General features: G+C 42.5%; 2 protein-coding genes and 1 long non-coding RNA gene across 5 annotated transcripts; 1 reads left to right on the forward strand and 2 right to left on the reverse strand.

Annotated features, from left to right (window-relative positions):
* Positions 1–7,202: 7,202 nt before the first annotated feature.
* LOC137145372 (cytidine and dCMP deaminase domain-containing protein 1-like) lies at positions 7,203–34,081 on the reverse strand. Of its 3 annotated transcripts, none has more exons than XM_067536069.1 (11): positions 33,982–34,081; positions 32,209–32,395; positions 30,003–30,482; positions 28,279–28,328; positions 26,621–26,742; positions 25,463–25,583; positions 24,181–24,214; positions 22,980–23,069; positions 22,429–22,544; positions 18,374–18,503; positions 7,203–11,309 (listed from the first exon to the last, which is right to left on the reverse strand). In XM_067536069.1, exons 1-11 carry the CDS (start codon positions 34,057–34,059, stop codon positions 11,254–11,256), a joined length of 1,464 nt encoding a protein of 487 aa, XP_067392170.1. In that variant the 5' UTR covers positions 34,060–34,081; the 3' UTR covers positions 7,203–11,253. The 3 variants fall into 3 exon arrangements, with proteins under 3 accessions (XP_067392170.1, XP_067392171.1, XP_067392169.1); XM_067536070.1 differs by having other exon boundaries at positions 18,374–18,500; positions 22,980–23,072; XM_067536068.1 differs by having other exon boundaries at positions 22,980–23,072.
* Positions 34,082–39,577: 5,496 nt separating this feature from the next.
* On the reverse strand, positions 39,578–52,781 carry LOC137145433 (uncharacterized). Its single transcript, XR_010917654.1, has 3 exons — positions 52,674–52,781; positions 44,918–45,059; positions 39,578–39,619 (listed from the first exon to the last, which is right to left on the reverse strand). It is a non-coding gene; the product is annotated as an uncharacterized lncRNA (long non-coding RNA).
* A 13,173-nt stretch (positions 52,782–65,954) lies between these two features.
* On the forward strand, positions 65,955–71,265 carry YARS2 (tyrosyl-tRNA synthetase 2). The gene is made up of 5 exons (XM_067536158.1): positions 65,955–66,759; positions 68,728–68,895; positions 69,442–69,597; positions 69,923–70,093; positions 70,909–71,265. The coding sequence occupies exons 1-5, from the start codon at positions 65,978–65,980 to the stop codon at positions 71,066–71,068; spliced, it is 1,437 nt and encodes a 478-aa protein (XP_067392259.1). The 5' UTR covers positions 65,955–65,977; the 3' UTR covers positions 71,069–71,265.
* Positions 71,266–72,089: the final 824 nt, after the last annotated feature.

The raw sequence follows: 72,089 nt of genomic DNA on the forward strand, positions 1-72,089 counted from the left end.
TACCTTGATTTGATTCACAGATATTCTCTCACTAATGCAGGACAAATCAAACTCTGAGAAGAGAGAATAGCAACAGCACTGCAAGCTGCTGAGCCTTTGAACAAAATAGCAAAGTGCTAGTTTCTCATCAGTTTGTACTATTAATTTAATAGCACTGGTAGGTACAGTAGACATGAGACACATGCGGCTGTGTTAAACAACATGTCTAGACTAAGGTCCATTCCTTGCTCTATGTAATCAGGTTTTTGTGTATCTACTTTAAGGAAGAAGAAATAATATAGGCTGTAACTCTATAGATTTACATTTATCTTGAAGGAATAATGCTGAGAACTGAACAATGGCTTACATATTTTATTCCTCACAAGGTCAGAGAAATGAAACCTTGCTATAGAAGATGGTGTAGATGTTCTTAATGTTCTGGAACCTACAACTGATGTAAATTGTTTTTAGCAACAAGAAAGGAGGGCAATGATTACTATTTTAATGTGAGTTAATACACTGACCAAATAACTAATAAAAATGCAGGCTAACAGGAAATGGTAATAAGAGTCAGACAGGCTGAGGTGTGGATCAGCAACCTGGATGATAAAAAGTACTAAATAAATAAGGCTGTTTTCAAATAGAACCTAAGGGAATTAGGCATCCGTCTCCTCTGGAAATTCAATGAGTTGACTTTAGACACTCTTGAAAATCCCAGAACAAATTTTAAAAGCACAGTTAAACAGTAGACAGCTCAGGGTGTTCTAATTCATGCATGAATTAGAGCATCTTTATGCCACTTTGGCACTTCCTCGCTTGACATATGCTGTGTGCGCGTAGGCAACAGCTGAGTATCCAGCCCTCAACCTTTCATCAGCTGCTTAGCTTCATAAACGTAGGTACCAAGTTACCAGCTACATAATAGGAACTAGATTTAAATTGTACGATCGTATGGACTAACATTGGACCATTCTCAATTTGTGCACAGAAAATCAATGATGAATAATATGGGCTTTTAATTTTATTTTAATTTGGCAGGACAAAACAAGTAGTCAAACACAATAGCAACACTAGACACTGATAACATATTTGACTCAGTTAACTGAGAATAAACGTTAAACAACCTCAGAGAATGAATGTTTAGGAATAACGCCACTTAGTGGATAAAGCTGTTCTACTGCCATCCGGTGGTTAACGTACATATGAATCCATTTATTTTTTAGATCTGTGATAGGAATGCCCTTTGTCCACCATTTTATCTGAGTAACTATTATCTGTAGTGATCATAGACAGGGCACCTCAATATCATGATGGCAAGTGAATTAGATCAGAATATTTGTCTCAGGGAATAATTATTTATGGGATCTAAAATGCCATGTTACTGTGTGCCAATAATATCCTTCTGATGTGAAAAGCCTGAAGTTGTGCTACCAAAAGATATTGACACTCAAATATGGCTCTCTGGCCTAAAGGAAAAAAGAGCCAACTCCAAAATAGTCTCTCACAGCAATGCTTCAGCTTTTGACTTGGTTATTCCATCCTTTATTTGGTCATCCAAAACTATAAATGTTCTAGTTTTTGGAGTATTGTGTCCAGTTTTGGGCCCCTAACTACAGAAAGGATGTGGACAAAATGGAGAGGGCCCAGAGGAGGGAAACAAAAATGATTAAGGGGGCTGGAGCATATGACTTATGAGGAGAAGCTGAGGGAACTAGGCTTGTTTAGTCAGCAAAAAAGAAAAATGAGGGGGGATTTGATAGCGGCCTTTAACTACCTGAAAGGGGGTTCCAGGGAGGATGGAGCTAGGCTGTTTTCAGTGGTAGTAGATGACAGAACTAGGAGAAACGGTCTCAAGTTGCAGTGGGGGAGGTTTAGGTTGGATGTCAGGAAAAACTTTTTCTGCTAGAAGCATGGAATTGGTTACCTAGGGACGTGGAGGAATCTCCATCCTTAGATGTTTTTAAGGTGCGGCTTGACAAAGACCTGGCTGGGATGATTTAGTTGGGGTTGGTCCTGCTTTGAGCAGGGTGTTGGACTAGATGACCTCCTGAGGTCCCTTCCAACCCTAATCTTCTGATTCTATGATTTAAACTTATGAGGAGCCCAACACCCACCTATAATACAATCCTAGCATATATATTAAGCACATTTTTAATACATGATAAAACTTCCCAAAATAAGTGCATTTTTCTCAGGGTACTCCTCCCATGAGCCCCAATAAAATCTTTAAAGTTAGTAACTCAGTGCTAAATTGGGTCCTGGACCTGAAAAGACTTAAACATGTAATTTTACTCACGAGTGGTCCCCGTAACTAATATAAGGTATCAAGCTTCTCAAACTTTCCCAATAGGTGTCCAGTCCATAAATCAATTACTGGGTCAGTCACATTTACATACATGAAGCTGCTGCCAAAACCTGACTCATTGCATGGACATTTGGACCAGACTACCAACTCCACTTTCAACCTAGCTAAGTTGATCTATGGTGATCAGAATGTATATAAAGAATTCCTTGCAGTGATTAGCAGCTGACTGTCTGGCACAATGCAATGCAAAATTTCAAATTTCAACTTGTGTTTAATGTAAATACATCTCTGTGGAGTTACTATCTTCCTTCTTAAAAGGAAGACATATAAAACATGACAGAATGTTGCCAGTTATAGCCTTTGCAAGAAGAGTGTAAATCAGATAAAAATCCATTATTTAGGAATCTATCATGCAGAGACTTCACTTAGTTACCCTGGCATTTATTAGTGAGGCACAAGAATGCCATATCCCAGAAAGCTGAAATGTCACCATCACTAAGCAGTTGATTATAACATTATTTTAATATGATCCTTCTAGGAAATTCCTATAATAGTGCCAGAGGCCACCGAGTGACTTTGAATTTAGTTGGAATTGAGGCAATTCTGTTTTATCTGTAAATCTGTCTTCTTTTGGGAAGCAATCCTGTAACTGCTGGATTTCGCCACACTCACATGTACATTGGAGGCAATTCTTATGTTGATTCTTTTTTTATAGACCTAAAAAAGATATCAAAGGGCCCACAGGGCCGGAGAGTAAGGAGAGGAAAAACAAATAAGGGTGAAAGGATGCACTATATTGACAGCTGGAACACTCAGTCCTTTGTCAAGATTTTCACTCATAGACTCATAGACTTTAAGATCAAAAGGGACCATTATGATCATCTAGTCTGACCTTCTGCACAACACAGGCCACAGAACCTCACCCACTCATTTCTGTAATAGACCCTTAGCCTATGACTGAGTTATTGAAGTCCTCAAATAACGGTTTAAAGACTTCAAGGTACAGAGAATCCACCACCAAGTGAACCATACCCCATGGTGCAGAGGAAGGCGAAAAACCCCCAGGGCCTCTGCCAATCTGTCCTGGGGGGAAATTCCTTCCCGACCCCAAATATGGTTGTAGCATGGGGGCTCGTTGGGCCCCATCGTTGTGGCCCTTCCTCAGGCTCGGAGGAAGGCCACTGCACCTTCCAAAAAAGGGGAACGTTAGCGCCTGGATACTTTGCAGTCCAGGCCCTCAGGCAGGGCGGGCAAGCCAGCAGTCTATCACCCCGGCCCTTGGCAGGGTGGACTAGCGAGCAAGCAGTGCCCTGGAGTCAGGAGAGCAGGGGACGGTACTCCTTCACTGGGTTGTAAGGATAAGGGGAAGAAGAGGGGGATGCAGGCCCACTCAACTCCACTGCATCCCAGCCCAGGGCTCTAGCAGTGGCAAGGATGCTGCCACTGAGTCGGCGGGGCTCCCGCCACAACTCACCGATGGGGTCTCGCCCCTGTCTCAGCCACAGCTATGGCCATCCCTGGGCCACTTCCTTCCCATATCCCCAGGTACCTGTACCAGTGGGATCTTCGGTGTCACTCAGGGTACACAGCCTGTGGCAGGCTCGTCAGTCCCTCTGCATCCACTGGTGGCAGGGTGGGGAGCTCCTCTGCCAGGGGCAGCTCCTCCAGGTCGTAGGGCTCAGGGGATGGCTCAGCCTCAGGCAGCATCTCCAGGTCAGGTCTGGCCTCGGGGGGAATCCCCCAGCCCGCAGGCTCAGGGAACTCGGTCCAATTAGGGGCCAGTAGGCTTAGGCCAGTCTAGGGGGCCCGGAGGCCCTATCCAACCCTTGGGGCTTGGTTGCTGGGGCCGTCCCCGGGTCCGAGGCTTTGTGAGGCAGCAGCATGTCCCTGTCTGAGCTGTGGGGCCTGTGTTTTATACTCTCAGCCCCAGCAGAGGCTCCAACCCTCCGTTGCTGGATTGGCCAGTCGGCAGGACCTATCGCTGGCCAGCTCCCCGGTTGCCAGGCAGACTGGACGGCCGGCCCTTTTTCTGCCTGCTCTGGGCATTGTGGCCCTTCCTCAGGCCCAGGCTCTGAGGAAGGCCACTGCACCTTCCTACAATGGCGATCAGCTAAACCAGGGGTGGCCAACCCGCGGCTCATGAGCTGCATGCGGCTCTTTGCTCCTACAAATGTGGCTAGCGAGCCACATGCGGCTCTTTGAAATTGACAAGCTGCTGTCAAAGGGTAAGAGAGGAGGGGAAACTGAAAAGTGAAACTGACAAGCTGCCGCCGAAATTGACGGATCAGCGTGAATGTTCCACGAACGGTAAGGTAAATGTAGTTCTTTGTGGTATCTATAGCTATTTTTTGGCTCTTCGTCTCTGACTGGTTGGCCACCCCTGAGCTAAACCCTGAGCATGTGGGCAAGACTCACCAGCCAGACACCCGGAAAGAATTTTCTGTAGTAACTCAGAACCCACCCCATCTAATTTTCCATCATAGGCCATTGGGCATATTTACCACTAGTAGTCAAAGATCAGTTAATTGCCAAATCAGGCTGTCCCATCATACCATCCCCTTCATAAGCTTATCAAGCTCAGTCTTGAAGCCAGCTAGGTTTTTTGTCCCCTTGGGAGGCTGTTCCAGAACTTCACAGCTCTGATTGTGTGACGTTTCCCCCCCTGCAATCTGGACTGGTGTGTAGCTGTGTCATCCCAATTCCTAACTCCTGGGCCCCGACTTACCCCGCTTTGCTGTGTGAACCACCCACTCCTGGATCAGCCCACGTCCAGCCTCCTGCGTGTAATAGGTCCCTCACTTAGTCCCTTACTCATCGGATACACTCCCAGCAAACACCCCCAGTCCTAGACGCAACTCTGGGAACTGCCATCTTGCAGGGTTCAGTGCTGTACCCTGCAAGCTCATTTACATTTGTCTGTCTATTTATCAAGAAATTGATATGCACCAGCTCTGTCACTCTAAGTGAGATCTCTGCATGCACTAAATCCACAGACAGTTTTAGATAAGACAAATAATTTTTTTGATTACAGTAAGATTTTAAATTAATCTAAATCAGATTATTAATAAATCAAGGAGTTAATCACAATTAACTAAAAGATAACTCACCTCTTAAGATTAATATGTCAGTCTGTATTCAGTTTCCCACAGGTTGGTTGCGATGCCTCTTGCAACCAGGCCCCCATCCCTGTGGGTAATTCTCCATCTTTGGTATTGCTTTGAAGAGCCAAGAGACAAAGACGCCCTCAGCTTTTAACAAGTTTCCCAACATCTCCTGGGGTCAGGTGATCGGCCCTGTCTGGCAATGGGCATGATTTCTTTCACTTGAGCCAAAGTGCTCACAGGTGCTTACGCCAGTCCATTGTTCCTGTATGCATGCCTCTGCTGGGCGTGGAAACACAGCTTTATGTTCTTATTCAAGCCATGTGAGACACACATTTGGGGATATGACGCAGCAGAGTTTCATATCTGTACAACATTGCAGGAAACGTGCTACCATAACAATAATGTTCAGTATGCTATGAGCATTCCAAATACACATTACATGGCATACTTTGCATCAGACGATACACATTTACACTGTAAGGGTGAACATGAATGATACACAGATCACACCATAAGGGTGTACATGGGGTACAGTGTGTCACAGGTGGTTAGAAACCTTCATCTAATTTCAAGTCTAAGCTTCCTGATGGCCAGTTTATATCCATTAGTTCTTGTGGCACCACTGCTTAACTTAAATAACTCCTCTCCCTCCCTGGTATTTATTCCTCTGATGTATTTATAGACAGCAATCATATCTCCCCTCAGGTTTTTTTTGGTTAGGCTAAACAAGCCAAGTTCTTTGTGTCTCCTCTCATAAGACAGGTTTTCCATTCCTTGGATCATCCTAGTAGCCCTTCTCTGCACCTGTTCCAGTTTGAATTCATCTTTCTTAAACATTGGAGACCAGAATTACACCCAGTATTCCAGAGGAGGTCTCACCAGCGCCTTGTATAATGGTACTAATACTTCTTTATCTCTACTGGAAATACGTCTCCTGATGCATCCTAGGACCGCATTCACTTTTTTCACAGCCACAACGCATTGGCAGCTCATAGTCATCCTGTGATCAACTAATATGCCCAGCTCCTTCTCTTCCTCAGTCACTCCCAACTGATGCATTCCCAGTTTATAGCAAAAAATTGTGTTATTATTCCCTAAATGCAGGACCTTGCACTTTCCACTATTAAATTTCATCCTATTTCTATTACTCCAGTTTATTAGGTCATCCAGATCTTCTTGTATGATATTCCAGTCCTTCTCTGTATTAGCAATACCTCCCAACTTTGTGTCATCCGCAAACTTTATTAGCACACTCCCATTAGTCCAATATTTGCTTTGTTTCTGTTAGCAGTTCATCTTAATTCTTTACATCTACTTCAACCACAACATGTACATATCACCATGCATTTGGCGTGTAAATGAAAGAGTTGGAGGCTCATGTATGGGGTTCTGGCACAAGCTTTCATGGTTTGAAGCTAAGGGCATAAAACAGGATCAATTTCTTCTCTTCTTGAGTGAGTGACAGAATCATCTAGGGTCCCAAGTGGCCCAGGTCAGACATCTGGGACATGGTATTCATTGCTAAAACTATACAAATGCTTAGGAAGCTGCAGGCAAAATAATATTCTCTGTCATGGGCTATCATATGACTAAACAATACACATGAAGTTTTTAGTAAAAACAACACAACTTATTAGTCTCAGCGCTGTTAACTTATCAGTGGGTAATAATGTCATGGCTGGAATCTACCTTCCAAAACTCCATAATCACGCTCCCCTTAAAATGCATCTCTGGTTCTGCTCCAATTTCTGAAGGAATGGTACAGACAGACGTCACCCTCAGCTTTGTTTTGATTCATTTATTTAAATGGTTTCCAGTACAAGGTAATTTGACAATTATAGCATAAAAAAATTGGAAAAAACATGAAAAAGCTGTCACCAAAGCCTAACTCCACAAAAGGCTATTATGCTAGTAAATGAAGTCCGCATAGCCTGAGCAAGCTGTCGGGCATTAGATTAAACACAAGAAAAATAAGGTATATATATATATATATATATATATATATACATATCCATATATCCACATTGAAACTGGGTAATTACTTCAAAATATTCATATTGAAAATAATCAACTTTTTATATACAAATATAGCCAATTATATTAGCAAAATTCTAATAGCATATAATTGTTTTTATATATATAGATATATTCATTCTATCTGAAGAGGGAGTTTCTTTAACAATCAATGATACTTCGGTTTCTTTGCAGCTATTGCTTACACAACTTTCCAGTTATTTTCACCAGGAAGGATGGTCTTGTGGTTAAGATACTGTAGAAGGCTCAATTCCTGACAGCCATACAGGCTTCCTGTGTGACCTGGGGAAAGTCACTTAATCTTTATGTTCCTCAGTTAAAATGGACATCGTGAAACTTTTCCACAAACTATTGGTCTTTTTTTAAAAAATAAACATGTTTTTAAGTGTTTGCAGGTCCAGGGCCTTAGGCTGTGAACTTTTTGGGGCAGGGATTGCCTTTTATTATGGTTGTACAGCACTTGGTGTCATGGGTCCCTGAGGGTGCCATGTGGGACTGAAGTACCACTGGTCCACCTTTACTCTCCAAACTGGGTTGTCTCCCACACTATTTTGCCTCTGGGTGCTGTTATCACTCAGCCATACAGTAGGTGGATCCCTACACCCAGCTAGAGTGTGTGAATGCTCCCAAAGCCACTCATGAATCCCACAGAGAAAGGTATCAGCCCGGTCACCTGGTTCACCCCTCTCTGTGTGGAGAACACACATCAGCTTTTGTTAACTGAGTGGGGAGGTTTCAAACACTTCACAGAAAAGCACTGTTTTAGTTAAGAATATAAAACAGGTTGATTAACTACAGAAAGGTGAATTTTGAGTATAAGTGGCAGGCATAAGAAATTAGAGATCAATATCAAAGGAAATAAAGATAAAAACACAACTTGTAGCCTATAGAACTAGCCTGCTTGTTTGCATTATTATTATTAGAGATATTTTTCATATATATTTTGATATGATTGTGTGATTAAATAATAAAATTAGATATTTTATTCAGCTGTAATGCAAAAGTACCTTAAAGGCCACATCCTGGATGACAGCTATCACAGGCCTCATCCTGGATGATAGCTACCGTTAGTATATATATATATTTAACCTTTGGCTTAGATAAGTATCAATGTATAACAGGATAAGACATATATGGTCATAACCTTTACCCTAGACAAGTCAAGGGACATTAAAAGGGGAAGGGGCTGTCCCCGGTTACGCCCAAGAAACTTTACAAGAACACCACAGAACCCACAATAAGCTAGAAATAACAAAGGTGAGATAAAAGACCACCTGGAAAAGGATGTGGATACGTTAATAATACGTACAAACCTAGCAGCCAATAGATTATATGTACCCCAAAAGTTTGGAGGTGGAAAGGCCAAGTATGGGCCGGGAAGGAGGATCCATATTCTTGGGGGTATAAGAAAGATCAAATCTAGCTCATCATCGGGGCAGTCGACTGTCAGCTACCCCTGCTTGAAGTTTTATTTAGTGTTAAGTTTAGTGTCATTCTTTTATTTTATATTCTTAAAGTTGTCATGCTGTAATGTTAGTCTTAGCTTATAGCTCTTAGCTTTGAAGTAGTGCTTATTCCACTCAACTCCAACTTGAGAAATTAGACATCTCTTTCAACCAAGTCCAGGAAGGGTGTGAGTATATTAGTTTAAAGCATATTATAGATATATATCAAATAAGTCTTTAAATTTTGAGATTGTATTAATCCATTATCCATTTGATTATTCATTTTATTTTCTCTACATCAGTCATTTGTTTATTATTTTATGTTATCTTAATACATTTATAAATTATACAAATATTGGTTATCACTGGAATTTTTCCTGTGTTGCACCTGGGGTCCTTATAAAATTCACTTGAAGCCTGATTAAGGATACGAACCTCAGAATCCTTTAATCAGATTAATTTGCAAACCTATTACCCTATTCAATAAATTAATAACCATAAAATCAGGCTACAAACTAAACCTCTAACATCAGGTAGTATCTAGATTAAGCAGTTTTCTCATCCCACTTGGATGTTCCAGTTCTCAGTACACAGGCTTCTGGGTCCAATCTCTTAGTGTTCCAGCATTCCTGTTGCTTTCAGTGTGTAAGGAGGAGACCAAGCATGCAGCCTCTATTCCTTCTTTTATATCTTCTGACCATGTGGCCACTAGACACTAGTCCAGGCATATCTGGGTGGGCCCTGCTGAGCCACAAGGTTGCTCAATCCCTCCCATGCGAATGAGTCACAGAATTGAGCACTCTCTATTGTACTGCCTTGTGCAACTCTCATTGTATTGTAAATCCTTTGCTTACAACTCTTTTATTGGCTGATGGCTGCCGAGCCCCTTCTGGGCAGGGGTGCCTCCTCTGCTGTTACAAGCAAGCTTATAATACATTGTAATAACAGCAAAATTTTATAACTTGATACATACCAGCAATATGCATATTTTGACAGCACAATGGGTTTTAGCAGATTATAACCTTTCATTAGATATCTTATGTGGCATGCTTAACGCGAGTTATTATAACCGTACAGAAATGATGAATAAGAGGTTTACAGTGTGCTGCTTTGGGGTACAGTGCATCACACTTGGCACAGTCTAGCCCCACAATTTCAGCTGGGGTCTCTAGACACTATTATAATAAAAATAATTTTCCTGCTCTACGTCCAAATATTTCAGCATCACGTGTCATTGTGATTATTTGGGGACTCTGTACAGCTTATGATTTCTGTTTGATGTTATGAAATTATGAAATTGTTGAATCAGGAAATGCCTCTCTGTCAGTGGTTCTCAACCTGTGGTCTGCTTGTGGCCCACTTAGCACACAGCTGTGGCCCATTTGACATCCTCAGAGCCATACAGGTAGTATATATACTGTGTGGATGTGACTCACATAACACAGAGAGAGGTGCATCTGCGGTCCACAATGGTAAATAGGTTGAAAACCACTGCTCTATGAGGATGTGGAATCCACCAGATCAGGGACAATGTGTTGTGAACCTTAATGACTGTTCTGTGACCAAAGAACAGGTCTGCTAAAGAGATTGCCCAAGCAGGGAAAACAGTTCAAACAAGTTTCTCTGCAGGAAGGGGAATCAGAAAATCCCCAACAGGAAAACAAAGAAAGCAGATGTTGGTAGGGGCCATAAAAGTTTGAGGGAAGACTCACAGAGCAAGACACAGGAAGCTTTGCGCAGCAGAGAGGAAGAGAAGTATATGCTTTCTTAGTAGGGGATCCAGGACTAGCCAAGATCAGAGAAAGCTAGCTAACTTAGAAGAACTCAGTGATTTTAAAAAGGAACCATGAGCTGCAGAAGAAGGATCCGGACATCCTAGAGGAAGCCCAAGTCCAAAGAACTCTCCAGAGTGGTGAGGAAACTGAGGTAGGGAAAATGCATATAGATGTGCTTATTATGTTGTCTAGAACTTGTGTTGCTAAGTAAAGACAAATGATGTTTTAGGATCCTGTGCAAAGTTTGTCTATGTGTCATTGGCTTTCACTGTCACAGGGATAATGTCCGGATTTTATTCAGGAGGCTTAAAGAGCACACAGGGCCCACCCCACTGGGTCCCAGACACAGACAGGCTGGGAAATACCCAACCAAATGGGGAGCTCTACAAAGACTTTGTGTGTGACAGTGTCATATATTATGTTTTCAATTACTTTTGCTAAAGTGCCTAGAGACCTATTTATACAATTAAAATGCCTCATTATTTTAAGTTTATAACATCATATAGTGCCTGGCATCTCAAGATTATTAACCTGATACTTACATATCTGAGAGTTTGGGGGAAGGGGGTTGCCATGTCCCTAAAACTCTTTTGTTTGATTGTTTTAGACATTTATAATGATTCATCTTCTGCAGCATTCACAGAAGGCTCCTTTTCATTGTGAGACTCTGAAATTATTGCAAAAATATAAGCCAGATATTAAAAATGATTCATTGGTAAGATGATTCCTAACTGATATTTTGCTAGTAACGGAATTAAACAGTGTAGATATGGGTTGTCTGAGTCTCTCACTCACTAATCTGCACCCCAGTGTCATTTCAATGACTACAATTGTTCTAAAAGCATCACGGGTACTCTTTCAACTTCCATATTAACATGCTTTAGTTTGTTAATGTAGTTCTACATAGTGCACTTCTCAATTCCACAAGGCCCTGTTTTTACAGAATGCCCTGCACAACCTACACACTATGGCACTGGTTTCTTGTTTATTAAATGCGATGGCCCACTACTGTGGATCAATTAGTCACTTTCAGACTTCTTCATGGTTGGTCATGCTTAAAGAGAATGCCTTTCTGTTCTGTGTTTGTACATGCCTAGCACAATAGAGTTTTGGTCCATGACTGGGACTTCTAAGTACTACAATAAATAAATAATAATAATAAACGCTACTCTGGCTCTAGCCACTTCCAAAAAAGATGGTTACTTACCTTGTAACTTTTGTTCTTCAAGATGTGTTGCTCATGTCCATTCCATTCTAGGTATGCGCGCGCCTCCGTGCACGGTTAATGGAATTTTTTTCTCTTAGCTGTATCCGTAGGGCTGGCTCTGGCACCCTCTGGAGCCCCGCATACAAGTCGCGGTATATCAAGCACCACCAGCCCTTCGCCCCCCTCAGTTCCTTATTGTTGTCCACTCCGACAGCAGGGACGGGGGCTGGGTAATGGAATGGATATGAGCAACACATTTAGAAGAACAACAGTTACAAGGTAAATAACCGTCTTTTCTTCTTCAAGTGCTTGCTCATGCTGATTCCATTCTAGATGACTCACAAGCAGTATCTTGGAGGTGGGCCCGGAGTTGACAAATGAGCTGTTCGCAACACCGCTCTGCCGAAGCTGGTGTCGTCCCATGCCTGTGGAACTATGGCATAGTGGGACGTGAAGGTGTGCACCGATGACAAAGTAGCAGCCCTACAGATGTCCTGCATGGGTACCTGCACCAGAAAGGCTGCCAAGGAAGCTTGTGCTCTGGTGGAATGTGCTGTGACAATCCCCAGCAGAGGCACATTCACCTGCTTGTAACAAAACTTTGATGCAGGAAGTTATCCAAGAGAAAATTCGTTGGGAGGAGACAGGAAAGCCTTTCATCCTATCCACCACCACAACAAAACGTTGTGTGGTCTTTCGGAATGACTTGGTCCGTTCGATGTAAAATGCTAAGGTATGCCTAACATCAAGTATGTGCCACCTCCATTCCTCTTCTGAACCATGTGGTTTGGGAAAGAACATTGGAAGAAATATATCTTGGTTGTTATGAAATTGAGACGCTACCTTAGGTAAGAAAGCAAGATGAGGCCGCATCTGAACCTTGTCCTTATAGAAGATCATGTACGGTGGTCCTGAGGTAAGTGCCCTAATCTCAGATACTCATCGCACCGAGGTAATCGCTACTAGAAAGGACACCTTCCAGGACAGTAACAGCAATGGACAGGTAACTAAAGGTTCAAAGGGAGAGCCCGTGAGCCTGGACAGAACCAGGTTCAGATCCCAAGGGGGTAACGGGTCTCAAACGTGGGAGTAGAACCTCTCTAATTCTCTTAGGAACCTTATCAGAGTGGGAAAAAACTGATTTCCCTTGTATCGGAGGATGAAATGTGGAGATGGCCACCAGGTGAACCTTCAATGAAGCAATAGCTAGGCCTTGAAGCTTAAGGTTCAGCAAGTAATCTAAAATGACCTGAATCAATAACTGTTCGGGCAGAATTCTTTGGGACACTGCCCTGCAGGTGAATCTTCTCTACTTGGCAAGGTACGAAGCCCTAGTGGAAGGTTTTCTGCTGCCCATCAGGATCTGTTGAACCTGCGATGAACATGCCTGTTCTTCAGGGTTCAGCCATGCAGTCTCCACACCGTCAGATGCAGAGACTCCAGATCTGCGTGCAGAAGCTGACCGTGGTCCTGGGAGAGGAGATTGTGCCAACAAGGCAACTCTAGTGGGGGGGGCGATTGACAGTTCCAGCAGCGGGCTGAACCAATGTTGGCAGAACCACACCAGTGCAATCAGGATAATATCCACCCTGTCCCTCTTGATCTTCAGCAAGACTTTGTGTATTAACAGAATGAGCGGGAATGTGTACCTCAGAGCTCCCACCCACTGTAAGAGAAAGGCATCAGACAGCAACCCCTCATCGGGCCCACAAATCAAACGGAACTGGTGGCACTTCTTGTTCAACTTGGACACAAAAAGGTCCACTTGGGGATAACCCCACCTCTAGATGATCATACCAACCATCCTCAGGTGGAGCAACCACTCATGGCAGGGTAAGAAGGACCTGCTAAGGCAGTCTGCTGTGTCATTCTTGATGCCCGGGAGGTGGGAGGCTATGAGGTGAGAGTCGTGGCTCACTGCAAGGTTCCACAGACACACTGCCTTCTGGCAAAGGGCCGGAGAGCGAGCCCCACCTTGCCTGTTGATATAGAGCATTACGGCAGCATTGTATGTCAGAACCCATACTACCTTGCCCGAGATGAAGGTAAGGAACACCTTGCAAGCCAGGCATATCGCCCTTAGCTCTCTTATGTTTATATGTATCTTCTGCTCTTCCTGCAATCAAATCCTCTGAGTGCTGTGGTTGGAGCTGATATGGGACCCCCACCCCAAGTCTGAAGCTTCTGACACCAAAGTAATCGAGGGAGCTAGCTCTTTGAACAGCATATCCTGCAGTACCAAGTGAGGGTCTTGCCACCATTCCAGTGAGGATGGGATGTGCGGAGGTACCATTACTACTCAGTCCAGGGAGTGCCTGTTCGGGGCATACACTGAAGACAGCCACATCTGGAACAGTCTGAACCCTAGGCGTGTGAATTTCATCATGTATCTACAAGCCACCATGTGGCCCAGCAGCTGCTGACAAGTTCTGGCTGTTGTGAGGAGATGCGTGAAGGCACATAACGAGGCCAGAATGGCTTCGAAACAAGGCTGGGGTAGGAAAGCCTTGGCCTGAGTGCAGTCAAGAACCTCTCCGATAAACTCTATCCGCTGTACCAGTGTTAATGTTGACTTTTGCTTGTTTATTAACAGACCCAGACAGTGGCAGGTGATGCATACGAGATCTAGGCTGCTCCGGACCTGAGACTGGGACCTGCCTTTGATCAGCCAGTCATCCAGGTAAGGGTAGATCTTCACATTCTGGCGCCTTAGGTGCACAGTCACCATTGCCATGCCCTTTGTGAACACCCTTGGGGCAGAAGAGAGGCCAAAGGGTAAAGCCGTAATCTGGTAGTGGGAACGGGCCACCACGAAGCGGAGAAAACGTCTGTGGCCAGTAAAGATTGTGATATCGAAGTATGCATCCTTTAGGTTGAGGGCAGCATACCAGTCTCCTGGATCCAAGGAAGGAACGACATAGGCTAGGGAGACCATGCGGAACTTCAGTCTCTTGAGATATTTGTTGAGACTATGCATGTCTAGAATGGGCCTGAGACTCCCTTTTGCCTTGGGGATGAGGAAGTACCAGGAGTAAAACCCTTTCTCCCTCATGTCTAGTGGAACTTCCTGTATAGCCCCCAGTCCGAGAAGACTCTTCACCTCCTGCATGAGAAGCTGCTCATGAGAGAGGTCCCTGAAGAGGGACAGGGAGGAAGAGTTGTGAGGAGGGGCAGGGAGAAAACTGCAGGACATATCCAGCTGAGATGATGCCACAGACCCAACATCCAGTGTTATTCTGGCCCATTTGGATAGGAAAGGAGAAAGTTGGTGAGGAATGGGAGGGAGGGAGGATCCTGCTCTGAGACTGGAACACTGTCCTTGGGCACACCTTCAAAAGGATTGGCGCTGACTTTTCCAGCATCTGGAAGGCCCCGGTCAGGCAGCTGAAGCAGAAGCCCCAGTTGATCGGCACCTCCTAAACAATCTATCTTTGTCCTTTCTTCTGTAGGGGGTAAAACGTGGGGCCTGGTATCTCGACAACTGCTGCTGTTGGGGACAGAACTGCCGCCTTGAGGCCAGAGGTGTATAAAGGCCCAAGGAGCACAGCATGGCCCTCGAATCCTTCAGACCATAGAGCTTAGCGTCGGTCTGGTCCAAAAACCGAGCATTCCCATCAAAGGGGAGGTCCTGTATGGATTGTTGTACTTCTTGGGACAGACCGGAAGACTGCAGCCTTGAACACCGGTGCATGCAGATAGTAGAGGCCATGAATCTCCCAGCTGAATCCACCACATGGGATGCTGCTTGAAGAGCAGCTCTGGCCACTGTTCTACCTTCCTCCAAGATGGTGGCAAAGTCAGGCACCTGCTCCTGGGGCAGAGTCTCCCCAAAGAGCTTGAGGGAGTCCCAAAGATTGTAATTGTACCTGCCCAGTAGTGCTTGTTGGTTTGCAATACGAAATTGCAGGATTGCCATTGAATAAGCTTTTCTCCCAAATAAGTCCAGCTTCTTGTTGTCCTTATTTTTGGGAATTGAGCTAGGCTGGCCTTGCCTGTCCCACTCATTGGTGGCCACCACTACTAGGGAACCCGGGGTAGGGTGAGTGAACAAGTACTCGAAGCCCTTGGCAAGAACATAGTATTTTTTTCCACCCTCTGAAGCTGGTGGCAAGGAAGATGATGTCTGCTACAGGACTTTAACCACTTTAAGCACCCCTTCGTGTACAGACAGGGCAACCCAAGCTGGCGCCGCAGCTGCCAATACATCAAAGAGGTTGTCCGAGGCCTCCTTGAGCTCTTCCGCCTCCAAGCCTAAATTCCAGGCCACCCTCTTAAGAAGCTCCTGGTGGGCCCCAAAATCACCCAGAGGCACAGACAGCCCTGTTGTGACCACTTCATCTGGGGATGATGACAAGGATTGTGCTGGCACAGGAGGTGGATCTGTCAGGGAGCTGACATAGATGTCCCCTCTTGAGGGTCAAAATCCTTCTCTGACGCTGAATTGTGAGCCCCCTCTGGGGCTACCGGTGCAGACTGCCTGCCACAGGACCTGTAAGAGTATGGTCCTCGGGCCACCAAAAACCCCTAGGGTCCCCAATATGGCCACTGCCTTGGCCACTGGCCCTGAGGCCAACCAGGAGTTGAACGGCAGGGACCTTGCTCCTGTGTTTTTGGGAGATAGTGCTGTCCAGAGCAGGTGGTGGCCTGTCTGTCCTCCACAAAGAAAATGACTCGCTGCCCGACGACCATGGGGGAGCAGTAGCTGGCTCCCTTGCTGTGGTGCAGTGCCATGGAGAGGGGGACCAGTGTCCCAACACCCAAGTCCCTTGGCTCTCTGACGAATGCCGTCTCGGCATCAGGGAGTGAGATGACAACCAGCGGTGTCACTCCCCTGATCAGCACCAGGTCGATGAGGATCTGTGCTTGGAGGATGAGCAGGACCAGTGTCACGTCTAAGATGGGTGTCCCAGTGCTGGAGACTGATGGCGTCGCTGATCCTCTTTGGGCAAAAATTCTCACACCGGCGACCGGGTTCGGTGCCGTGAAGACACAGGTGAACTCCTCAGTGCCGACTCCCATCTGGTGAACACCTGCAAGATGAGGAGTGGGACTGGTGCCATCCCTCTGAATATGAATCCCTCGGTGCCAGAGACCGAGACTGGTACTGCGATGGCAATGGAGAACGTCTCTGTCAATGCTCGGCTGCCATGAAATGTCCCAGAGATGGGGCCCAGGAACGCACCCTCAGGGATGTGTGCCACAATGAGGACTCCCTCTGCAGCAACTTGGTCCGAGGTGATATACGCCACTGATCAGGGGAGCAGCGCAGCCATTGAGGAGGACCCATCACAGGCTTCCTCCTAGAGACAGGAGCCTTCTCCTTTGCCTGCATCGAGGGAGGCTTTGGAATAGAAGGCAAAGGCAGAACCATCAGGTCCCTCGCTGCCTGAAATGCCTCCAGTGCAGATGGCACCGCGAGCTGAAGAGACCCCCCTTCCACTCCCAGGAGTTGGGGGTGGCTCTCTCGGTGGGCTCACACTCCTGGGTGGCAAGCACCTCTCCTGCTGTCCCTCAGCTGGCTGGTCCAGCATGGGTCCCACACTCGACACCGCATCCCTGGTCTTCTTTGATTTGGGGGAGCAGTCCCTGTCAGATCGCTGTTTCTTCTGCTTTTCCCTCGACAGAGAAGAGGAGGAGGTCCGGTGCCACAGCAGGTCCGGTGCCGGCGGGACGCTCTGCACCGACACAGTGCTCATCACCGATGTGATGCTTGGCACTGAGATAGAGTGGGACAGCTCAGAGGCTGGTCTCAGCGCTGCCTCCATCAGTAAGGCTTTCAGGCGGATTTCCCTCTCTTTTTGAGTCCATGGCCTGAACGCCTTACAGATTTTGCACTTCTCCTTCCTCTGTAATTCCACACTTTAGACAACTGTCATGGGGGTCACTAAGAGGGAAGGGCTTGCTGTAAGAGACGCAGGGCTTGAAACCCGGAAACCGGGGCATGCCCCACTCCGAGGTGAAGGTCCCTATCGGGACTACACTTTACTAACTATTTACAGCACTTAGCTAACAATAACAGTACTACAAACTAACTAACAACTACTTAAGAGAACAATGGGAGCACTTGTGATAGTAAGCAGTACAGTTCCAGCAACCGTCACAGGCAGAAGGAAGGAACTGAGGGGACACAGGGCCGGTGGCGCCTGATATACCATGACAGCCCTATAGATACTGCAAAGGGAAAAAAATTCCGGTAACCATGCACGGAGGCGTGCACATACCTAGAATGGAATCGACATGAGTAAGCACTCAAAGAAGAATCATGAGTTAAAATGACATAAGGTTGTAACACTGACTCAACTGAATCTGTGTAATGAATTCCTTCAGTTGGGAAGACTACATATTTAAGGAGCCAAGAGTTAGCAGGGGTTCTTCTCAAGACATTTCTCATGTGATAAAAGGGGAGTGTGTGTTAAAAACAGCAATTTAGATTTTCCTGCTTAACAACTGAAAAAATACGGGATTCCCAATTTGAACCCCTCAGATAAAACAGAAATATCAGTTCATTGATCTATGCTATGTACCTTTAGGCTTTCCCAAGGATTCGGTTTCTAGCTCTGATTCAGTCTCAGACAATAAAGGATTTGTTTTTTCATTGTCTTCTTTCACGTTTCTGTGGGATGCAGATGCTTCTGAAGAATTTAAGACGGCCTGCTAAAATATAAGGATTTGTGACTGGTTATATACAATGCAGAGTATAATAAATACAGAGTACCTAAAGAGAAATACCTTGTTCAGAGACAATGATGGGAACAGTAATTACAAATTTTTCTGTTAAACAGGAATCAGAGAACATATGGTCTGCATATATTAGATGAAATGTAGCTGGAGAACTTTAAGCTCATTAAATATTAAACATTTCAAGCTGTTATATGGTATTTGAGTCTAATAAAAAAATCTTACAACTATCCCATGGCTGGAAGATTATTTATAGCCAGATTTTGTTTTAAACCACAGCTTTTACGCTAGAGGAAGGCTCCAGCCAACAGCCACTCCCGAGCAATTCTGAGAGACAAAATGCCCCATGTACTCTGGGGTAGCTCACAATGCATCAGCAGCTCCAGCACACTTTGGAACAGTGCAGTGTTTTCTCCCATCCATACTGTGCTAGCTCTGCTGGCCAATGTGAAGCCATTGCCCCATCCCATGACTTTCTGGGAAGCCAGCACTGTCAATTGCACTATCAAGAAGTGCCTCCATCTCCCCACAGTGCACCTATCCTGGTGTGGTTATAATTTGACCTAAATGTTTTAGAAGAGATGGAAAATAACCCTTGCGTTTGCTTTTTCACAGACAGTTGCCTGCTGTTTTATTAATTTAATTTTTAAAAGTTTCAGATGGAGAAAATCTCTCAAAACACTCCTTAGGACTAAATTCATTCAGTTAAAACTCACCAATTTTTTTTGAAAGAATGTTTTTTTCTTGTTTTTAATTTTAACATCTCATGAAAATCATATCTGTTCAGAGCATTTTGTTTAGGATGTAGGAAGGACTGACCTCTAAACATATAGAGCAAGATTCCTAGACAGGGGAGTGGAAGCAGTCAAAACTATTATTAAGCATGGCCATCAGCAGTTGTCACCTCTACAGTCAGACTCCGGCATGTCTACATGGTGCAGCAATGTGTGCTGCAGTGGTGTGATTTCTAAAGCGCACTAATGTATTGCACACTAATTGGTCCATGCAGAACATTCTGATGTGCGCTAGAATTTCCCTAGTGTGCTTTAATATAGTACTGTGCACCAGTAGGATCTATGCAGACCAACTACTACACGTTAGTGCACTTTAGGAATCACACGCTCATAGTACATGTTGCCACACCATGCAGAAAAGCCCTAGCAATCTTGTCCATTAGGAACTTTTATCAAAGGTTAAGTATTTTGCATGGATGTTGAACTCATTATCAGAGGCCTGTAGCTGTTAAAGAGGCTATGACTATGTACACAAATTGTTCCCACACTAGGAATAATGGAGCTGAGCAGCTATGATACCAGAAAAATGTTCAATGTACATAAGTCTAAAGAGATAGAAATACCCCAAGAAATGTCCATGAATCTTAAGTAAACAAGTGAGTTGTTTTGGCTGAGCTTGCACCCCTTGTATGTCTGCTTTCCATGACTATGCTAATAAATGAGCTCTCTAGTAGGAATATTCATTCATGAAAACAGTGCAGTTTAAGAGAATATTAGAGATTATTTGAGGAAAACAAATCTTAAACTCATAAGTGTATTTTCAATGGAAACCTGACTCTAGGAGTTATGTTCCTCAAGTCAGGGAATAGAAACTTGCCATGTCACTTACATACTCCCTCAGAACTAATCAACACCACTTGAATTTCAGTTATTAAATGTTCACAGTGAACAGTTAGTGAACAATCTATAGCCCAAGAATGATTCACTCAAACAATTAAGTAAAGAATTTCAAATAGAGAAGACATTCAGGAAAATCAGACTGCTCACAGAAAATGTGTGGACAGAAAAACAGAATTTATCAAGTAAATAATTAGCTTTGAATTATTGGTATTGCCACTTCAAAACTGTGAAAGAAATCTCTCAATTTTGGGGTTATATTCTGCCCTGGTTATTGGTGATCACAAAAGCAATACCATTAACCACTGGAACAGTGTTTATGTTACAAGAAATTTCACAGCAATCTTGCAATTGCTTTCTAATAAGAGTCACATGACACATGACTATAAGCAATCATGGCTGAATATGCATAAAGAAAATGAATGAGTAGAATCCTACATTATGGACTCCATTATACTTGTAGCTAGCTATAACAGGTTCTTTATGTCTCTAGCATTTCTTCTTCAGTTTGCCCATCAGTCTTCAGTTTCCTTTCTGATAAATCAGTTTGGGTTCCAGCCAAACTATAAAGTCCTCACTTCCAGGAAAAACAAAAGCAGGCCGTGCACAAAACAAAATAGTTCCTTTGCAGTTCCCCATGATTTTATCACAAGTCACAGGATATATGGATTTTTTCCCAAAGACCCAGCTCCTGGACTTGTGTGATTAAATGAGAATCTCAGCTTTCATTTAAAAAGAAATGTAAATTTCTAGTCCTTCCAGTTGTGGAAAAAAATTTGAAAACATGAAACAAAGGCTCAAAAATCAGAAGTCAAACAGAATGCACCTATTAAAAAAAAACAACATGATTTTTAAGCCAATTGCATGATTCCTTTTATTTTTTAAGGGACTGACTCCTGATGTTTGACCCTTTCAAGGTAGTAAGCACCATCCAAGGGTTGAAGTGGGGCTTCCTCCCAAGCCCACTGATAGGCAGAGCAAAGGGGGCAATAACCCAGGAGCCTGGCCATTTAACAGGTTCGGACAGATGGGAGGATATCCTCCTCTCCTCCACAACCCCTTTCCCCTGAGGTCCCGCCGCTCATACTCTCTACCCCTCCTCTGAACCAAGTTTATTTATTATATGTCATGCAGGTTCCCAGGCAGCTGAGGAGGTGATATCTGCTACTCAGCTTCCCAGGTTCATCAGTAATCTCCCTGGAGAGTCCAAGGAACCTGGGAAGCTGAGCAGCAGATACCGCCTCCTCAGTCACCCGGGAACCTGCATGGCACATAATAAATAAGTAAAAATTTCTGGTGGAAGCCCACTTGGCCCTCAGCCATCCCTTTCTAGGGGGGGCCATTGACTGTTCTGCCCTGGGGCCTGGAATCGGTGGGCCTCCTTCCTCCCATCCTCACTGGAAGCTCTGGCCTGGGGCACTTAGACAAGAACTGATGGCAATCCTGTGCCTCCAGCATACACCAGGGATGTATTTTGTCAGGCCTTTTCCTTCTTTTACTTTACCTCTTCCTGGGTCCTTTGACATGTTGTCTCTTCAGGCCCTGAGAAACTTACTCCTCCCCAGGGTTCCTGCATCTTCACCAACCTTTTCCACAGACACTCCTGGGGTCACTGCCTACCCAGTTCTCTGAGTGGTCAACCCCACTGTAGGCCTGTCTTTCCAAAGAACTTTCCCCAGAAAATACATTCTCTACTTTCGCTCCCATCTCCATCCTCCTTCCCACATCTCCAGTCACTGTAAGGAAAAGTTGCCTTTTATAGGGCCTGCTTTTTTCTCCCACCATGCACTGCAGTCCTGACTACAGGTCCCAAGCATCTGAGAGAGCTACATCTCCCAGAATCCTTGGTCTTAAAGGGCCACGTCCCATTAGTAGGCAGACCAGCAGTGCCTGCTCTTAAAGGGGCCAGCAATTTCAGTTACAAATTATGATAACTCAGAAAAGACAAGATGATCAGGCCAGCATACTTCTCAAAATGTCAACTAAAATTAAAGTCAAAGGGGTAATCTCCCAATCAATTAAAATATTTTGGCATTGATAATTTTACTCATCAATCACAGGCCAATTTAGTGAGTTTTTATCTTTACCATATTATTAATTATTATTATTTGTATTATAATAGCACCCAGGACACCCAGGCATGGACCAGAACATTACTGTGTTAGGCGCCAGACAAATAAAAAAATCAAAGGATTGTTCCTTGCACTTAAAAGCACTACGTAGTCATATTTTTCTGTTTTTATCCTATTTATTTTTTTAAATGTGTTTACCTGACCATAAGTATGTCTCTCATCTGCTGGTGACTGTATTTTCTTCATCTCTTCTTCCTTCTCTCCTGAGACTGAAGTTCCTTCAGTATCCTTTCTTTTATATTTCTCTTGTTCAGCTGTAAGGAAATCCGCAACTCATAAATACTGCTTGATGAAACAGAACTAAACAGAAACACAACTCAGTCGCTTCCTTAAAAGAAAAGTACATTCTTATGTAAGTAAATATCGTAAGTATGGAAAATATGAGTTACAACAATTTTTCAGAACTGTGCTAAGACCTTTTTGGTGGATGGTAGGTTCTTGACCCCAGTTTTGTCTTGACATAATTTAACACACCTGATAGTTCCTGGTGGACTAGTATGGATACACTAAACTGATTTTGAAAGCAATTGGACTAACATGACTTTCAAACTGCAGTTAAAATTGGATTAGACTAATGCCAGTGTGGGAAAGGCTATAAACACTAATCAAACTTCTTGCTGAATTAAACCTTAAAGTCATTACAGTCTTCAGCAGATCTCAGAGAAAGTATTAAAACCCAGAAAACTCACCATGGACTTCTAAAATCAGTTTATCCTGAATGGTTTTGCGTTTTTTGTCTTTGCCTCTTTGGAGAAAGGAATCAGAACTTGGATCCTTTTCTTCTTTTGAATGTGGGATTCCATGTGGGAGGAAATTTAAAGTGTTAGTTTCATGTTTAGGCAATGTGCATTCAGAAGGCAGTTCAATGTCAGTCTCCAAAACCATGGAGTCCATCCACCTTAAGAATACTTTTACTCCTAATAATTGCTTACAGTCTTTACAAATATATAGAAATACACTAAGACAGGAAAAATATGTATCCAGTTAGCACTCAAAAACATAATAGTGCTACAAAATGTTGCAGAAACTGTTGCACAATTTTTGCAAATCAGTCACTTCTCTTGATGTATATGAGTAGTTCTCATTAATGTTAAGCATAATCTAGCAATGTTAACAGGAGTCGCATATTTATGAAAGGAATAAACTACTTCATCTTTCTACATGACTTGGTGTCTCTACATTAACTTGGCTATTTTATGTATCATTATATTCATGATTAAGCAAGCATATGTCAATAAATCACAATAAGTAAAAATCAGAAAATAGCAAGTAGAAGTTAATTTCCATCTGAAAGGAGTGTCCTACATAATGGGGTACACTTAGGAGGTTTCCTAGAGCAGCAGTTCCAATTGTTTACTTTGTTAACCCATTTGTCTACAGAAAGATGAAACTGTTCTGATTCTCAGGGTCCCCTTTACTTTTTTTGAACATATAAGTTAGCACCCACTTTCTAGTTTCCATATACTGATTTCTAGAGGATTTTTGTTGATTTTTAAGAGAAAGGATGGTAGCAGCATCTTTGATGTATGGTATATATATGTTCCTGTCTTCTCAGGGGAGAGCTCACTGGCATTGGCTACTGGATGGAATACAATTTGGGAAAGAAATAGGATACAAAAATAGACAATCTCCTAAATAACTTTCATAAGGCTTATGTACTGATGCTGGATAAAGGGGCTGTCCCACTGTCACGAAGAGAATAAAAGGCTGAATTGAAAAGGCAACTCTGATCCTGTAAACATTTATGCACAGGAGTAACTTTACTTATCTGACAAGTCTCTTTAAACTCAATGGGTCTTTGCATATGTAAAGTTATGTATTTGCCAATCAGGGCCTAAAGCAGTATTTTCCCCCATTTAATATTCGCTCATATTTTATGTAGTTGTCTACCTGTTGGATTGTTAGTTGTACCTTCTGGTTGCGTCTAAAAGAAAAAAAAGACAATAAATGAGAGAAAAATATTGAACATTTCCCTTTTCTAATGAAAAGTGACACTACTTAGTAGCTTTTTGTACTGAAAGGAATATTTTAAATAATCTTCTGAATACATTTCATATTGGGGCATAATAACTATCAGCCTTGACTTGATTTGTGACGGTCAGATAATTTTATTCCAAACTCCAAGTAGGTTATAGAGCTGCATACATAAATTCTTGTGCTGAAATGACTAAAGAATTGTTTATACAAGCATTAAAAAAAAGAGAACTTGGTTTAAAGAGCTTTATTATCTTCAGAAAAAATAGGTCCTCTTTCTATTTTGATAATTATACTGTAGGAATATCCATATATAGGAAGTGACTGAAGAATCAGGCCTTCTGGCCCCAATCATGGAATGATTTGTGAACATAGTCCCTGTGAGTTAAGTCTTTGCAGGATTGAGACTTGTGACACCAAATACCGGTGCTAATTCACTCTATTCAGTCTATAGTTGAGATATATTTTACATGCACCAACGTCAGAAAATTCAGTTATGTTTCCCACTGCAGCTGCAATGAAGTCCCAGATGCATATGCAGGAACAAACACTACCCCCTTTCAGAAGCAGAAAACTTTAAAATATAGCAAAACCTCTATGCAAGGTGGCTTGCCATAGAAAGGATGTGCAGAAGGACGTCACACTCTGCATCATAGAATTTCCTGATTTTTGTGTCTGAGTAATTTCAGTTACAATGTTTTTGTTTGAATGTAATGTCTTTGGCTAGCTAAAAATCATTACACCATGAAAGAGAAGTCATAACACCTGGTTCTGTAACCACTAAAGTCAATAGTAAAACTACCATTGACCTCAATACTGCAGGATCAGGTCCTTAATGCACTATGATTACACATGCAAATAAATGCACTGGTGCCTTTGATTAAATATTAATATAAAACTTCCCACATATGTTCAGGCAGCCCTTGTTTGAATTTCCCCATCTTGTAAGAGAAGAGATCTGCCAGGCATTCTGCTAGTGATTACCACTGGAAATTTCAAATTCCTTCTGTTCTATAGGGTGCAATACGCTCTGGGGCATGGTGCTTGTGAAAACTGCCATGGTGCTTGTGAAAACGCTCCATCAGGAAGGCTGATAGTCCTGTTATGCCTCTCATAATGCCACTTTAAAAGTAGAAGGAGATTTCTAAAGGAAATGAGAGGGATGATGGCTTTTCGCAGTAAACTTTCTACTACCTACTTTTTTATCTCGATTAGGCCAAATGATTTTCTTTATCTTCATTGCTTTAATTAGGCTTTCACAGACACTACAGGGCTCACATGTGGTGATTAATTCAGTGTCACTCAGATCTTCCTCAGTTCTGTAAAAGACAAAAACATTGTCATTTTTATAAATTAGCTCTTTTTTGGTTGAAGTTATATTTTAGCATATTTTAAGCGAGTTCTTCTTCCTTCTTTTCCTCTGCCACTGACCAAAGGAGATTTAAGGGATCTCAGCCCTGTGGCTAAGAGTCAGAATACACCATGGGCTCACTGCCATGGGAAGTGATGGAATGAGGTTGCACTGACTCTATCCAAGGAGGAGTATGCATGGTTCCCCTTTCGGCTGTGTGTTCCCAGCACCGCAGAGATAATAGTCCTGCCCTCATCCCCACATCCAAATCCTCCCAGTGTCCTAGCCCAGTTGCCTTCTTCTCCCTCTCTACTAGGGTGGGGCAACATACTCTAGTGTACCTTTATTTCACAGTATTTTCCAGTCTGCTTTTTTTTTTTTATTTTTTTTTTTAATCTTGTCCATCTGCCATTCACTCATGGCTCTCACCACAGCCCTCTTCTACATCATAGCATCCATCCATCTCCTCCTCCTTCCTCCCCTCTGTCTCCATTTCCTCTTCCTTGTTACACTCACATCTGTAAAGTACCCATCAGGTCTACCTACTCCTCTTCCCCTCTCCACCTTTATCTCCTCCCTCCAGCACAAACATAGGTTCCACATCTGCATCCTCCTCCTCACCTCTGGTGACATTTGCCCCATTCTGCTCCTGCCTCCACCCTCCCCACCTCCCACACCTGCACCCACCAGCACCTCCCTCGTCTGTCATGCCACCATTTCTGACCTCATCCTTCCTCCCCCCTCCTTCCTGTTGCTGTCTCTGGAACACCCACTTGATCTCTAAACAGATCACAACTATTCACAACCTCTTTGTATCTTGCTCCCTCCAGCCCTGGCTCTCAGAAAGACCTGGATCCCTTCATCTTACACTTCCTCTACAGCTCCCCTTTCTTATGGAGGCCTCTTCTTCTCTCAAGCTTCCTGCCATGAATCAGACTGTGCTCGGGTGTTATTTGGAAAATTATTTATTATTTAACTCATTTGAAATATTTAATGACTTCCTACCTCAGAATAATTGCATTAGCTTCTGAGCAGATGATTGCATGCTGATCACAACTACCATCATCCTTCTGTGCAAACAGACTATTCACTGTCCCTTTTGGAAATCCATTGTAGCCAACAGTAACCTGTAACAGCAGCAGGCAAAAGTAAACAAGAAAAAAGAATACTTTCCCAGGACCCCTATGCATTTAGGTCCAATCCAACTTCCAAAAATTGTCATTGACTTCAGTGGGAGTTGCTGTATCATTGTACACTTTGATTAGCTCATTATTCTTTGAGCATGTAGATTTCCATCTCCCAAAATGTTTGGTTTTTGAATCATGAATACTAAATATATCTAAAGGCCCAGTTAGGGCTACAATCCTTGCAGCAAATCATGTTTTTAGGGGAATTTTTTTTTAATTTCCATGAACTCTTGTTCCTGCAAATTTGAAATTTGCTTTCCATGAACACTCATCTCAGTAAAACCTAATTAATTATGAAGACAAATGCAAAAAAAGGTTGTGAAGCATGAAATGAAGTAACTTAAAAATGTGAACAGGACTTAAGTGTTTGCCTAGCTGATGTGGTATTATTTATCCATTTTGCAAGTGTGTACATTATGCATGTAGTTAATATAAAATAAGATTGCATGAGTGTAAGAAGCAAAAAAAAGTGTAGCAGGATTCGTATGCAAGGAAGTCAGCTGATTAATAATAATATTTATCCAATATAGGGGGGATTTGCACATTCCAAGCACTGTGTAGATATTAAATAATTAATCATCACAACATTCCCAGGAAGTAGGGTGACCAGATAGCAAGTGTGAATAAAAATCGGGATGGGGGTGGGGAGTAATTGGCACCTACATAAGAAAAAGTTCCAAATACTGAACAGTCCATATAAAATCGGGACATGTAGTCATCCTACTTGGAAATAGGTTAGGAAGTATTTTTATCTGCATTCTTCACATGGAGAAGCAGACACAGAGGGCCTGATTCTGATCTCACAGTGGTTTTACACTGCTGTGACTCCACTGATTTGGTAATGGACCTCAAAAGTGCATTCCTTAGTCTCATCTTCAGTCCACTAAGCCATGCTACGTCTCGGCATGTGTAACTGAGCGAAAAAAGATCAAATATTAGTAGGGCTATGATTCTACTAAGACAATAGGTTCTAAGGCTTACGGAAGATTGTAGATGCACATTTTATTAGCCTCACTGGATTTTATCTGAAAGTTTGATTATTTTTATACTCTGTTAAAATATAGTCATGTGGAAATATGATCATGTGAGTAATTTGCTCCTTATGCAAATTTCATTGTCTTTAAAATCCCTACTGATTTTGACTTGCATGAAGAGGGGTGACTTAGGAGAGTTTTTATGAACCATTATTTATGTCCGTGGAATTCACTTGCTCCCTTATATAACTAATACTCAGAAAATCCACAGAAATGCAGTGCATATCTTATGGCAGACTTGAGCTCTTTTAGATATTTCTATGCATCACAATACATTGTACAAAAATATTACAAGCAAAAGTTTAATGTGATAATCAACTATAATAATAATTTTTGTATAAAAAATGAATACTTGATGCAAGACTGAGGGGTTTTCCTTATTATTTTCAAACTGTATTCAGACTAACATTAATAGTTCTTGGGCTGCATATACTGTACTTACAATGTCTTCTTTTCTGTAGATCAGTGTCCCCACTCCATCATTAGGACTGTCTGGCATGAAAAAAAAATCAAATAGTGATAGTGAGAAATACAGATGCTCCAAACTACCAACAAAGTCTCAGGGCTGATTCACCTTGTTGGTGCAAAGATATGCAAAGTACATATCCCTCAGCCAGAAAAAGTTGCTGTTACCACTAAGGCCCTCCAAACGGGACTTAACTAAAGAAAGAAAACGTTAAGTTGCAGTGAGGGCTCCATATCAGTGCCAGCAGCAAAGACTGCATAGGGATGTGCTGAATCAGCACATTCCACAGTTGAATGGAAGACCTCAGCCCACACAGCCCTATGTCCTTATGCAATCCACCCCATCTCTACCCACACCTGGTGGTGTCTTCTTAAGTGAAAGTGCCAATGGGCTGTTAAATTCCTGCAGCACTCCCTGCTGCTGATTTCAACAGTTATTCTATCTCCCTGTATCTCAGAAAAAGCACAAAAAATACTATCTCCACCTGAAAAAACAAGTCATAATGGTTTCCGCTAAGCCTCCTGACTACAAGGGGTGAACTCATTCACTCAGTGAACCAAAACAAATACAATATGACCATGGGGTTTTTCATCATTCTCTGCAGTATGGGGCATGGGTCACTTGTAGGTTTAAACTCACGTAACTAGAAGTATTTAAATCATGATTTGAGGACTTCAGTAACTCATCCAGAGATTATGAGTCTATTACAGGAATGGATGGGTGAGCTTTTGTGGCCTGCAATGTGCAGGAGATGATCATGATTGCCCTTCTGGCCTTAAAGTCTGAGTCTATGAGTCAAGCCAACCAGCTTGAAATGCAAAAGAAGTACATGGAATATTATCTCAGAATTGTTTTTAAAATGTTATAAAATTTCTCCAAATTTGCAAATATTTAATGAACTCAAAACCAGGCAAGTCTGAATAAAAAATATATATTAGACCAGAATGTCCGACATCTTGAATAGGTACGCAAGAGTGGGAGCAGGAGAGTGGACAAAGGACCAGCCATAAGTGTAGTGTCTGCAGTCAAAGCACAGGGACTACCCTCTACTAGAACTCCTTGAAGAGCTGGAAACCCCAAAGGGGTGAGGGAGAAGGCAGGGTCATGTCCCTGCTTTTTATCCATGCTGACTAGTCAGAGGTAAAACGTGAGTCACCCTCCTAGAGGTTAGTGCAATGGATGTCCTTCCCTTGTTCACCAGGGACTCTAGAAAGTATTGTGTTTCTTTGGGGCATAATTCTTCATGAAATTCTTGGTAGTACAGCACGGCTCTTCACTAAATGCAACCTGGGTTAACGGTGCAATCTGGTCCTTTGTTATGGATATTTTTGCCCATCTCTACTACCAGCCTTGACAGTATCTTTTTCAGATGACTTGTATTTGTTCTGTAATATTGAGGTACAGGTATAATTAATTTAATCTGGTCTGCATACCACAAGTTAATTGTCTAACATTGGAGATAACACTGTGATATTTCACCACTAGTGTGAACAAGTTGGCTAAACGCATGCAACAGCTTCTTTGAAAATCATTAATGAATAAGGTCACATAACTCAGTGTTACAGCTTCATAGGTTCTTCCTACATCACATATTAAATACATATAATTCTCTACTACCCAGCACTCTAAATTCCTGAATCCATATATTTCCTACACCATATTACTTACTGATTTTACCCTAATTCTAATCATTCACTTACCACTTCTGGCTGCCAGCAAGTTACAGAGCTGCAATGCATGAGTATACTTGCGCACGCTGCTTTCAATGCTATGTTTATCATCTTTAAAATTGTTTTCTTTTATGTCAGTATCAATGCCACCTGCCAGAGTCTGAAAGGATTCCATTGCTTTATCAACATCATTTTCATATGATACTTTGAATACTTCATCTTTTTTAATGTGTGTCAGGTTAAGTATTTCTAAAAGTCTTTGTGATCGTTTATGATCAAATACAGAGGTAATTTGAGTGGTGTTCTTATCAATTGGAGGTGATCCTGTTCGACGACAAATCCTGTCCTTCACTGTTTCAACATCTAATATTGGTATATAGACTGCTGCAGTGATGTAGCTTTCTCTAAAGATGTTATCAACAAGTTCAGCTTCCACTTCAATTTTGTTCAGATTTACTTCTGTTGTTTCCATTTCAAGATTAGGCCAGTAATACACTTGGGAAACTTGAGCTGCATGAAGAAAAAGATAATATTAAGTATGAAATATAATAAAGTGGACACACCTGCTTAACTAGTAAAATTAAAGCAGTAGAGGAAGTAATTATACTAGTTACACTTTTTCATGTATTATATATTATTCATGAGAACTGCAACTTGTGTGTAGCAACTGTAACTGCCTCAATGGGGTCCTGGTCCATGACCAGTGCTCCTAGGTGCTACCACATTATAAACAAATAAAAATAATAATCACCCCCTATACAGCACCAGCTACACAAATATGGAAAAAATGAGAAATAAACAGCTGTCATTAACCTACCTATTAATCTACCTATTAATCTCAGACATAATGCATCCTCTTCACTGAACACATTCAGTAAATTGAAAACATAGCTCAATCAATGGTAAAACAAAATTTTCATCCTTAGACAAAAATGAATTATTATTAATAAACATTTTAAAAATTGACATCTTTTGAATTACAGACATAATATGAAGCCTACTTTGTCATATTTATTTAAGAACTTTGTTGTCGCTGTAACTGGAAATCTCAATATGACCCTGATGATGGAACTGCCTATCATAATCCGTTTTAATGCTCACAGCAATGCACATTTTAAAATTAAATTTCACCACTATAAATCTTTAAAACATAACTCCATTTAAAATTCAGCTCAGTGAAGTAGATCTTGATGTTTTTATTTGTTTATAATGTGATTACTACTTAACTGTGATTGGACTAAGGATATATATGATTTCTTTCTATTTAGCAAGATGTTACCATATCACAGAGTGAACATTTTTAGGCCATCCAGGAAATGTTTCAGGTGATGTTATTAAATTGAATGAAACTACTGACAACTCGTATTTATCAAAGCAGGTGGGAGTATCAAATATTAATATTCAAAAATATTAAACAGGTGCTGTGTGGTTTGGGGTTTTTTGCAGGTGAATATACTTTGAGTATTGAATAAATTGCACCAAATATCTCACTATCTATTTGTCTTCTGTCTTTTTTGTTGGTAAAATTGATACATTAATTTTTCCATAACAACCTCCCCCCTATTTTTTTGGAATTATTCCTCTAATTTTGTACTATTTTTCTTTTTCCAGTCAGAAGTTATCAGTAGCCTAACAGCTACGAGCAGATGAGAAATTAATTCTTCATTTCTTTGAGTGTGACCATTTATTCTAGGAAGCCCCAGGAGGCTTGCCAAAGGATCATTTGGTAATAATAGCCAACAATTTGTAATATCAGGTTACAAACTGCATCCTAATACTCTCTAATGAGTCAACATGTCCACCACATATGCATAATTTTTTTCTGTCACCACAATTTCGACGACATTTATTCCCATACAATTCCTCTATGTTTTTAAACTGACTGGAAATATTTATTTAAAAAAAAAAAAAAGACTTACCTGACATGTACCTACAACAGGCCACCATTGGTCAGAGTTTAGGTTGCAATTTCTGTTTTAATTTGACTCATTTACTTGCTCATTTTCAATAACAGGACCGCAGTATGAAAGTTAATTGAGGAGGGTGGGATGATTTACCTGTCTAGCTAAACCATCACTCAACAATGGGATGAGTTATTCAGCAAAAGTCAGGATGGAATGGGAAAAGAGTAGAGAAGGAAAGGAAGTAACCTTTGCCATCACTATTTTATCAACCTGTGAGTCTTTCACAGGTACGATGCCAGTCAGTTACAAGTATTTTATCTTCTGATACTGACCTTGGCTTAAAAGTTTTGCACAACTGATGCAAGGCATTCGAGACAGGTAAACTTCACCACCTCTCAGTTCATTTGGAAATCTTAACAATGCTTTTGGCACAGCATGAAGATCCTTAGTGGAGCAGTCCATTGTGATAATCCTTTTTGGTTTGTTAGCTTCACAGATGACAATCCCAGTTTTGAAAAACTACAAAAAAAAATGTTTTTACAGTGTCTATAAACTGACCAATTAAAACAGGGGATGGCCATATCTATTTCACCAAAGTAACCTGCTTGCAACACCTCCCTCTGAGTGCAGCCAGTGAGCAGACCACAGAAAATGTGTGGGATTGGCTGGGAAGGTGGTGGGACAAACACACTCAGGAGCACACCCAGGAGATCTGCTGATTCATTGCATCGCCCGGGAAACCTCCAATAGGGTTTATCTTCACTGCAACAGTTAGCTCTAGTGTATAAATTACTGCACATGAGCTAGCCTAGTGTAATTGAAAGTGATCACAGTTCAAAACAACACTGGAGTTACACCGAGTGATTTGATTAGCAGCACAGAGTGATCGAATTAGTTGCTGATGAGTTGTTATAATTCAAGTGGTTGCATCCCCACTGCATTACTAGTTTGAGCTTCACTCCAGCATCACTTAAGCTTCAACCCACCACTAGCTAGATGGACCAGCTAACTCGAGCGTAAAGCACTAGTTAACCTGAGCTAGAGCCTTGTGTGCGGACAGGAGTCAAGTTAGGGGTATCACTAGAGTTATAACTGGAGAAAGTTATGAGATTAAAAAATAGGTAAAGTTTTCCTCAGTATGAAAGTCTTGCTTTTATATTTCTGTCCTTAAAAACTAAGGCTGACTATGCTACAAACCTGTGTCTTCCTAGAGCCAAATGTTATCAAATATATTACTGGTTTTATTTAACATTTATATTGTTGTAGTACCCAAGGACCTCAACAAGTTTGGGCTCCACTGTGTAAACATATAACAAATGTCAGCCCCTGGCCCAAAGAGTTTGCCCTGGAAGTTTTTAATAAGCAGAATTAGTGAGAAGGAAGAAAGTAGTCCCTCTGCCTGGAAATACAGGCACACAAATCCACCAATATCCATAAGGATAGATGGGAACTGCAATAATTTAGTACTTACATAGCCAGACTATTCTGTTTACTACACCTAATTCTACAGCACCACATTAAAACAATATCAGAACAACCTAGACAAAGTCACATATAGAACTCCTGATTTTGGGGGCTGAATTTTGTGCTTGTGAAAATGAGGACCTATGAGTTGGCTTGAGCCAGACACTCTCTCTGCAAGCCTTCTGTACCAAGTGACAGTGCTCTTCAAACCAAACCTGCAAAACCTCTGCTCATCTGGTCTTGAATCTCTCTAAAACAGACGCTATCAGCTGTGCTGAGTGCTTGTTTTATGATATGCCAAATTTGGACTATGATGAGATCATCTACAACTAAACATTACATGACCATGTGAAAATACTAGGATTTGGAAACCACTTCACTCATATGAAATCTTTACCAGGTAATGTCATATTTTTTAAAGGCACTCCCCCACTGTTGGCTGGAATAGGGACCGTGTATTTATGCAATTTGGAAAAATAAAAGGAGGTTTTGATTGATCAGAACTGCTTGGATGTTTTTGCATTCTGTAGGTCAAAATCCTAACCAGTCAGAATCCTAATCAGCAATATGCAATAGTCAAAATCCTAAATAACATGGCCTCTCTTATCCTGCATAATAAATGCTGAATTCACTCAACTCACTTTTAAGGTATTTGCTTTTTGTTGCTCCTTACCCACATCTCTACAACTTGGCTCTTGACAGTTTGGTGAATTTTCCATATGGAGAGCTAAGAAGATGCATAAGTCTTCTTTATTTGGTAGCCGAGCTGGAGGACCTGAAGAAAAAAGTGGAATTAGAAGCTAGTTTGTCAAAACAAGCATGGAGTAAAAGCAGCAAATGGAGTAAATGTAAAATAGCCAAGGGGAATGAGCTACAGGGGATAATTCCCAAACTATCCAGTCTCTGGTTAAAATGAATTCTGCTGTACCTCTCATTTCTATGCGTATTTAAATAAAGCACTATATCCTAAAACCACATTAAAATTTGATTCACCAGACCCTCTGTGAGGATCCTCATTCTTGCACTTTCCTGACTCTGAGACCAAACTGCACCTGTCCAATCCCTGCTGCACGTTACACTGACTGTTCCAGCAGTTGGGGATTGCCAATGTACAGTACAATGATATCCTGGCTTTGCTCCCTTCTCTGGCTACTCCGCCTGTGCCAGCTGAAGGGAGGGTAATCCTATGCTACCCACTTCCTTTGGCTGGGACAAGGAGTGACTTCCATTGACTTCAACAGGCTTTGTATCAGGCCCTAAGCAGCTATCATATATCTGGGACAGCTTTTTCCTCACTCATTCAGCATCACATTCCTCTTCAAAACTCATTTATTTCAGTTAGCATATTGCCATTTATCTTCACTTGATGCTATATGCCCGTCTCTGTTACCTGAACATTATTTAAACAAATAACTCATAATTAATAAACATTTTATAAAATAAAACAATTGCTACAATCGGATTTACTTAAAAGCAACTCTCTTCCAGAAACTGTATTCCCTTCCCATCCATTACCATTGTGTCTATCCCTGATCTGTTGTCACTATCTGTTATGTACCTGTGTGTTTTAGACTGTAAGATCCCAAGGAACTTATGTCCTTTCATATTTGTAAAGCATCCAGTGGCACAGCACTAATGCTATATAGTGCTATACAAATAACAAACCATACTCTCAGAACAACAACTTTAATTTTATTATAGGAATAGAGGCCTAGATGTATGGAATAGCATGGAAATTTCAAATTAAGATAGAGATGTGTTGCCAGAGATGTATGGTAGAAATTTGCACATTGCCTGCCCACACAATGGCTCATGACTTTCAAAACAATTAAATTTATTCAAACATCTTAAAGAAAAAAGAATTACGGAAACCAAGAAATAAGAATATATTAGCAAGTTTGCTGAATATATTTTCTTTTGCCTTTATCATCCTTTCTTTCTGTATCTTCTCCAGCACTTTCTTCTAAATTCTTTGGTTGTTCATTGACAGTGAGAATGCAAGCTGGAAGATGAAAAGAAAAATTTTAAATGAGGAATGTTGTATGGTATTTGCTCTGGTAAAGTTTAGTAATGGATGGTATCCCACCTATTATCATTAAAGGCACCAGACCCCTGTCCATTACAACAGGGAGAGGCTGAAGTATCTCAAGATCACTTTAGCTCAATATCTGATAAGCAAGAGATTAAGGGCCACATTCTGATACTACTTATTATGAGTAAAAGTATCACACTCAGAAAGTAGTCCCAATAAAATAAGTGGTAATCAACTGTGGAGTAAGATGCTATTCAACAAGAGTAAGATTATCAGAATCAGATCCTATGAGAAAATAAATATGGAGCCCTACAATGACGTTTTTACAGTCCTTTTTCAAGGTGTGGGGGGAAGAAGGGTTACAGTAGTGGATGTTGTAAATCTTGATTTAGATATGGAAGAAAATACCTAATTTAAACTGGTTTCTACTTACAGGTTTTTTGTCACTTAGTAACTTCTGATGGAATGGGCTGAAAGGGTTTATAAAAATATTTAAGAAGATTACATTTCCTCTCAAAATATATTCTTCCACAAGGCCTATAAAACCTAATTATCTCCTTGTAGTAGCTGGGTGTGTGTGCATGCGCATATGCATGTGTGCAAGTGTGCCTGCACACTTGAGTTTGTGAAGGAAAGTACGGAGGAAGAAGGATGATTACAAAGAATGCAAAACAAAAATCAGGTCAACCCTCAAGATGTGTGCAAGAATAAACACAGAAACTACCTTACTGCTTAATCCTTGTCCTCTCACCTGTAGTAAGAAATGAGAGCTTAAGGCCTGTAAAACAGGCTAAGGCTTAAGGCCTAAGTGGGAAAAGCCAAGAGAACAGGAGAATAAGTGGAAAAAACCAAGTTAACAGAAACTAGCCTGTGAACTTATGACCTAACTGAAACTGGCACGGAGAAAGTGCTGATACTGCAAGCAAACACATTTCCAAAAAAGTACTAATATGCAAATCTTACTAAAAATACACAACAGGTGCAGAAGGCACCAAGACATCCTGACACCAAAGAGATAACTGACTCCCTAAAATGACACTTTGATGAATAGAAATGTCTAAAAAGGTGATAAATGGAGTTGTTTTGCCCAAATCATCCAATTAACGGTAAAGGGTGGTATTAGACTACATCAAGAGGGTGGCAACTACCTATGTCGAAGGGGGCAGAACGAAATTGTCTGAAAGTGTATAAAAGAGGGTGTCAGAGGCAACGACTTTGTCCAGCCTAGGGGATAACGGAAAGTTCTGCCATTGGGCCGTGTCCATTGTAACGCCACATATAGGAAGCTGACCCATAGATACTCTGTAGGTTGCTTCTCATTGTGCCACACGCAATAAACCTGGCCCAGGTGCCTTCATTGCTCAGCTAATCCGTGGTTGTGTCGATTCATTCGATCGTGAGTGCCATCTCAGTTCCCTGCATAGAGCTGGGACAGCACCTACACAGGGACACGCACGCACCCTACACTGACAAGCACTTCCACCGTTAACAACACAGACGACACCACCCATTTGCTACTCCACCCTGGTAATCATATCCCTTGATACACCTTGTCTTGGTTTAGGGCTTAATTCTGCAAACATCTATGCACACAAGTAATTTAATTCAATGGGACTCCTTATATGACACAGTCATATGTGTGTTTGCAGGATCGGGCCCTAAGGTTCTAATAAGCTCTTAGAGGTATGGTCAGCATCTTATACATGTAGTATCAAAAACTTCACTAAGATAATTTTGATAAAATTTCTAAACAGGACATTGTCAAGGCTGACAGGATAATTAAGCCTATCATAAAAAAAATCACAATTTTATCACAATTGAATTTTGATTTTAGATTTCAGCCCTCTACAACAAGAGCTATGAGCACACATAGCTAAAAATACAGGTAGAAAGATGGCTGAGTAAGATAAAATCTGAATGATATTTGGATCCAAAAGTCCTGCCATCCAGGCAAAATTTATATTTGTCAAAGCTTATGAAAAAAAGGACAAAAATGTGAGCCATAGTACAAGGTGCAGGGGAGAGATCATCATCATCATAGCATACAAAAGACCTTAGACAGAGCAAGTCATCCTCCAGAGATCAAAGTGGGAGCACTGAACTTCTTCTATTCCAAACCGGTCAATTCCAGCTCCTCTATCCTCCTTCCCCTTGTCATACATTCTCTTCTTCTGAACAACACTCAGTCCAATTCTTGTTGCTTTATGTATTTCAACTTCTCTTGCCCTGCTCTCATGCAGTCACCACTTTTCAACCTCTGACTCATCAGCTTCTTTTTCCTCCCTGTATAAACACATTTTGATTTTCTTCATTTTAAAATACTTGATCCTTTCTCCCCCTCATACTATTACCCAACTTCTCTTCTCTTCTTCACCTCCTGAACACTGAATGTGTTGTCCACAACAGCTGACTGGAGTTTCCTTTTTCCAATTCCATTCTTGGTTCTTCTGAAATCTGGTTTCCACCCTCATTAAAGACAAGGGGACTTCGGCTCTAAATGTTTGTATCAGTTTTGAAAATAGGACTTAGGCATTTTAAAAGTATTTTTCCCATATTTCAGGCTGTATGTTTCCTCTTGCTTAAATCAAAGGGATTAAACTATAAGAAGTATCCTATCTAACACAGACTGTATATTCTTAGAATAAGTGTGCACTATCCTGCTTAATATTTATGCCTTTTTTTTTGTTTGTTTGTTTGTTTTTGTTTTCTAACTTGAATAAGCCAAGTTTTATGTAAGACAACTTTGGAATTAGTGGCTGTTATTTTATAAGAGGCCTGATTCATTCCATTACACTAGTGTTACACTGGTGTAACTCCACTGACTTCAATGGATTTATATCAGCATAAAATGAGTGTGGTAGATTGAAAAAGCAAACCCAAGAAATCCAAGCTGTTCTCAGGGAAAAGAAAAACCAAATCCAGGAGTCAAATCAGCCTATATAGGGCCAGAGGAAACCACCTAAATACACATCAAAGACATGAGAACTAGAAGTCTACATCCAAAATGAAATTTTAATTTGAATCACAAAGAAAGACTGAAGGCCAAATGGGATGCCAGAGACTGGTGACCTAAAGAAACCTGCTATAATGTAAATTTATTAATCATTTTGTGCATTAACACACGCAAGGCACAGGGCCACTTACGGGTATAAAGAGCAGGATTCTTGTACACATCAACCTGCTGTTCATTCAGAAGTATTGAATCAGCAGGTAGAGTGTAGATATTTGAATTGTATGGCCCTAAACCAAAATGGAGCTAGTAGGTCTAATTTAAGGACTATCAGTGTTAAATCAATCCAACTTGTAATGGAAATATTACTCTCAATTGAAAATTGTGTTTGTTATATAAAAGGGCCCATTCTAATATTTTATGACATGCTAGAAGTGTTTTTAAATAAGTTGAGTAATAATAAAATAATACCAAACTTAGCAACCTAAAGATACAATGTTCAACTTTATGTAGTTATCTTACCAGTACGTTCTGCATGTTGAGGTTTCCACTGTTGAAAAAATAGAAGGAATTGATACAAAGAACAGTCACAAAATAATTTTTTGCACAGTTTTTTCTGCCCACATCTGCCTTTATTTATCTTAGCTATTCATCAGATCTGTCCAGGGAATTTATTGGGACATTAAACAATCCTGGGTACCTTTACCCAATCCTACATCCCATCTATGTCATTATTTCATTCCTAAAGCTCTCATTCAATTGGACAAGGCAAAATCCAGATTAAAAGCTACCTTCATATCAGCATTTATCTAATTTGTCCATACTCCTGTCAGTCCCATTTCTGTTTTCTCCCCCAAACTCTGATCCCTTTACCTCTCTCAAACATGTTTAAAAAATCTTTAAGTGACATTATTTCCCTCCCTTGGTGCCAACTCCTAACGTTTCTTCTTGTTGGTACACTGTTTCCCATTCCATCCCTGACTGGATGATTTCCAAACCCAGAATGCGCTTTCAAGAAAGCCATCAAACATCTCCACTGTGAACACTAGTGTGAGTACATATTTACACAATTATGCTCCACTGTTTCTTGTTTAGTGAACTTTCTTACAAACCAAAATTGGCTGGGACAAACATCCAAAAAAAGGAAATTAAGGTGGTCTCAATCAAAGTGAGTCTGATTTTATTAAATGAATGTTTGTAAATAATTTTTTTACAATATTTTCTTGGGTCTATATGCCTTAATAAAGATACATACCTGATTATATATGAAGTTGCTCTTTAAAGAGTCTGTGGGGTCCTGAAAAGGAAAAAACATTTTTATAAATACACATATACTTCTGGGCCGATAGAAAAATTTGGTCTTATTTGTGAATATTCTTTCGAGAATGCTACATGTCTGGTAGTCTTTTCAGAATGGGAATTCTCATTTTTCCTATTAACTGGAGGCAGATCAGATATCTGGATGTAAGCCATGCTTGGGACAACCCCAGAAGAAGAATTCTCCAGAACTGTAATTTCCAAAACTGCAAAATATTAATTATATAAAAGTAACAAATCAACTCAAGCCATTTGCAATAGAGCCAAGGAAAGATGTAAATATTTATTCTCATGAAGGAAATGGTCTTCCATTTCAGGTTACTCAGCAAGTGAGTAATGGCCAGAAAAGCTCTGGACCCTGAGAGGATTATATTGTGAAGGCCAGACTGTCAGATACAGAAGGTTCACGAAAACACATTCACATGCATAATCAAATTTTCAAATCTCTGTTTTCCTTGTGTCCAACAGTCTTTAAAGTGACATGTAGAAAGCACTTGTAAAGTGCAGTAAGCCTGACAGCCCTCTGGACTTTTAATGCACTGCAGCAGTGTCCATACAGATTGTTGCATTGCACAGCAAACTAGTGCGCTGTAGATTCACACCCTGGCTTGCCACACAGTAATGTCATGTATAGCCCTAAGACTGCACCTATAAACTCAAGTCTTTGAATGTGAGTTACGTTGGATTTCTGCATGTTCACTTTCAGGCCCAGCTTCTAGAACAGGTAGAGGCTATAATTATGGCATCTGTCACCCGATGAGGAGTCCTTCTTTGAACTAGCCAGTTGTCCAGGTAAGGATATACCAAGATGTTCCTTTTTCTTAGATGTGCCGTGACGACTATTATCACCTTTGTATAAACCCTTGGTGCAGTGGATAGTCAGAAGGGTATAAATCGCTACAGAAAATGCCTGTGGCCTACCATGATCCTTAGGTACCTCCTGTGCAATGGAATTATAGATATACGGAAGTACACATTTTGGAAGTCAAGAGATGCAAACTTGTTCCCTGGATCCAGAGAGAGAATTATCGAGGCAAGTACGACAATCCCGAACTTCAACTTGCATATGAATGTGTTGAGCTTTCTTAAGTCCCAGTTGGGTTGTCATCCTCCTTTCTTCTTTGGAATAAGGAAATATGTGCTTTAGAACCCTTTTGCTGGTACTTTAAAGGTACCCTTTCTATTACTCTAGAGAAAACAGCCAAGAGGACTTCTTGGTGTAATAGGTCCTCATGAGATGGCTCGCTGAAAAGAGCCAGGAAAGGTGGGGTGGGAATAGGCACAGTGTGAAATTGGATAGAATATCCTGTTGTAATCTTATCATGATCCCTTGGTCCGAGGTGATGGAGGATCAGGCATGCCTTAAAAGGAACAAATGGTTTCCAAAGGAAGCGTCAGTCATTCTGGATGCCAACGGGTAAGTTTGCATCTCTTGACAGTCCCATCAAAACAAATGTTTTGGCTCTAATGCAGACTGTGTTAAGTAGGCTTCAGAGGTCTTTTTTATGGAAATGAGAGGAGGCTCTCATTGGGATGCTCAGGCGATTTTTGATGAAAGAAGGAAGGTGGAACTGGTCTCTTTGGGGCATACAGTTGCTTCCTGATGCTTTTTTGTTTAGGGGCAGGTATACAGAATCTGAGACAGCTAAGAGTCACTCTAGAATACTTCAACATGTGAAGGGCGTCATCTGTCTTAGAGCTGAACAATTTTGATCCCTCAAAGGACAAATCCTCTACTGTAAATTGGACCTCCTGAGTGAAGCCAGATCCTGCAGCCAAGACATCCTTCTCATTATGATTGTGGTGACCATCAATAGTGAAATGGTGTCTGCTGCATCCCAAACCATCTGAAGGATGGTTCTGGAAATCAACTGTCCTTCATTTACCAAAGAACACTTTTCCCTTGCATCTGGAGGCAGTTTGTCTTGAATACTGCAAATTTCTCATAGTTCAAATAATCATATCTGGCAATGAGGGCCTGATAATTTGCAATCCTAAAGTGCATAGTACCCATCTAATATGATTTATGGCCAAATACATCCAATCTTTTTGGATCATGTTCTTTTGGTGTAGTCTTATTTTGCTGATGTGACTTTTCATCAGCAGCTGTCACTACAAATGAAGATGGTTCTGGATGCATGTAAAAGAACTCAGCTCCTCTTAGCAGGAGTTGGTATTTCTTGTCCACCTTGTGGAGGTGAGGGCTGCTTTGGCTGGGTCTACCATATTACTTTAGCTGGATCCATAATAGGCTCATTTACAGGGAGGTCTATTCTGCCAGATTAAGTCAATTCTAAAATATCCATCATTTTACAAGTTGGTTCCTGAACTTCCTCCATTGGGATTTGTAAGAAATCAGATTCTTCAAGAGGTCTTGAAACTCCTTAAAGTCAGCCAACTAGAGTGTAGTGGAACGGACCAGTGCCTCATCTGAGGGTGATGATGAAAGAATAGTGGGACCAAACAAATCACCCAGATTAGATGAGATGTCCCCTATTAAGTCCTCATGTTGGGAGGCAAATTGACTTGATTGTAACTCAGGAGCAGCCTGAGCAGCTGTAGGTTGAGGAGCCTTGGATGCTGAGGTCTGTCCAGGTAATCGCCATTGCTGTGTACTTTGGTGTATGGTGGCACTGGGTGTCTCTAACTGTGACACCAAGTACCTCCATGGCTCAACTATCCATAACTAAATCTACTGCCTTGAAGTGCTTTGGAATACTCCTTCTCATCATCATCTTGGGTAGTGCCAAATGAATGTTGGGGAATGGAGTGCTCCCATATGTACTACTCATCATGGATGTCTCCTCCACTTTCCTTGGTCTTGCATAGGACTTCAAGGACACCTTTTGAGACCAATACTTTGGCATCTGCCAAGCTGAGCACTGACCTTAGTACCCTACTCTGTAGTCACCAGTTCTTTAACCCTTGATGCCTCTGTGACCCTTCTCGGAGCTATGGGCTGCTTAAGAGTTCAGTCTTCTGGAAGACTGTCAGTACATTGAACATCATCGGTACTGTTTACTGCTGAAGAGCCAACAGATGAGATGGTGCTGTGTCATCTCCAATGAACAATGCCGATGTAGTCGGTGCCGACGTTATCAATGCTAGAAGGTGTGGTGCTGGAGGTTCCAGTACCGATGTAGAAACGGGGACATCAAATGCACCAATCTCTGAGATGTAGAAGGAGCTTGTAGTGGTGACATATGAGAAAACTCATCAGTGTGCCAATGCTGTGCCAAAGGCTCAGTACTGCGATGAGGTTGAGCTTCAATAAAAACCACACAGGGCCATTCAGTCTCAGAGGCAAAGCAGTGGGGAGAAGCCACTCTTCTTTTCAAGGATATCTCAGTTGGCAATTTACTTCTAGAACTCCCTGTGCCTTGTATTTTTCCTGACAATGGTTTCTTGTCAGATCTTGTAGCCAGGGCTGTGGATGAATTTCTGGAGGCTTGCGAACCATCACTAGCTCTCTTAGGCGTAGGAAGATCACAGACAGGAGGGTCATGTGATGCTGGCCTCATAAACTTGCCCATGAGGTAGATTTGGAGCTAAGCTTCCCTGTCTTTGTGGGTCCTGCTGGTAAAGAACTTGTAAATGGCACATTTTCTGGGAATGTGCAATTCCCTCAAACAAAACAAACATTTTAAGTGCCCATCATCAACAGGCATAGCTCCTTTACATGAAGGATTTAAATCTGGGAGACTTGATTGAAGCCATCCTGGTCTTTTATCTAGTTAGAAGTTCACACTTTCAGACCACACATATTTTCAGTCCAGTCGATACGGCTCACTGGCTAAGGATCACCAGAGCACAAAGTATTCTCATTCAAGAGACTGTCCATATGCACATCCCAGTACTAGAAAGAATTTATTACTGGTAAAATAATAAAATAATAATAATTACTGGTAAAATAATACCTAACCTTACCAAAAAAATAACACGATGCCACCAGGCAAGTACTAACTAACAACTTCACTAACTACAGTAAAACCTGCCTTAATGACCACCTCTAAAGAGAGACCACCTTTCACAAGTGACTACTTGTAGAAGACACAGAATGTTTTCCCCCTAAAATTTAACTGAAAAGCAACAACCTGTCATCTGTGACCAGTGACCACATTTTCTTACCCTCATCCATAAAAACAAACCTGTAGGGGAAACTGATCTTCCTTTCTTCTGTGCTTCTGCTGGCAGTGGCACTGACTTCCGAGCTGGGCACCCACCAGCAGCCACCGTTTTCCAGCCACCCAGCTCTGAAGGCAACGCTGCTACCAGCAGCAACGCAGAAGTAAGGGTGGCAATACCATACCATGCCACTCTTTTTATTTTATTAATAAACCCATCACAAGATTTTAAATACAGTACAGAACTGTATTATATAGTGTATGTAATGTTCATTTAAAAGGCGATTAAAATTAAATATGAAACATCAACAACAAAAGTAACCTTTCTGTACATCCTAAAAGTGCTCATTTTACAGCAAACCTCTGACAAGAGATCACCTCTTACAAACAACCACTTTTGCTAACGTCCATGAATGGTCGCTCTTAGCAGGTTTTATTGTATAGTTTACTTGTTGAGAAAAAGGGATGCCAGCAGCCAGCCAGCCATGCTGTCTTGAAGCCAGGTGGTGGTGAGAGGAACTGAGTGGTGGCTGGTGTGCTCTGCTCTTTTATACGCTCGATACAGGGCTCAAGGACTCCCAGATGCTGCTGGCCAAAAGACTCTGAACTCGAGCACTCACACCACATTCCTGGGTATATGGATAAATCACTTGAAGGTGAACCCCTTGTGCTCCAGTGATCATTGGCCAGCAAGCCATACTGATGGGTCTCAAAATACACATGGTTTGAAAGAGCAAACTTCAAAGTAGACAAAAGCATGGGATGTGGAAGGAGGACAGATGAGCTCAGCAAGGGTGCTCTTGCTGTCAGTCCCTAGGACTAACCTCCAGGAGGCTGGACTTCCTCAATGGGGAAGGTCCTAGAATATAGCACTTACTCCCTTCTTGGCTCCAGAAGAATCTGGATTTAAAGGCTTTCAGGACAAAGTGCAAGCCATATTGTTTAGTCATGTATTTGTATAATTATGGATGTTGAAATATGTTGAATGTGTTTTGTATAGTGGAGGTTCCTCTACTGTGTCGACCTTATGAGGGCATGTACAGATGCTTAGGGTTTTTTAAATTGAGTATACTGACTATATACAATAGCACTGAACATCAAATGAATGTATAAATAAATAATTACAATAAGGTAATTGTATTACATTAACATACTTGTTGGTCTGATGTTGATTGTGATGATTCTTGTACAGAAATAATTTTCTTTATGCCCACATATTGTATATACTTTTGACATTCAGAGCAAGGAGGTTTGCTGCAATAAAGAACATCATTCTCTTCTATTTTTTTTCTAAATCTGAAAAAAAAAATAGCACAATGTATTCTCTACAAAAACAAAATAAGAGATCATACTGAGTGTCCCTCATATAAATCCTAGGGCTTTCACTGACGAACCTTATTTCTGGTTAGTTGTTCTCTCTACCCCAGATTTCCCATCTCACTTTATTTTTATCTTTGAGCTTCTCATCCTTATACATATATATTTGCACTTATTATTTACAACAGTAATGAATTTATGACTTAACTGAAACCATTCCAGTCTCACTGGAGTACTCCATCTTTTCTCTACAGAGAAAATGGCCATAAGTGGCCAGTAGACCATTTATAATTACCATCCTTCCCCCAGTTGCTAAGATTTATAGTCTTATTGTACTCTCAATGTGCTTTCAGGTATAAATCAAGAGTAACTCCATTAAAAATGGAGTTATATTGGGGAGCAATGTTTGTCTAGTGTATAGTTTCTCAACCTGTGGTACACGTACCCCTGGGGGTACGTGAGACAAAGGCAGGGAGTACCCAGGGGAAAATAGAGTCACAGCTGGGAGGCAGGCAGCAGCAGCCCCCTGCTTCCCACCAGGTCCCAGCTCCCAGGTGGGAGCCCAGTGGCAATCTCCTGCATCTTGCGAACCCCCTAACCCAGCCAGCACAGAAGCCTCCTCTGCCCCAGCTCTAGCTGAGCAGTGAAATTGACAACTATGACAGCCCCAGATTTCACCAGTTACCCTCTTTTCCTGCCTTTCTTTCTCTCTCTAGTCCTCCTTCCCTGTCTCTCCCTCACTCTTCCTCCTCCTCAAATCTATGGCAAAAAATTTGACACAGCGCTTTATATTCCCCAGCATTGACATGCCGCTCAAAGCCTCCTAGCTTTGGCCAACACCATCTCTAACCCAGGTACACACTTGAGTTGCGCACCCTTGGTGTAAAGGTGGTAACCCTACCCACACTAGATCTGACATCTGTCATATCACGGCCTTATATACTCAGCCCTTCTTCCAACATATGGCTCACATTCATCTGTAAATATAAAATCCCATGGAAAATTGAGTGTTGGGGTACTTATTAAAATTTTCAGAAGTTAGTACTTGCTACATAAAAGGTTGAGAAACACTAGTCTAGTGGATTGGGAGCCAGGAGATTTGGATTTTAGTCCTGGACCTAACACTGCTTACCTCTGTGGTGTTGGGTAAGTCACATAACCTTTATGTGTATGTGAACAGGTCTGCTGTCCACCACTTGGTGGTCACCACCTCTGGTGGTCACTCCATCTACTGGTCGCAGACTCTGGCGGGCATCCTGCCTAATAGTCACAGTCTCTGGCGGGCACCCCACCTCCAAGTGGCACATGCTCGGCAAGGGCAGAGGGGCATGGCCTCCGGAGCCCAAAGCTGCTCATTAACTCTTTGCTGTCCAATAAGAGGTTTATGCACCCTATCACACACCCTCTCCCTCGGATCCGGTGCCAGCGTGTTGTCTTGCAGTCCTTGTGCCTGCCCATTTCTCAAAAAATAAGTCTGTGTTTTTATGATCTTTTCCAGCCCTGTGACATATCTGGAAGCTGTAAGGTTGCAAGGAGAGATAGCTACACATAACCCTGGGGTTGGTGTCCTTCATACAATGTAGCCACGATAGCAGCACATGGTCTGTCACTAAGAGAAAGGGGTTCCCTCCCAAATATCATCTTAGGGTGTCCACAGCCCATTTTACTGTCAGGGCCTCCTTCTCAGTGTCTGAGTAGGATGTTTCTCATGGGAACAGCTTCTGATTGAAGTACAGTATTGGGTGCTCCTCTCTGTCCACGTCCTGGGAGAGCACTGCTCTGAGCCCTACATCAGAGACATCGGTTTGTAGCATAATGCTCTTGGTGAAGTTGGGATGCATGAGCACTGGCTCTCAACTAAGCTGCTCTTTCAGCTCCCAGAATGTCTTATCACAGCTTGCGGGCCACATGACCTTCTTTGGGCTGGTGGCACCACACAGATCCTTGGCAATGAACTTCCACAGTCCTTTTAGGGTTTTATTGAAGTGCTCCACTAGCCTGTCTGTCTGAGGGTGATAGATTGACGTCTTTAAGGTTTTGATTTTTAAGAGGTCACATAGCTCCTTCATCAACTTCAATGTCATATTGGTCCCCTGATTGGTTAAGATCTCCTTTGATGCCCTGACCCAGGTGAATAGCTTCAGCAGCTTGGGGGCAATGTGAGTGGCTATGCTGACTCAAAGAGGGATGGCCTCAGGATACAAGATGGCGTAGTCCACGATCACTAGGATGTACTGGTATCCAGTCGTTGTCTTGTCCAGCAGTCCCACCCGATCCATGCTGATTCTTTTAAAGGGAATCCAACCACCAGGAGGGGGACAAGCAAGGCTTTTGGAGCTTGGGGGTCTGGTCACACATAAGGCACCATGCGCAATAGTCCTCAACTTTGCTATGAATCCCTGGGCAGTAAAACCTAAAGGTTACCTGGTCAAGGGTTTTCTCTCGCCCTAAGTGCCCCCCACAGGGTATTGTGTGTGCCAGCTGCAGCACCCATTGTCAGAACTTCTTTGGGACTAGGAACTGGGCCCATATTTTTCCTGTTTGGGCATCCTTGGCCATCCAGTATAGCCTCTCTTCCTCAGCTCAAAGTGGGGCTATAATTTCAGTTACTGTGGGTCTGCCATTTCCCCATTCACACTTGCAAACTGCTCATACATCCAACTCAGCATCAGATCCTCCTGATAAAATCTAATAAAATCTATATCAGCCATCAGCAAGTCTCAGCCTTGAGGTCAGGGGGCCTTCTGCCTCCCCAGCGACGGTTCTTGTTGAGAGGGGCCCTCTCTGGGATCCTCTTCATCCCTGACTCAAGCTAAGTTTCCTGACCCCAAGGACTCAGGAGTCTTCTTCCTTCAAAGGGTCATTACCCCAAGCTTTTATAATTTCCTTAAAGTCTTCCAGATCTCAACCCAGAATCACTGGGTAAGCCAGCGCAGGGACTACTGCGACTTCCCTCATGGGGTACAGGCGTATATCTCCATGAATACACTGTATGTAGATAGTGTCTAGGTTGTCTCCTAGCCCATTCCTGACTGCCCTGAGTTCCAACAAGTTGATATGGAGACCAGTTTCCTGTGGTGACCATCTGCCCTGATTTGTGAGTGTGTGAAGGTGTGCTCTCCACCCTAACAGTGATGTGTTCACAGTCACAGCTAATATTGGAACTGAATGGATGAAAGGGATGCCTGCGCAGATACTGCGTTGAACTTTCCACTAATTCAGGGAGTTCTTCACCTGGAGGGGAACTGTAAACTGTTTGTCCAAGCTGTTTCTGGCTGAGGAATAGGTCCTCCTGCACCAGTCCTGAAAGCAGCAATAGCATAATTTTGCATGCTCAGTCATGAAGGTGTAAATTGCCATATGACCCTGGAGCTGCAAACAGTTCCTTACTGTAGCATGGGGGCTTTCTTGGATTGTCCCAACCACCTTGAAGGCCCTGGCTGCCAACAAATATAAATATGCCCCTATGAATTGTATTCTCAGTACAGAGGCTAACTTGGAATTCTTTACATTTAGCAGGAGATCCAACTCCTGGAAGAGGAAGAGAGATGTCTAGGTGGAAGTTAGTACTGCTTTGTAAGAACAGGCCTTGAGTAGCCAGCCATTAAAATATGGGAAGACTAAAATTGCTTCTCACTGATGGTAAGCAGTCACTACTGTTAAAACCTCTGAGAACACCTTTGAGGCCAAAAAGAGGTTTACAGGAAGTATTCAGCATTGAAAATCATCCTGGCCCATGGTGAAGAGCAGGTATGTCCTGTGTGTTGGATGTATTGCTACATGGAAATAGGCTTCCTGTAGGTTGAGGGCTAAAAACTGATCTTCTGCCTCTAGAGAAGGGATTTTAGCTGCCAGAGTCACCATCTGGAACTTCTGAGACTTCACAAATTTGTTCAGTTGTCTTAGATCTAAGATCAGTTTCCACCCTCCATTCTTCTTTGGCGTGAGAAAATACCTCGAGTAAAACCCTTTCCCCCCTTGAGGGGATGGGACTGATTTTATTGCTCCTAAACAAAAGAAGGAATGTACTTCTTGATTCAGGATAGTCTTGTGAGAGGAGTCCCTGAAGAGGGATGGGGAAGAGGAGTGGAGGGTGGTGAGAGACCTAAAGAGGATGGTGTAGTCCAATATTATAATCTCCGTGACCCATTTGTCTCTTGTAATAAATAGCCAGGCCCACTGGAAATGGGAAAAGCAGTCTCCAAAAGTAGGCAGCTGGGCTAAAGGTTGCAGCTTGCAAACTAGAGATAAGGGAGGACTTGAGTCCTCAACCAATCTGTCAAAATTGCTGTTTCGATAATGATTGGGTACTAGCTGAAGGAGGATGGGAAGCTCTTTTCCTCTGGAATCTATGTTTTTTTCTAGCGGGTTCAGTAGTTCTGTGAAAACCAGAGAACAGAGTCAGGTATGATCTCTGGGCAGTATGAGACCTGCTAAATCTCCTCTTGTTCGTAGGAAAATATATACACAGAGACCTCAAGGTGGCCCTGGAGTCCTTCAGCATGTGCAGGGACTCATCCATAGTTCCCGAGAAGACTTTCTGACCATCAAATGGGAGGTCCTCAACCATATTCTGAACCTCTCTCAGGAATCCTGACAACTGAAGCCACGATGCCATGCACATGACAACTGCTGTGGATGTATCTAGGCTATGCATCTGCAGAATCCAAGGACACTTGGAGAGAGGTTCTGGTTAATAACTGACCCTCTTTAATGATGGTCTGGAAATGTTCTCTATGCTACTCTGGAAGATGTTCAATAAAGGATGCAAAGCTGTTGTAATTTGTGTAGTCATACTTGACCATGACCACCTGATAGTTTGCGATCTGAAATTGGAGCATCACAGATGAGTATGCCTTCCGTTCAAAAACGTCTAACCTTTTCTGGTCCTTGACATAAGGAGCAGTCCTGGAATAATGCTGTCTACCCCACTCGTTTACAGCATCCACAACCAGGGAATTAGGTGAGGGTTTGGAAAACAAAGATTCTGAGTGCTTGGGGGAAAGATAATTATTTCTTAGCCATCCATTTACAAGTTGGCAATTTGGTGACAGAAATTTGCCACACACTCTTTGCTGGATTCAGAAGCACTTCGTTAATTGGTAGTACAACCTAGGTGGGTGTCACCAACTGCAAAATATCCAGGAGTTTGTGATTTTAACATCCTCAAGAGATATCTTCCTCAAGAGATACCACCACCCCCTTCGCAAGATCCTGAAATTGACAAAAATAATCAGCCATCAGTGGTGGTGGAAGCATGACTGCCTTGTCCAGAGATGGAGACAAAATAGAGGTTTATGGGGTAGCCTCTCTGTCTGTCCTAACTTCCTGTTCTTCAAAGGTCTCCTTGTGTTGTGTTTGGTGGAGGAGACTGTGTGACCGTAGTTTACTGGTGCAGTGGAGCTGGAGATCCGGCAAATCACTGCCGATATGCCACCCAAAGATCCCAGTATGGCTATTGGGGAGCACCATACAGAAGAAAGGATGGTACCTAGGACATCACATCATGACATGGATGGAGGTTCTTTGTCAAAGTATGGGCTCCTGCAGTGATATGGAGGAGACTGATTGAATGTCTCCTTCATTTTCCTCGTTGTCTTCTAATAGGGTGAGAGGGTAAAAGGGGGTAGTAGTAAAGGGTGGAGAATCCTGCAGTACCAGGAAGCACTGCTAATCCAAAGACTGGGGTCTCGGTACTGAGAGTTGTTTGGTACACATAAGCAGTGGGGACTCTGGCTCATCTAACAATGACAAGTCCCTGGAGTAATGGCATTCCTGTTGTACTGAGTGAGTCGGTTCCAATGCAGCAGTTGACTAGGACAGTACCATCAGGAACAAAGGTGTGTGCTTTGATTTTGTCGGTACCAACGGAGTCAAATGGAAAGGTACCGTTGGTAGGTCTGATATAGATGGTGCTGATCTGGAGGAGGATGATATTGGGGTCCTGCCAATGCTGTGTTTCTCCAAAGTGCTCCAGGATCTCTCTGCTCCACTGGTACAAGAGAAAGAGTCTTACACTTCCATGGGACCAAGTCAAGAGATCGAGGCTTCTGACACTGTAGATCTAGCAGGAGATTGGGACTTCTTGGGAGCTGGTTCCTTGTGGTGGGAAATGGAGTTCCTCTTCTTCAGAGACTTCCCTGAGTCATCTGAGATTTTCCCCTTTTTAGGCAAGACCTTAGCCAAAGTCGAAAGCACTGAGGGTGGTCTCCTGACCTGACTCAGAAGTGGGTCGAAGGCAGTGCTCTATCAGCAGCAGCTTCAGTTTGGTCTCCCAATTCTTCCAAGCTCTCGATTTTAGAGTCAGGCAAACGTTACACTTTTGGGAGATGTCTATGGTATTGGACTCTCCCAAAAAACAGATACACTTAGAGTGGTCGTTGCTGATTGTGATAGCATCCCGACAAGAGAGGCAGCATATGAAACCTGGCAAGCCAGGTATGCCCAGCCAGGCCAAATAAGCTCCCCAGAAAAACTGTGGGAGAAAAGAGGAGAGGAAAAACTGAAACCACTCACAACCATCTAAATAAATCTATACTAAAAGCAACTAATACTAACTAGAAACACTAAACTAACTAACCAACAACTACAAAACATGCTGAGGCATGCACAAGGCAGACACGCTAGAGCTCCATCTCAGGCCAAGGTGGTAAAGAAGTAACTGAGGGTGGTTCACCCAGGCAGGCCTATGTACCCTTGGAGCATGGCATGAGGTTGTATAGAGTACATGCACAGGTCAAACAGACACTGCTAACAGAAAATCTCCGATCAAGGATTTGAGTGGCACATGTACACCTGAAGTGGAGCACCCACAGAGATGCTACTTAAAGAAGAAATGTCTGTTTTGAAGGGCAGGAAAATTCCATAATTCTAGTGTATCTGAACCTCAATTAGTCTTAATCTGCTCCTAATAGAGCTGTTTGCCTATTGCTAAGGCAGTAGCAATGCCAGCCAAAGCATCTTCTCTCCTTCTTCTCCAGTACTTAAGTGCCTGGACAGGGAATACTGCCATCTGCTTGTTGCTAGGCAATGGAAGCAGAGCATTCTCATCCCAATATGGCCAGTTTCTGCTATCAACAGATAAGTAGCACTGCTGCCCTCATCAGTCCCCATACATACAGATTTAAATAACTCACCAGCTGCTACCATTGCCACCAATATCCTCAGGGCATCCAACTGTCACTACTGTTGCTACCCTAAGGATCAGCTGATGCTGCCAGACAAATCTTTCACAAGGTGCTGGGAGCTACATGTTGTGGGGAGAAGGTAAGCATGCTGGGTAACTGTGCCTGAAGGGTGGAACAATGAGGTGTCAAGGAACATTTTTTAAGAAGACTTTGTTAAAATTTTGACAGCATATTACTGTGCTTGGAGATGTAGACCATTAGTATTCTTAGGGAGATAAATTACTGGATAGACACCAGGTGAGGTGGTCAAAGGTGCATGTTATATGTAATTTATAAGAGGGCTCCACAATTAATCATATGGATATTACCACTACAGTAGTATATAGTTCCCTAATGAACTTACCTAAAACCACTGACTTACTTTTAAACAACAACAACAACAACAAATAATAATAATAATAATAACCTGAACAGTAGAGCATTTGCTTCAGCATGGATAAGAACAGGCCTTTTTGCTGTTCCTGGCTTGTTTTTGTTTTGTCTACCTGCACAAGGCAAGTTTGCATATACTGCACCAATCGGATATCCATTATAACCTGCTCCAAACTAAGAAAAAAAATTAGCAGAACCTAACAGAGCTGTAAATTAACAATAATGACTAAGAAAAATAAGACATATATCATTATAGTTTAAATCAAGAGAAATACAGATACATGCAATCCCCTCTTCCCAGACACACACAACAACTTCCATGTTTAAGAAAAGTTTGTAATATACAATAGTTACATCACATTTATTTCTCAGGGATATTTGCTGCTTAAATACTCAATCACTGCCTACCATCAAGACCAGTTATTTCTTACATATACATCAGTCTGACAATCCTATATGGTGTGGCTCTGCTACTGTGTGTCCCGCACTTTTCTCTTTCCTGGAGGGTCAGGGTGCCAGGTGTTGCCCCTATTTCCAGGTGTTGGCCAGCCCGGTAATGCCCAGTGGGGAAAGGGGGCAGGGGAAAGGGACCTGAGCCCGATCTCTCCTCCAGGTTCCAGGCCAGGGGTAGATACATTACTGCAGCAAGTGACCAGCCAGATAGCAGTGGCAAACTCTTGAGATACCAGTACTGGTACACTTATTAGTTAATGCACAGGAGAGAATGAAAATTAAAGGAAGGGCATGAAATATTCACCATACTTACAAAATATCCATTCTGACTGTACAATATGCAACCCACACCTCGATCTGGATCATCTTTTATAAGAAAAAAAGAGTATTTCATATCAATGCAGTGGTTAGATTTTAATATTATACAGTGGTTTAAGATGTAACATTTTAGAATATTGAAACAGAATATATAAGTAGATTGATCGGTCTAAACTACCACAAGAACTTCTACAAGACATACGCTATGTTAATACCTTATCTACATAGAGACATCTACACTGTTACTATGGAGAGGCATTATCATCATCAAGTACAAAAGAAAAAGCATATTTCATAACAACACAACAACCCAATACAAGTTATTCCTTGATTAGTAATCTCAAAATCTAACATAATACAAAACCCTAAGACATAAAACATTATATGTACATATTAATTGTTGATGACCTTCAACTGAAAGGCCACTTGCATACATAGTTTTACCACAAACTGACAATTTTATACACTTTTCCTGGTAAACTACATATGCAAAATTACTCCAAAGAAATAAGGATTGTAAGTAATTTACCAAAAAATGTATCGATTGAAATATATTAACTGATCATTTTCATTTGACAGTATCGTAAGAAAATATTCAGAGGCCAAAATCATGAAAATAAAAAATATCTAAATATAAACATTCGCACAGATGTACAATCCAAGGAATCAGAATTTTGGATGCTGTGTTGTGATGAAATATGCATTTCTTTGTGCTTGATAAAAAAAACTTTTGTTCATGTTTATTAGGTAGAAAGTGTAAGCTTTACTTATCATTCCTTTCTTTTAATTGCTTAGGTTTCATAAATGATATTAGGTAAGGGCATGGTTGTCACTTAGAATCATATAAGATTAGGGTTTGAAGGGACCTCAGGAGGTCATCTAGTCCAATCTCCTGCTCAAAGCAGGACCAACCCCAACTAAACCATCCCAGTGAGAGCTTTTCAAGCTGGGCCTTAAAAACCACTAAGGATGGGGATTCCACCACCTCCCTAGGTTACCCATTCCAGTGCTTCACCACCCTCCTAATATCCAACCTAGCTCTCCCCCACTGCAACTTGAGACCATTGCTGCTTGTTCTGTCATCTTAGCAAACTACATTGTTTTTAAACAAAGCTTTTTGGGTTTGAAATATGATAGTGTGGTTCAAAATATACAGTTGCAATTTCACTTGCTCTAATTTGAGTTTAAATCTATTTTGGCTCAAAGGTAGTACTGGATATGATTTCTATAAATATAATATATCTTGTTGAAATGAAAAGTTATTCATTAAGCTCCTTGGCTGGGAAAGCATGCCAATTCTTTTATTATTCACATACATTATGAAGTATTTGGCTTAGCTCTAGCTAAATTTATTACGAACAAAAAATACCTGTTTTTTCATATTTGCTTGCTATTTTTCTATATTTTCAGCATACTTACCAGATCTTGCTGCTAAAAGATAACAAAGCTGCAATGCATGTATGTGCATTTTTTTCACACCATCCTCTTCGTTTTTTTCAAATTCTCCATGGTCACAATGCAGTAAACAATCAAGGCAAGACAATGCATCCTTCATTTGCTCCTCACATATTTTTATATGGCCTTGCATATTAAGCAATGAACATATATTTTCCACGTTTTCAGGGACAGCCTTAGTATAGAAGGAACTGCAGTCTGTGCACCTGTGGTTTTTGATTCTCTTTGAAATCCTAGATGCAGTGTCAACGTCTGTGATTGGTAGGAAAACACTGCTACTTATATGACTTCTGAGAAACATTTGGTCAACTTGCTTAAGATCTTCCTTAACTGCTGAATCTTCCCCTTTTAGTTCTGGAGACATTGGCCAGTAATAGACAGAAGACACTGATCCTAAAGGTGAACATTTAGACTGATTTACAATACAATTCAAACAGATAGGATCATTAACGCCTACAATTCTTGATAACAATGATGGGCCTAATTCTCTGTTGCAGTACAGCCAGTGCATGCAACACTATTTGTGTATTCTAGTCACAAAGTTAATGTACCTGGCCACAGAGAATATTCCGGCCCGAGTGTAGAGAGATCCTTGGATGGTGGAGAATTACTGTAACTACTATAGAACTTCTCCTGCCTGTGGTCAGTAGAGAGAGCATGGCTGAGAAAAGGAGTCATGGCCAGGTTAGCCCTACATCATCAGCAGCGGGAAGGTATAAAAGCAAGCTTTGCATCACCAACTTGAGCTGTAGCATGTGGTGGTTGGGAACAGGGGAGCCGAGAACAGCGAGCTATATATTTTGAACTTGCTTCATAAGTGGATCCTGACACAAACTCACATTACATGACATGAAAACTACAATTTATGACCATTAGCCTGCAAATCCTTCCCAGGCAAGTAGTTTCACCGATTTCAAAGGGGCTACTTACATGAAGAAAGGATTACTTGTGTGAGTCAGGATTTGCAGGACTGAGCTCTATAAGATAACATGATTTTTTCAAACCTGATATTCAGTATGGGCTTATTTCTGATCTCCTTATTCAGAAAAACTCCCATTGACTTCAATGAGTTGGTCAGTATATTATTTACCTTGAATGAGAAATGTAGTACAGGTGGAGCAGGGTTTCCTGGACAAATACACAGTGCAGTTACTCAAAGAACGGGGAACATTCAGCATGACATGCTGCACAGCATGTAAGTTTTCTCTGGAGCAGCTCATTGCCACCACTTTGTGTACTTTGTCTGACTCACATACAACAATCCCAGTTTTGTTGAACTGAAAGAAAACAATGTGACTTACTATTTGTGTCCAAATTTTATTTTAAAAAACAGCCTCAATGTTTACAGATTTTGCTACACTGTATTTAAGTATATTGATTCTTCAATCCTAATAATCTTTGGCTCTTAATTTTTATTTCTGCTATATCAGTCCTATGAATATTTATTTGCTTGTTCATTATTCTTATTAATTCACTATCTTTACATGAGTATGCTGTTTCTGAATGGACCCAATCAGGCTTCCTATGAAGTCACTGATGAAACTCCAAGTAACTTCAAGCAAGCAAGATAAATTCACAGTTTTCTAAAACACTCTCAAGTGAAATTTATGAGCATGAAAAAGGAAGTGTGACTTTTTGAGGGTTCTAAATCATTTCTACCAGGGTCCATTGTCAGCATTGCTTTAGCTGTGATGGATATAGTAAGGCAGAGGCATCAATGCTATTGATTAGACTGCAAGCTTTTTGGATGAAAGACTATGTGTATGTATACCTGTATGTTTATACAGTGCCCAGCACAACAAGGCCCTAATCCTTCTGGGTGGCTTTGGATGCAAATAATAGATAACAATATTATCAGACAAAGATTTTCTATGAAGTTAGTGTATAAATTAAGCTCAAACAAATTCACTTTTAAAGGTAAAATTCTAGTTTTCTCTTTGGAGGAAGTAACTGGAATAATCTACCACACTGTTTCTCAACCTTTTAAGTAGCAAGTACCCCCTAACTTCTGAAAAATTTAATAAGTACCCCAAACACTCAATTTTCCATGGGATTTTATATTTACAGACTAATGTGAGACATATGTTGGAAAAAGGGCTGAGTATATAAGGCCGTGATGTGACAGATGTCAGACCTAGTGTGGGCAGGGTTACCACCTTTACACCAGGGGTGCGCAACTCAAGTATGTACCGGGGCTAGAGGTGATGTTGGCAAAAGCTAGGGGAACATAAAGCACCGCGCCAAATTTTTTTGCCACAGATTTGAGTGGAGGAAGGGGTGAGAGAGGGACAGGGAAGGAGGGTAACTGGTGAAATCTGGGGTTGTCACTCAATCCAAGCTGGGGCAGAGGAGGCTTCTGCGCCAACTGGGACCCAGGGATGCGGGCAGGCGGCTGCTGCTCATTTTCAAGCCGGGGCACGGGAGGCTGTCCCTTGGCTCAGAGCCAGGGCACGTGCCTGCCACCCAGCTGCGAGCCCAGCTCACAAGAGCAAGAGGCTGCCACCTGGGAGCTGGGACCCAGCAGGAAGCGGGGGGCTGCTGCCTGCCTCCCCCAGAAGCTAGCTGCTGCCACCTGCCTCCCAGCTGGGAGCTGTGACCGGGTGGGAAGCAGGGGGCTGCCGCCCGCCTTCCCCAGAAGTGGGGGATGCTGCTCGCTTCCCAGCTGGGAGCTGCGACCAGGCGGGAAGTGGGGAGCTGCCGCCTGGCTTCCCCAGAAGTCAGCAGCTGCCACCCACCTCCCCTTCACTCTATTTTTTCCCCACATACCCCCTGCCTGTGTCTCACGTACCCCAGGTTGAGAAACTATAATCTACCCTAAAGTGTTTCATATGTTATTCAATCATCTTAAAGTACAGTGGCATACTAGTTAATCTGGCCCATTATGCATAGGAAGGATAGAAAGCGATCAATAACAATAATATTTCACACATAGAATGTTTTACATTTTAAAATCTCTATACAATATGAATTAATCTTCACAGCACCCCTGGGAAGTAGGCAACTAAGCATTATCATCTCCATTTAGCAAATAAGGAAACTAAAACAGAAGAATGATATACACTAGCCTTTTTCCAGAAATCTTCCACCACTGTACTACCATCAGGTATGTTAAGAATTATGGTATATTGATATTGTGGCTCTGAATTTTCACGTCTCAACTGTTAACTAATAAGGGAACTGCGTTGTTTATGTAACGGTTCATCAGCTCACTGGCTGAAAACTAAATGGTATTGATTACTGTCTGGTACCTATTAACTGATATTATCTATGATTTTAAGAGTTCATCACCTTTTATTGGAAAGAAACACCTCTTCGCAGTTATATCTCATTACATACCTTTTCTGACGGGCTAACACATATTGGAGAATTCTCCATATGAAGAGCTAAAAACATACACATGTCTTTTTTCTTTCCTAAACGTGTGGCAATCTTGTAACCTACATAGTTTCAAATAAAGAAAAAGACATATTTAATAGACATATTCTAAAAGAGCCCCAAACCATGCTGTTAAAAAGACACTATCAACAGTTGTAATGGAGGTAATTTATTGAGCCCCTATCATGAAAAAACACACTTGGGTGAAAACCTGGCACCACTGAAGTAAATGAGACTAGGATTTTACATTTGGGCACCTTCTAACTATAAGGGCAGGTAAGCTCTGAAACAGGCTTCTGTGATGCTGGAAGACCAAGTGCTGCTCACATCTAGGTCCCTAGACCTCATTGAACAGTGACAAATGCATAGCTGGAAACCAATCTGGCTCACCTGTGTGTTAGCATTCTTAAAACAGATGTTAAGTTTATAAGAACATGTTTAGTGATGGACTTTATTAAATGCTTGTGAGTGGCTGCATGCATTCATCTCACTTGTAATATATGTATCCCATGTTATAAAGTAATATATAAGTATTTGCTTTGTAAGTATGAAAGCATATGCTATGAAACTACAAACTCCTCCCCCCACGACCCCAGTCAGGAGCGAAGCATTACCAAGTGTGATATATTAGTTTACCACAAAAATGTCATTTCCTCCCCAACAAAACAAGGCCTATAAACACCAGACAAAACATCGTGGAACATCAGTGGATGAAAGACTTTGTTGATTACTTCCCTCACACCAACAAAGTGGATACATACACAAGCCCTCATCCCATCGCAGCTTAAAGGCTGGGGGAAGGGAATAAATCCATGTTAAAGAGATATTGTTATCACTATACTGCTTGGAAATTGGAGAGGGCACTATTTCTAAGTATAAGGAAGGGATCCCCAAACTGCTTAGCTTAAGTTACCCATAAAGGACATATGGAGCTTGCATATTCCAGCAGCTACTATTATCTGCCCCCCGGGAGTACCCCAAAGTAGCATCGGAGTCTGAGGCTCTGGCCCTGAGACTAGGGGGAGTGGTGTCCCAAGTCACAGGTGCTCCGTCTTTCTGGAGAATGCCCCCTCAATGCTGCCAACTTCGAGGATGATGAGGAATGCCTTCGGCGTTGCGAATGGTGCCAGTGAGCGGGGTCACACTCTGAGGAGCTAGAAGTACCAGAGAGTCATCTAGGTACCGACGGCTTTTGGCGCTGCTTGCCCCACGGCTCCATGATGGCTTCCACTGACCAGGTTTGGCGCCATTTCGGTGCAGGCAAACTCCTCGGTACTGAGCCCGACTCGAATAATCAGGTTCTGTGCTGTCTTCTTGTGGGCGAACTCTTTGGTGCCGGGTCTTCCTCTGATGATCGGATTCTACGCCACCTCATTGCAGGCGAACTCATCGGTGCCAGATCCTCTGACGAGGGCCACCTTGGTGCAGGCGAACTCTTTGGTGCCAGTGAGCAGGAACGGGAGTTGTCTGAGGGGCACTGCCTGGTGGGGGACCTCAACCGGTGCCATCTCCTGACTTGAGTTGCTCCCGGTGCCGGGGATTGACATCGGGGTCAGGATGGAGACTCCATATCCCATGTTGGTGCAGGTCGACTCAACGACACCGACCTGGAGCGACTGCTAGGGGAGCGATGCTGCTCTACCCTAGGTGACCGTCCAGCAGGGGATCTTCCTCCCCGTACCGGGGATCTCCTCCACCATTCAGGGGACCCAATGCGGGTTTCCCCTGTGACACCAGCCCCTTCTCCCTTGACAGAGGGCAGGGCGGAGGCAGCGGAGGCAAAGCCAACAAGGCTCTTGCCGCCTGAAAAGCCTCTGGCGTTGACAGCATCGGCAGGGACAGAGGGGCTCTCCCACTCCCAGGAATCAGGGGAGGCTCCCTAACCGGAGACGCAGGCACCGGAGAAAGGGTCTCCACGGATTGACCTTGCAGCTCAGTGCTCAACCCTGCCCATACTGACGGCACAGGGGAGTGTCTGCATTCCGCGCGCTGCTTCTTCTTTTTCTTCCTAGGAGCCGGGGAAGCGGCGCAGTGCTGAGTCGCGGCCAGAGCTGACAGTGCACTCTGTACTGACTCCACGCTCGGTACCAAGACAGAGCGAGTCGGCTCGGAGGCCGGGCAAAGCACTGCCTCCATAATCAAGGCTTTCAAATGGATTTCTCTGTCCTTTTGAGTCCTTGGTTTGAAAGCCTTGCAGATCTTACATTTGTCCTTTCAGTGGGCTTCCCCCAAACTCTTCAGGCAGCTGTCGTGGGGGTCACTGAGCGGGAAGGCCTTCCCGCAGGAGGCACACGGCTTAAAGCCAGATGACCAGGGCATGCCCCAGTCACGTTAAGTCCCAGCCAGGACTACCTTATTTCTAACTACACTATTAACAACTACTTAACTAAACTATCTAACTACAAAACAGAATAATCTAGTCCAAATAAGGGGAATAGTACTTGCAAAGTAAGCAAGGCTATTTCCAGCAACCGTCACAGAAGAAAGAAGGAACTGAGGGGGCGTAGGGCCGGAGCACCTCAGATACCACGGCACGTGCGCAGGGCTCCATGAGGCGCCGGAGCTGGCCCTACGGGATCAGCTAAGAGGAGGAAAAATTCCGGTAACCATGCACAGAGGCGTGCACACACCTATAGTGGAATGGAAATGAGCAAGCACTCGAAGAAGAACATGACTGATAATATGTATCCAGATAGGAAGATCAGAGCTTCATCCAGAGACATAAGAAACAGTAGATTTCTACAGCCCCTTTAAAGTAAGTTCTGTACTTTTTCCTGATTTTTGTTTTGTTTTGGAGTTTTTTGGTTTTACATAGATGGACGCAACAAACAAACACACAGCAAAAACAAAGCCCCCAGCTTTCTTCATTACTCACCAACTGGGCTATACATTGGATGAGGCAATGGTGTTGCAGAAAAAATAGTGGACTAGATCCTCAATTGATGTAAATTGGCATAGCTCTATTGTCTCCAAGGATCTGTCGCACGATATCATTGCATATGTTAAGACTGTATCATATATCACATGCACAAAAGGAAAGAGTTAAGGTTATGACAACCTCAGCTTTGGTAATTGCTGAATTCTGAGTACTACACATTACAGCCTTTATATTATTTGTAACAATGTTTTATATGGAATTTCTTATATTTACCAAACAATAACAAAAGTGTTATGTGGGACAGTTTGCTAGACATAGAATGCTTTGTTCTGCATAAGATTGATACTCACTCCACTGCATCAGTTTTACCCATTTAACTTTGTCTGGAATGTACTCACACTGCATAAGATCAGTGTAATGAAGTAGGGAATCAGGTCCAAGATGTGCAGCCTTGCCTCTGTTGATACCCAAACACAACACTGTTGAAGTCTTTCAAATGACTTCAACAGATGTTGGATTGGCCTTAAGTAAGTGCAGTTCTGAGTACGGAGGTACACACTCCAGATATAATAAAGGATTTTAGAAAAATAATTATTACTTTATTAGTGATTTAATGTTGTTCACAGTGGAGCAAACATTTGAAAATAATTTTCTATTCCAACCACTTTTTCCTTTAAATTATACTGAAAATTAATTCTTACAATTTTTCTATATCTTTCATCAAACTTATCAATGATGCTTATCACTTTGTTTGTTAACTGCATAGTTCTCAGCTCAGGAGAACTATCTTTTGTTTACTGTATTTTTCCCATCATGAGATCCCATATATATGTACATTGCTGTTTAAATAGTAAGGCCCCAGTCTTCTACTAAGAACTATATAGGCCTGTGACTTGTGGGTCCCTTTCCATAATGTGGTACTATGAGGGTCTTCTATCCTATTATTTCCTCTACAGCCCCCATCCACAGGTGCACAGCAAGAAGATGTTATTGGGATCCTGGTCTCTGACTGGAGCCCCTAGGTGCTACCACACTACAAACAAACAATAATAAAAGACCTGGGCAGCCACAAATTTTCTGCATGTTCAACTGTCAACTGTCAAATGTGTAAATATTTTTTAAGTTTGAAAATCTCTAGGTGTCATTCTCTTCTATTAATCACCTCAAAATGTAAGACAAAAGAAATACAAACCCCGTTCCATATCTTAGACTGTAAAGAGTCTCCTCCTTTGGAAAAATATTTGAGAATTTTTTCCTCTCTCTTTCTTTCATCTGATATCACTGTAGTAAAGAAAGATTGTATCATTACATTCAGAATCAAAATCATATATATATATATATAAATACAATTTAATTGTGCTTAAAAATGTGTTGTAAAACAGCATGATAAACGTTTTTCCTCCATATGAATGGAAGATACATGAACAGCAAATTATGACATGCAATATGACAGCTTCATGCTGTTTGCCAGAATAGTAATCCTTCATAAAAATAAGAGAATTGTGCCCTTCCTTGTAATTAGATCAATTCAAACATACTATCTAGTTCAGGGGGGGTCAAACATACGGCCTGCGGGCCGCATCTGGCCCGCGAACCTTTTTGATCTGGCCAGCGTGCTGCCGTAGAAAGTTCCACTTGAAGACATTTGTCTGTGCATGGCATTGCCACTTTAAGAGAGTCTTAAAGCGGCCATACCTTCCTCTGCAGAAGTCTGCTGCCGAAAAGCGGGTACTGCTCCTAGAAATCTCTTAAAGTGGCAATGCAGCCAGGGCCCATCAGGGCGAATTTGGCCCGTCACCGTCACCGAGTTTGACACCCCGATCTAGTTATTTGGTAGGAAAACAATAACATCAATATTTCAATTGCTCACAAAGCAGCAGAAAACATTCAGTAAATATTTCACACTCACTCAAATACTGCATTGTCATTTTGGTGTGTCCGCTCCATTTTCTTCTGTGCAATTAACCCCAATTTCTACTTTTCTTTTAGGAAATTATTTACTGTTGGTGACTGAAAGACACCTTACTTTGTGTATTTTAAACACGTAATTAACAAGATACTTCATATTACAGAGTAAATGTATGTTCCTTCTTACCTGTTTCTCTAAGAGAGTTTGCTTCACTGATCTTTTAAATGGCTTTTAAAAGGCAGAAGTGAAACTTAAAAGCTACTTTCAATTCACTTGTTTGTCATGATCATGTTATTTCCTGATTGTGTTGTAACAACTCCTCCTATTCCATATTGCTGTACCTGGCATTTAAAATACACAGTGTTTACTAAACAAGATGAATTCTCTGATGTAATAGAAATTCACCAGGCTAGTGCAGGTTATGAAGATAAGTCCCAAAAATGCCCTTTGAAATGATGAACCAGAGGGCACTTTATTTTGTACTTTGCCTATCTCTAGCAAAAAAATTATTTCCCTCTTTTTAATGTTCATTTGCAACTGAAAACATGAACTGGATAGCTCCTTGCTTCTGATTATGGAATGATGTACTGGAGAGGGCTTTTAAGGCTGGCAGGGGCACCAAATTTAAAAGCCCACCATTAAATTGAAGAGATGATTGGGATGTTTTCCTTGCCAGCCTCTGAACTTCAGTCCCCCTCTGCCTACTTAGAAATCCTCTCTGACAAAAATGTATTATCCATTAAAATTATATCTGAAGAGCTTTACCTATGGAAAACACCAAGTTGCAAAAAGTGTGTGGTATTCCTAAAAGGTGTCCACTACCTTCACCCATCAGGATACGTACATTAGGTCTTTAAAACTGTAGCAGGAAGTTGCCAAGAGGAAGAGTTAAAAAAAAGCTCTCAACAGAAGTTCTACACCAAAGCAGAAACAAGCAGGCTCTGTGCTCAATCTGCAGATTTCATCATGATCTGTCCCTCACCTTTACACTGACATGTTAAAAAAGCAGGAGCAAACTCCTTGTTACACCAACAGACACAGGAACTGCTGCCCCAGGCACATTCAGATGATTTTGGGCCCCCAGCATCTGGCAGGACACATCCTGAAATGCTTGTCAGGAGGCAGTGCTGCCTGGTGGCTAGCACATCGGGCTGGGATTCAGGAGACCTCAGTTCTATTGCTGGTTCTAGCTTAGTGGGTGACCTTGGGTAAGTCCTTTCACTGTCCTATGCCTTAGTTTCCCCACCAGTGAAATGGGGATAATGACACTGACCTCCTTGGTAAAGGGTTTTGCGATCTATTGAGAAGGGCACAGAAGAGCCAGAAATTATTATTGGGAGTGTACTATTTGTAACCTGGAAAGTACTGCTAAAGGCCCCTCCGCCAACCTAAGGGAAGGAGTCACTGAGCTCAGGATACAATTGATTATGGGGAACAACAGGTGATAATTATCCTCACAGACAGCTCAGCATTGGAAGTTTCAAAATGCAAGAGCAGCACTGAAGAATGATCACCTGGAATCTTTTCCTGCTGTGAAGAAATAAGTAAATGCTGTCACACCACAAATATTGTTTACATTGCACTTAAAACTTTCCCATTTTTTCCAATATTCTAATTTTTTAGTGAATGGCAATACCCCAGTGTGGCCATTTAATCTCCCTTGTGAGAATCTTTCCTTTGCTTACAATGGGCTTTGGCTGGCACAGGCGGCGAATTATATGGGCCCGTGGTGCCCAGGTTCCACCAACATTGACGCTGGTGGGCCCGGCTTAACCAATATTTCTGTGGTGCTGGGGGGCCGCCTGGGGAGGTGCAGAGTGCAATGACCCCCAGTGCCCAGGCCATTCTGCCTCCCTCCCTCCGCCTGACACAGATAGCAGCTGGCCAGGAGCCACTTCGGAGCCATCCCCGGCCCCAAGCTGTGCTGCACAGCCCAGCAGTGACTGCTCCCCCCTCCCATCATTTGGTAACATAATTTGGTAAATAAAACTGCAACCCTTTTAGCCCTGATTGTTATATTTTATAGTAGTACATAGCATTTTCCCACACTTCCTTTCCAAGTGCTGGTCACAAAGCTTTAACAGCAGGTCACCCTACCCCAGTATCTCAAATGTATCATTTTATGTTGGTAAAATATGTCACCTGTTATCCAAGGTATCTAAATGGACAGAGTCTGCAGCCCCTCTGTCCTTTCATAAGCACCCATTTAGCGAAGTAATTAAGCACGTGTGCTTAATTTTAATCATTTCAATGAAGTCACCCACAAACTTAAACGGAAGCACGTGCTTAAGCGCTTTGCATGAACCAGGCCGGTGAGATTTTGGTGAAAAACCCTGGTTTCTCTACTCGAGTCTCTCTCCAGGAGCGAGTCTCATCTTGGGAAGGTCGGGGCAGCACTTGCTCCCCCAGAAGCGCAGCCCAGTCAGACCGTAGCAGCGCCCTCGGCCCCGAACATTCCCAACAAGAACCACGCGGGCAGGCGAGGCGATACGGGGACCCGTCGGCTATTTCTGACAACAACCGGCGTTTGCAACAGGAGATTGGCCCGGCAGCTCGTCCTTAAGAAGCGGGGCCGGGGGGAGAACCGGTTGTGATGTCAGCCAGGGGCCAGGGTCTGCAAATCACGGCGGGCACGGAGCGTGGCTCTTTCCTAGGGGGATGTTTTTCTCGATTTCTTATGCAATGAATAAAAGCCGGGCGGGGCAGGGTGGGGCGCGGCCCGTTGCTAGGAGCCGAGCTCCGGGCTGCGTGCGAGGGAGGGGGAGGGGTTGCTGTACCCAACTGCTCTTACGCAGAGGCACGCCTCCCAAACAAGGAAGGGCGGGGGAGGAGGGAGCCCCGCCCCGCCCCGCCCCTTGCGGGCTGTGCCCGTTCCGGAGAGTGAGCGGGGAGGAGCCCGGCTTTAGTCAGCCACTATCCCAGCATCCCTTGCGCCACCCCCCCACCCAAGATGGCGGCGCCCACGATGATGCGAGCGGGGTGCCGCCGGGCCGCGGGTCTTTGGCGCAGCTTCTCCCGGCGGATCCATGAGCAGCGGCAGCGGGCCCCGGCCGCCAAGGGGCTGCTGGCGGCGCAGTGCCAGCGGGGCCTGTTCCAGGAGGTGTTCCCGGCGCAGACGGCGGAGGAGGGGCTGCCCGCCTTGCTGGAGCCGGGCCAGCCCCCGCAGACCGTCTACTGCGGCTTCGACCCCACGGCCGACTCGCTGCACGTCGGCCACCTGCTAACCGTCATGGGCCTGCTGCACTTCCAGCGCGCGGGGCACAACGTCATCGCGCTGATCGGCGGGGCCACCGCCCGCCTGGGTGACCCCAGCGGCCGCGCCAAGGAGCGCGAGCCGCTGTCGGAGGAGCGCGCGCGGGAGCACGCGCTGGGCCTGCGCGAGGGGCTGCGGCGGCTGTTCGACAACCACCGCCTGCTGTACTGGCCCGCGGCCGGCGGCGCGCGGCTGGGCGAGGTGATGCTGCAGGACAACACGTGGTGGCTGGGCCGCGAGCCGCTGGTGAGCTTCCTCTGCGGGGTCGGGGGGCGCCTGCGCATGGGCACCCTGCTGAGCCGGCAGAGCTGCCAGGCCCGGCTCCGCAGCGCCGAGGGCATGAGCCTGGCCGAGTTCCTCTACCCGGCCCTGCAGGCCTACGACTTTCTGCACCTGCACCGACACCACGACTGCCGCATCCAGCTGGGGGGATCCGACCAAATGGGCAACATCATGTCCGGATACGAGCTCGTCACCAAGTACGGCCAGCGGGATGGGGGGGGGCAGCCGGGCTGGACTGGTGGGGCCTGGGCTTCGGCGGGAATGGTCAGCCCCCAAGAGACAGCAGGGGCTGGCCTGCCACTACCAGGGCTAGCTGCTTCATCTCGTCAGCATGGGGAACCCCTGCAGTGACACGTGCCAGCGGGAGCTACCACCATGGCCAGTGGCTTTGTCACTCACCAGGGTTGTTCCCCTGAGAGATGAGGCCACAGCCTGCCCGGTGCCATCATGGGCTACATGAGCATGGCCAACCACTTCATCTCCTGGGATAGGCAGCCCGTGACAGGTACTAGCATGAGCTACACTACCTTGGCCTTCCACTTCATCTCACAGAGGCCACCTGTCCCATCGTGGTCTGGCACGGGAAGCCCCTGAGAGATGTTGGGTCTCAGCGTGCTAGGTGCCCTCTTGTCCCAGGCTGGGACCTGTCATTTAAAAGCAAGAAGGTGGTTATCCCAAGTTCGAGTCTGTTGCTTCGCACATGCTAATCCACAAGTGTGACTGTGATGAGGACGATGTTAAAACGGGAGGGGTCAAAGTTTTTCCAATTTTTTCCTTTGTTTCTCAAGCAGTGCTCCAAACTCAGCATGGGCAAGCCCAAGTATTCAAAAATAATTAGTCAGGCCTCAAATAGTCAATACAGGATTAAATTAAAAAAAAAAAAAAAAACGGACAATGGGTGTTGTTTTCTGGTTTTTGAGCCTTTAGGGTAGATTTGGATCCCATTTTCAAGCTTTTTCCCTGCAACCATGAAGGCTAGAAATTTATTTATTTTTTTTAAATGAAAGCTGGGAGTCTCAATCACATGTCTCCAGGAGTTGGGCCTTTAAATAAAACATCAAATGTCACGAAACTATTGATAAAATTGCAATGAGTGGTATCACTAAAGTGATCAATATTTTCGAAAACTTCAAGTTTTTCACCAAATGAAAAATGATATATATTTTTTAAACATCTCTAATACCTAAATAGACACAACTCTTGGGTGTCCCTGGGTGATAGTACAATCCTCCATTGTTAGGTTGCCTGAAGTATAGAGACTTTGAAGGAGCAGCATTGAAATACTTCCTCAGATTTTTTTGGAGTCTCAATCCACAATGAGACCAGGAGGCACTTAATTTCAATAATTGCAATCTACACCACGGCACCAGCTAACCTGTTGAGACCAGGAGATGCCTCTAACCATCTCACCTTGTCCAGCATATGAGACTGAGATTTATAACAGTATCCTCTCCCAGTAGATAAGTGAAAGTAGAGGAGAAAAGGCTGCTGAAAAATGCTTTTAAGGAGCAACTGCAGACTGCCAACAGTGGGGGAAGGGTGGTGCTGCTGCACTGGTAAGTGCAAACAGATTGCTTGCTCTAGCCTGTCTTGGTAGTTGAAATGGAAATTAAGGATGCTGTGGCACTTCTGACAATCTAGACAACACTCAAAGTCATTCTGCAAGTTAGGTTGAATACAGAACATAATCTACAAGACACTTAAATCAAAATTGTCATGTTGTGCATCTTAATGCAGTATTCTGTTTGTCAGAGTCCAGAACCAAATGCTTCAGAAGAACCTGCAAGAAACCCTGTAGTTGATAGTTATGGAATAATCTGCCTACAGAGGAAGTTTATCCCTAACCTCGTGTTAGCCGCTAGTTGGTTTATATCCTGAAGCTTGAGGGTTTATAAATCACTTCTAATTTTTTAAAAACCTAAGTGGATAGTCTCATTACATATAAAATTGTAACCTATTTTGTATCCCACCAGTGTTGCCTCAGACATTTAGTGGCAATGAGTTCACAACACAAATATATTTTTTTTAAATTTACTTTTAGTATAATCTAGTTACTTTGTGAAAGGTTTAGAAACAGCTCAGAAGACCCATTAGTTCTATGTACAAGTTACATTTAAGCTTACCACGCCATGTGATTTTCATGCATTGTGATTCTTTCCCCACAGGATGACAGGAGAAGATGTGTTTGGAATCACCGTGCCTCTTATTACCAGTACCACTGGAGATAAATTGGGAAAGTCTGCTGGCAATGCAGTTTGGCTAAACAGAGATAAGACCTCTCCATTTGAGCTGTATCAGTTTTTTGTTAGACAGCCAGATAGCACTGTTGAAAGGCAAGTAGTTCTTAAACCTCATTGTTTATAAAATTTGCTTCAGAAAACTGTATACAATAGTAGCACTGAAAGTGTGCCTGTGTTATATACAAACAGACACAGTATGAGACCATGCCAGTTCTTCCTCTTTTGAAAATGAGGCTTTATTGGTTAAATAACATAAGTAAGGTTCATAAATGTACATGACATTAGAACTTTATATATTCACACATACTGGTAGACACATCACAAGTTAACATCAGAAAAGTGACCCTTTGAATTATAAGTGGCTTGTGGGGCTCCAATGTTGTCTGACACCACCTTGAAAGCGTATGCGTTTCCAAAGCACATGCACGTGAGGAAATATTTGAAATCCACAGCTCACACTGTTAGTCCTAACTATGCAAACAGAAATAAAGAATGGTTTGAAAGAGTAGAATATCTACAATCTGGATTAATTAAAATAAGCAAAAATTATTTTAAAGGCGGAATTAAGTTTCCATGGCAAAGAGAAAATCTAATATACCAACCATTGTAGAGATATAATTATTCCCTACCTTCCCTTAGGTACCTGAAACTCTTCACTTTCCTTCCTCTTTCGGAAATTGAGCACATCATGGAAATACATGCTAAGGAGCCTGAAAAGTGGGGACCTCAAAAACGACTTGCTGCAGAAGTAACTAAGCTTGTTCATGGAAAAGAAGGTCTGGAATCTGCTAAAAGGTAAAGTTTGTCCAATTTCAGGCTTATTTCGGATGAGTTTTTCTCATGACCAGAGGCTGATACTAGGACTGCACAATCAGTCCTGCAACCAGGGGACGGGGGAGACAACAAAATGGAGAAAGGCACATTATGTAATTATGTAAGATGCAGATGTTGTTAGCCATGAGTAGCATTGCAAGGTCTAAAGGGTTTCAGATGCACTAGGGAGTAGGTTGACTTCAGTCACAGTCCTGAACACCTTCTCCCCATGATTTTGGGGAGAAAATCTTAGTTAAGGAAACAGTAGAACCCTAATTTGGTTAACCAGAGTCTCATTTTTTTTCAGGTGTACTAAAGCACTATATTACAGCAATGTGGAGGCACTGGAGACTATGTCCGACCAAGAATTACAGGAACTCTTCAGAGAAGCTCCATTTGCTGAATTGATGTTTGAACCTGGAATGAGTGTACTTGACTTGTGCCACAAAGCAAATGCCATTCCAGATGGACCTAGTGGGTATGTTCCATTTGTATTCTTTAATACCTGTTTGTTATATGGGCTACAGTTGTACACTTCCAGAAATTCACTTCTAAACAGACGGCCTGCTTTGTTTAGTCCTCAGTTATATCAAAGAAGGCAAGTGGTAATTCATCTGAGAAATCAATTGGTGAGGTGTTGATGATTTGCCTACCAGTATTACCAATTGAGGTGGGAGAAAAATTTAGGTTTAGAAGTTGCACAGATTACTTTACCTTCACCTTAATTTATAAATCAATTTGATAGGTCTGAACGATGCTGCTAAAATATCTTCACACGAGTGATGTGAATTGTAGAATGTTGCTATCTGCTAAATTTGTCATTAACTAACTAGCTCTGGTATGCATTTACTGTGCAACAGAACAGACAAAAGTTCATTGAAGTTCTAAATGAATTCCAAATGCACCAAAAAGTGAAAAGGAGCCATCAAGAGACTTGATTGGCTAAACTAAAATATTGAAACAATTAAGTGAATTTATTGCTGGTGCAATGCACCAGATTAAGAGCGGTGAATAATGAAGAGCACAGATACCAGTTGAGTCCGTTCCCTCTTTTGCCTCACCTCTCAACAGAGGCATCATGTTGGCAGAGGTGGGGGTTGATGTGTCCTCTAGGAACATGACTGATGCCAGTCAGTCACTGTTGACCTAGACTGAACTTGAATAAAGTGACCTAGAAACAAGAGATTTCATATTCCATTATGAACTGCCCAAGTTGCTCATTTTCCTAAATAGAAGGTTTGAGAGTTAACAGCATCAGTCACGTTCATCTTGCAATTACTGTTTTGTTTCAAGGTACCGGAAGATTACAGATGGTGGAGTCTCTGTAAACTACATTCAAGTAACTAATCCCGAAACTGTTCTCGTTATTGGGCAACATATCCTCAAGAACGGACTGTCTCTACTTAGGATTGGAAAGAAAAACTTCTACATTATAAAATGGCTGCAGTTGTGACAAAAGGAAACACCAAATTAAAATATAAGATGCACCTTCACACTAAATTGCCAAAAGTCTCTATCTTACCTTACCCTTTCTATACTGTGCATATTGTACAGCCCAGCAGGAGAGAAGTGTTTTGTCTCATTCTTCTCACAATGTGAGATTCTACCTGAGTAATAGATAGTTCAAATAAAAGCAGCTAAATTTATGAAGATGGATAATTTTGTATTTGTTTCAATTTTGACAATGTTAAATCTAAGATAGAAGTTTGCTCTATACTATGAGTCATGACGTGAAGAACATAGTAAGAGAAACTCAGAGCAAAATATTCCAGCTAGTCTACCCCAGAATTCCTTTGGAGATAGAGCAGTCTTAATTCACAATCAGTCGTGCAATATGTCTGAGAAGGCAGTCTATTCATTTGCCATCAGGATTATGAAAAACTCATTTTTATTCTCTATTCCACTCCACTCCCCTTCCAGAACACACAAGTTGTGTTCTGGTTTAATTGGGACATTCAGTTTTGAACAATGACAGAATTTGACAGATTAAACATTGGGCTCTCATTTCAACTAGTGCACATACATTTTTATCCAAAAAGGTGAGATGTGATGAGATGAAGGTTTTTGTTCTGCCCATCAAGAAACATTAAGTTAAAGAAATGTTTAGTAGTCTAAACTCGTGGAGTGTCTGGTGATTGGAGAGAAGGGGTGTGGGTAAGAAAGAATAAAATGCCAACAGATGTTGGATTCTCATAGAACCGGTTGTCAGCCTTTACCACCTGCAACTCCTGAGCCTTTTATCTTCTTACATAGGAATTATCCCACAGGAAAAACTATATACATGTGCCTATTGCTAGTTTCCTGGAACCATTCTAAAGAGGATATGAGTAAGAATGTGAAAATACCAGTTTATGAAGGTAATTGACCTCAAGGGCAGCCAGAAGACCATATATGTAATGGTGGATCTCTTCCCTCTGCAAGCTGGATCCCAAGATGCTGGTGAACACCAATATGAGGACGTGGAACGTGACCCA

This window comes from Emydura macquarii, unplaced genomic scaffold, assembly GCF_026122565.2.
Source record: "Emydura macquarii macquarii isolate MOO-44397 ecotype Brisbane River unplaced genomic scaffold, CSIRO-AGI_Emac_v2 contig_3530, whole genome shotgun sequence".
Taxonomy (NCBI): Eukaryota; Metazoa; Chordata; order Testudines; family Chelidae; genus Emydura; species Emydura macquarii.

What these genes read in the sequence shown, in the direction of transcription:
- YARS2 (XM_067536158.1), top strand. Translation starts at nt 65,978, where the DNA reads ATGGCGGCGCCCACGATGATGCGAGCGGGGTGCCGCCGGGCCGCGGGT. An exon ending in GGATACGAGCTCGTCACCAA is followed by an intron (nt 66,760 to 68,727) that starts GTACGGCCAGCG and finishes CTTTCCCCACAG; the next exon opens with GATGACAGGAGAAGATGTGT. An exon ending in CCAGATAGCACTGTTGAAAG is followed by an intron (nt 68,896 to 69,441) that starts GCAAGTAGTTCT and finishes ACCTTCCCTTAG; the next exon opens with GTACCTGAAACTCTTCACTT.
- LOC137145372 (XM_067536068.1), bottom strand. Translation starts at nt 34,059, where the DNA reads ATGGAAAATTCACCAAACTGTCAAGAGCCAAGTTGTAGAGATGTGGGT. An exon ending in TACAACTAACAATCCAACAG is followed by an intron (nt 23,073 to 24,180) that starts GTAGACAACTAC and finishes CACATTCAAAAG; the next exon opens with AAGAAAAGGATCCAAGTTCT. An exon ending in ATCCTTGGGAAAGCCTAAAG is followed by an intron (nt 11,310 to 18,373) that starts GTACATAGCATA and finishes CAATAATTTCAG; the next exon opens with AGTCTCACAATGAAAAGGAG.